Source organism: Mixophyes fleayi, chromosome 2 (genome assembly GCF_038048845.1).
Source record: "Mixophyes fleayi isolate aMixFle1 chromosome 2, aMixFle1.hap1, whole genome shotgun sequence".
NCBI lineage: Eukaryota > Metazoa > Chordata > Amphibia > Anura > Limnodynastidae > Mixophyes > Mixophyes fleayi.
Genome location: NC_134403.1, coordinates 255,340,196 through 255,412,284, shown reverse-complemented (window position 1 = coordinate 255,412,284; position 72,089 = coordinate 255,340,196). Strand labels below are relative to the sequence as shown.

The 72,089-nt window shown below is 40.9% G+C and overlaps 1 protein-coding gene across 1 annotated transcript; it reads left to right on the top strand.

Annotated features, from left to right (window-relative positions):
• The first annotated feature begins 42,286 nt into the window (after window positions 1–42,286).
• On the top strand, window positions 42,287–71,817 carry LOC142138868 (ADP-ribosylation factor-like protein 8A). The gene is made up of 7 exons (XM_075195914.1): window positions 42,287–42,750; window positions 52,151–52,231; window positions 57,653–57,726; window positions 60,588–60,681; window positions 61,391–61,458; window positions 64,242–64,312; window positions 70,726–71,817. The coding sequence occupies exons 1-7, from the start codon at window positions 42,628–42,630 to the stop codon at window positions 70,773–70,775; spliced, it is 561 nt and encodes a 186-aa protein (XP_075052015.1). The 5' UTR covers window positions 42,287–42,627; the 3' UTR covers window positions 70,776–71,817.
• The last annotated feature ends 272 nt before the right edge of the window (window positions 71,818–72,089 follow it).

The following is a 72,089-nucleotide window of genomic DNA, read 5'->3' as shown; positions in this document are numbered from 1 at the left end:
TTCCTCCAGGACCCGGCCGTCGCCTAGGCAACGGTCGGGACGCTCTCTGTCTCCTGGGCCGCATCCCGGCATCTAGGGCAGCCGGGCGCGTGCGCATTCCTCATTTAATTATAGCCAGCTGGGCTAAGTATTCCCTGCTGTGCAGGGCACCGTTCATTGGCTCTGGCTCGTTTATTAGGCAGCAAGGGACAAGCCCTTACTGCCGGTTATAGTTCCTGCTTCTGCTGTCTAGCCTGCTTGTGTTCCTGGTTGCTGTACCTTTTTGGATTGATTCTTCGTTGCTGACCTTTTGCCTGATTCCTGACTCCGTTTTGATTGCCTGTGCCCTTTTAACCTCTTTGCCTGGATTTCTACACTGCTGATTTGCCTATGACCTCTGACTCCGGTTCGTGTCCTGGATATTCTGTTTGCTGCCGGCCTTGACCCTTGCCTGACCTCACTCTGCTATTTCTCCCATCTGCTATCGCTGGGTTCTTCCCAGTCCGCGCACAATTCACGACCCTCAGCTGTCTGCGGCCAAGTCTGTTCCCACCACTAGGGGCTCCAGTGAAAACCAGACTTCTGAGCAGACTCCGGGTTTTGTGTTGCTGGCTGTGGGGGTTCCTAACAAACACATAGTTATTTATGTCGAAATGTAGTAGCATTTATGTTTAATATTATAAGTTATATACATGTTAGTAAAATCAAAGGTTCAGATTACATGAAATATGTCATGTTTAGTATCATTTTAATTCCCTAAGCATCTGCAGTTCTCCGGTTCATTCGCCGAAAGGATCGCATATTGCATACTCTAGTTAGTGATGTTAGGGAATAAATGTTTAAAATGATGCTGACTGTACAATGTAAATAGACTAGTTTAAACCGGATTTTTGGCAGGAAATTCGGAGTGCATCCCCTGGAGAGCTGACCCCCACCTTTGGATATTTTGGTTTAAACTGGCCTATGACCTGCAGTACACTGGACCCTCCTGAAGCCTGGACCAATTGAAACAAGCCACATCATCTGCATTGTTTTACTGTATTCACTGACTGTATATAAGCAGGGGCTCGGGACCCAGTGGACAGTCTTCTTGACCATAGCCTTCAGACTTGAATGACTGTACACTGGATCCAGGGCGCCTGCGAAAAGTAACGACTGTACTTATTTTATTCTGATTTGTTATTCTGCTACTTTTGGCTATTAAATCACATTGTGCTTTGGAACCACACTACGGCAATCGCTATTGAATTGCAACTAGACGTGCATAACAACATCGATCCCAAGTAGGATCCTCAGATGGCTATGAAAGCACGGACCTCCTTGTATTAGTTTCTCTCTTACTGTTCTGTCTACAATAATGGCTCAAGCCTCTCATATATATAGATATCAAATGGAGTCTTCAATAGATCTCAAGAAGGCAGAGCACAAGATTTTCAGGATCATATGAAATAAAGATAGAAAAAAATCCACATAGTGTAATTCCATTAAAGAATAAATGGACAATATTTATTGTATCATAAAACCAGCGATATAGTGACTGACATCATTTGCATAGCTGTAACATATAGAGCCCGTACCAGAAGTCAGATGAAAAAGCGCCTTCTTGTAAACAATCACTACTAATACCCGGGACACAGGAGAAAAGGGGTATCGGCTCCAACGTACAGATCAACAAAGACAGGTGAAGTCAAAGTCCACTCTCCCTCACCTACGCGTTTCGGCTCACCTGGACTCTTTCTCAAGGTGAATGGGTGGAGTTTTACAATTTGACAGACTTAAATACTCTGAGCTCAAACAGCCCAAAGGTCTGCAGTATATATAAAAACAAAACATGCGCAGCAGCTCCGTTTCGTCAGCACTGTACTATACAGCAGCGCTGTCAAAGAAGCATCCGTGGCTGCTATATAATACACTGCCGCTATGTGGGGCACTTCGTTAGCGAAGGGGAGGGGTTTCTGGAGACCCAGAAACCCCCCCCCTGCGTGCGCCCCTGAAGTGTATGTATATACAATTTTTTTTATAAAATATATATATATAGTAAAACAAGTAATAAACAATGGCGCTCACAACAGTATTGTATGAAAATAATATATACAAAGTCCACAAAAACACCTCTTCCACATATGGAGGCAGCCTTCCTTATAAATGGTAGGTAAGTCCAAGGTAATAGGATAGGTATAGTAAAGGATACGGCGCACAATGGTGTGTCACTAGGATAAGTACCCAAGTTCAGTAGAAAATAATAAAGTTCAATAGTTCAATGTTTCAGGCTTTCTGGACAGTCCTCTAGGACCATAGGTATAAGTCCAGTTTCGTAGACATAAAAAGACAGAATGACATGAGCATAGGGTTAATGAAAGCTGTGTGTTAGTGATAGCCCATCACCATAGCAGATACACACCAGAAGAAATATATATCGCTTATCTGCATAAAGAGACTGGAACGCAGCTTAAAGAACCACTGTTCTCTCAGTGGTGTATATTCAGCATACTCTCCAAAGTAGCATAATCAGCAAATCTGCATGTGTGTTCTCCAGTCATATATCAGCAGCATACTGTAAACACCATATCTCTCCTCCACTCAGTGGGTAGGAAAACGAAGATAATACACTATATGGTGTAGTATTTCAATAAATCCAGTATTTAATCAGAATAAACATATAAAATGCACACTCACTATATAAAATATATATAAGCCTAGCGGCGTGTGTTAGTGTGTGTGTGTGTGTGTGTGTGTCTGGAAAAAACTATTTTCTCAGAAAGGGCTCATCCAATTGATCTGATATTTGGTATACTGACATTATTTGACAAAACAATTATAATAGTGAAGTCAGTTAACTTCCATCATCCCTCTTTTACCCCGTGGGAGGGGTAGTAAAGGCTAAATTTACGAGTTGAGGGCTCAAACTCTTGACTCCTTCCGGAATGCCAAGGCACAGATTAAGATTGAAAGTCTGAAGCATTATTATGCTATTGAGAAATCTGAATGTTAAGAGAGGACTGTGCAATGGCACTCGATTAGTAGTGACAGCACTGAAAACGAATGTGATACAAGCAGAAGTTTTGACTGCCACTGCTGAAGGAGAGAAGGTGATGATACCTCGGATTGACTTATGTCCATCCGAAACAGGACTGCCGTTTAAGCTAAGACGGCGGCAGTTCCCTTTGAAGGCGGCATTTGCTATGACCATTAACAAGTCACAGGGTCAAACACTTGACCGTGTGGGTATTTATTTACCAGAGCCTGTCTTTGGTCATGGACAATTGTATGTCGCATTTTCACGAGTACGGAGAAGCAGTGATGTGAAAGTGCAGGTTATGAATACTGCCCTTCAAGGAAGACTGATTGAGCACAGCGATAAGGTGTTTAGCAGAAACGTTGTGTATCGAGAGGTTTTAGAACAGTAAGACGATGGAGATTAAGGATGTAAAGATGAAGATGAAGGATGAGGTGATGGAGAAGAATGATGAGGTGGTGATATGTTGACAAAACCACGTTAAAAAAGGGCGCTTACGTCGGGAAGTAACACTCTTCCCCTGAGGAGGCCTGGCCTAGCCCCAAATGCATGACAAGAACCTTTTTAACACCTTAAGTAGCTTGATTTGACTAGAAGTTAACTTGTGGGTAATAAAAATATAAGCTTATCTGTAATTCTGGTAACAGATATACCAAGACCTCGGGTACATACAGAAATCTCCCACAGTCTCCATACAAAAGAACTGATGGTATGATGATCCAATATAGCCCAGGGGTAATTGAACAGAGCCTCTACGCGTTTCGTCCTCAACAGGACTTCCTCAGGAGGTAATAAATGTGGTCTGTACCAGGGATGTATTTATAGCGATGCGCATCGCCATTTTGCGCATGCGCATTGCATTAAGCGAAATGCGCATGCGCGTCCGAGCAGACTTTCTGCGCAGCAATGGTACTGCCGCGATTTAATAACACGCAGCCGGTCAACTTATTCTGATGTTAGTGTTAGGGTGTTAGGGATATCGCAATAGTATGGTGGTAATTAGTCACAGTAATAAGTTCAAATTCATGATAAGACGGTGGCCATCTTGGTAAAGGAGTTATAGTGAATTGGCCTCACTGTCAGCTATTTTAGTGCAGGTGCTAGGGTATAGTTTGGCGGTGGCCATCTTAGTAAAGGATATCAAGTGAGATGGCTCCATAGTCGGCCATCTTAGTACAGGTATAATAAGTGCTAGTGCTTAAAGTGACATAGTAAGTGAAGGATCTCTTAATATAACATAAACAGGTGAAGTTGCCCTGTGTTCATTATGCATATTGATTGAAAGGCAATACAAATGTAAAACAAATCAATAATAAGTATAGTAAAGATAATAACCGCACATTTGCATATATAACCTTATAAAATACAAATACATGTAAATAATTATGATAGCTTAAAACATATAACTAAAACAACATATGTAGCAGGGGGAAGACTAAAAGCATATAAAGCAGTATATAAAACAGTATATAAAACAATATATAAAACAGTATGACCCCATTCTGAAAAGTTCTGGTAATGATGCAGCCAAGATATTGTATTCATAGAAAAGGTGCAATCTCATATCCCTCGTTAAAACCAGCGGGGGTCAGAGTGCCAAGTTGAAAGATCCAGAACATCTCACGTCTAGATAATTTTGTCTGAATGTCGCCCCCTCTTGGTCCTAATCGGACGTTTTCAATTCCTTTGAACGTGAGAGAACTGGGGTCTGAGTTATGTTTGCTAATAAAGTGTTTAGACACTGAATGTGATTCTATTCTGTTTTTTATGTTCCGGATATGTTCTTGTACCCGTAGTTGTAGTGGTCTCTTAGTTTTGCCCACATACTTCAACCCACATGAGCACTCTAGTAAATAAATCACAGATGGTGTCTAGCAGTTCATAAATCGTTTGATGTCATATTTCATACTCATATTTCATACTGTTGTCATAATTATAAAATACTTTTTTGTCTGGATGTGTGTATTTGCACATATTACAGTGGTTGCATTTGTTGAATCCCTTTATCTCCAGGAATGTTTTTCTAGTATTCAAGGTACTTTCTGGTATCATACTAGGGGCTAGAGCATCCTTGAGGTTTCTGCTCTTGCGAAAAACAATATCAGGTGTGGTAGAATATGGCTAAAATGGGGTCCATTCTCAGAACTTCCCAGTGCTTGGTTATTGTTGACCTAATTCTATGTTCACACATACTATAATTGGTAATGAATGAGACATATCCTGTTTTCATTTCTTTGTTTTTATACTGTATTAGTTCAGTCCTATTCGTCTCCTCTGTTTTTTTCAGAGCCTCTGCTAGTAATTGTTCAGGGTATCCTCTATCTTGGAAGCGTTGTGCATACAGGGAAAGTTGGGCTTTACATTGGGACTCATTGCTACAATTCCCCTTGATTCTAGAGAATTGTGAAAAGGGGATGTTTGTTTTCCATTTATTGACATGACTGCTTTTGAAATGTAGGTAGCTGTTTCTATCAACAGTCTTAATGAAGTTTTGGGTTTCAACTTTATTGTCTAAGCCTGTCAAGACTAGATCTAAAAATTCAATATTGTGTTTATTGCGATTCGCAGTGAATCTAAGATTATAGTCATTATTTCCAATGTATGTCAAAAATGAGTCGATGGATTCGTCATCTCCTTCCCAGACCAGTAAAATATAATCTATATTCCTCTTATAGATTTTGATGTGTTTCGAGAAGGGGTTTGGATTGTAGATATATGTTTGTTCCCAACTTCCCATAAAAAGATTTGCGAAACTCGGCGCAAAAATTGACCCCATCGCGGTTCCGCAAATCTGAAGGTAAAAACTGTCTAAAAATTTAAAAATAATTATGAGTGAGGATAAAATTAATTAGCTTACATATAAAATCTTTATGGTCTTGGGATAGATCTGGGTCGGGATTTAAAAACTCTCTACATGCGCTTATACCTTTGTCTTGCTCAATTGCTGTATATAGAGATTGCACATCTATAGTGAGCCATGTGTACTCTGGACTCCATTCAAAATTTTCAAAAATATTGAGTACACTAGTCGTGTCCTTCAGATAGGATTCTAATTTCGTTACATATTTGCTAAGAAATACATTCACATACTCAGAGGAGTGATATGTTAAAGAATCTATGCCTGCGACTATTGGTCTTCCTGGAGGTTTGTCAAGTGTTTTATGTATCTTTGGGAGATAATAAAATATAGGAATAATGGGATTCAGAACTAGGAGGTATTGATACTCCTCTTTAGTTAAAATATATTTCCGTAGACCTTTTAAAAGGGTGTCCCTCAGAGTAGATATAAAATCAGCTGTTGGATCCTTTTGTAATTTTACGCATGATATTTCATCATTTAAAAGTCTCTCGGCTTCCTCAATGTAGGCCGGTCTGTCTAGCAGCACAATACCTCCCCTTTATCTGCTTGCTTAATGATTACTTCTTTATTGCTAGTGAGAGTTTCCATAGCTGTAATTTCTTGTTTAGATAAATTTAGGGTTCCTTGGATTCTTATAGTTTGTATGACATAAATCTTTAACTACCAATTCTTGGAAGAGGTCTATGTGACTGCTTCTAGATTCTAATGGATAAAATTTTGAGATGGGCTTCAAACCTGATTTAGACAAACTCTCATAATTAGATATTACGGCCGTTTCTTTTCTAGTGAAATGTCTTTTTAACGTTAATTTCCTTGTAAATTTGTTGATATATATAAACATTTGGAACTTGTTAGGCTTTGTAGTGGGGGCAAAAGAAAGACCCTTACTGAGTAGTGAGAATTCTGATGTGCTCAATTGGTGTTTCGACAGATTAAAGATCCCATTTGTTTTTAGCGTTCCATTGTCGATGTAGTGTATTTTCTCCTTATCTTTCTGAATGCCCCCTCATTTTCCCCTTCTTCCGTGTGCCTGCATTTCAGTGGCGAGGCTATTGTTATATTCTCTCTTATGTGTCTCCTGTTTCCCCCTCTCTCGAGTAACATTCGAACCGGAGACAAAAAAATCACTGTCACTTGCATCCACCCTATCTAACGTGACAAATCTATTTCTAAGAGACAAATGTTCAGCGGGGAGGCTATTAATGTGCTGTGGACCAGATCGAGATCTTTTTTGTCCATGGTGGACTGTTTGCCAATTAGTGTCTGTTTTAGGGGCACTATTAGGATAAGAGGTATTTCTATTACTGTGTTGTGTAACATGTCTTTTCCACTGTTTAATGTTTTTAGTATCGTAGTCATGCTTATCCCTCATAAACTTCTTCTCTTTTATTCTAATTACTTCCGTCTCAACTCTTTCTAGTTTTTTGTTTAGTACCTGTTCGTTAATACGATAATCCTCTTTCTCCTTATATGGTTCTAACAGGGAGTCTTTAACTTTGATTTCTTCCTCTACCTGATGGAACAACTTTCTTTTTTCATGAATAATAAGTTTCATTAATTTGACTGAGCAATCATGTAAGACTTGGTCCCATTCTTTCATAAATTCAGTGTTGTCAGTGCCAAAAGTGGGGGATTTGTTAATACGTAAAACCCTGGGGATGCGATCAACCGCAATATAGTGTTCTAGACCCTTCACATCCCACCAAATATGTGTTTCTCTCACCAATAGTTTTTCCACATCCCAAAATAGACTATCCAAATCGAATGTAGAGTCTAATGGATTAACATTTTCATTAAATATTTTTTGGCATCGATTAGTTCTTTGTGAGATTCTGTCTGTGTTTCTCCACATATTTACGTGAAGATTTACAATCTGATAGTGCAGCCTTGTTAAAACAAAACCAAAGTATAGTAATAGTAAAACAAGTAATAAACAATGGCGCTCACAACAGTATTGTATGAAAATAATATATACAAAGTCCACAAAAACACCTCTTCCACATATGGAGGCAGCCTTCCTTATAAATGGTAGGTAAGTCCAAGGTAATAGGATAGGTATAGTAAGGATACGGCGCACAATGGTGTGTCACTAGGATAAGTACCCAAGTTCAGTGGAAAATAATAAAGTTCAATAGTTCAATGTTTCAGTCTTTCTGGAAGGTCCTCTAGGACCATAGGTATAAGTCCAGTTTTGTAGACATAAAAAGACAGAATGACATGAGCATAGGGTTAATGAAAGCTGTGTGTTAGTGATAGCCCATCACCATAGCAGATACACACCAGAAGAAATATATATCGCTTATCTGCATAAAGAGACTGGAACGCAGCTTAAAGAACCACTGTTCTCTCAGTGATTCAGCATACTCTCCAAAGTAGCATAATCAGCAAATCTGCATGTGTGTTCTCCAGTCATATATCAGTAGCATACTGTAAACACCATATCTCTCCTCCACTCAGTGGGTAGGAAAACGAAGATAATACACTATATGGTGTAGTATTTCAATAAATCCAGTATTTAATCAGAATAAACATATAAAATGCACACTCACTATGGGTAATAAAAATATAAGCGTATCTGTAATTCTGGTAACAGATATACCAAGACCTCGGGTACATACAGGAATCTCCCACAGTCTCCATACAAAAGAACTGATGGTATGATGATCCAATATAGCCCAGGGGTAAATGAACAGAGCCTCTATGCGTTTCGGATGCGTTGAGGACTTCCTCAGGAGGTAATAAATGTGGTCTGTACCAGGGATGTATTTATAGCGATGCGCATTGCCATTTTGTGCATTCGCATTGCATTGAGCGAACTGCGCATGCGCATCCAAGCGGACTTTCTGCGCATGCGCGGCACTGGTACTGCCGTGATTTAATAACAAGCAGGCGGTCAACTTATTCAGATGTTAGTGTTAGGGATATCGCAATAGTATGGTGGTAATTAGTCACAGTAATAAGTTCAAATTCATGGTAAGACGGTGGCCATCTTGGTAAAGGAGTTATAGTGAATTGGCCTCTAAACAAAGAAATGAAAATAGGATATTCATTACCAATTATAGTATGTGTAAACATAGAATAAGGTCAACAATAACCAAGCACTGGGAAGTTCTGAGAATGGACCCCATTTTAGCCAATATTCTACCTAGCAGACCTGATATTGTTTTTCGCAAGAGCAGAAACCTCAAGGACGCTCTAGCCCCTAGTATAATACCAGAAAGTACCTTGAATACTAGAAAAACATTCCTGGAGATAAAGGGATTCAACAAATGCAACCACTGTAATATGTGCAAATACACACATCCAGACAAAAAAGTATTTTATAATTATAACAACAGTTTGAAATATGACATCAAACAATTTATGAACTGCCAGACACCATCTGTGATTTATTTACTAGAGTGCTCATGTGGGTTGAAGTATGTGGGCAAAACTAAGAGACCACTAAAACTACGGGTACAAGAACATATCCGGAACATAAAAAACAGAATAGAATCACATTCGGTGTCTAAACACTTTATTAGCAAACATAACTCAGACCCCAGTTCTGTCACGTTCAAAGAAATTGAAAACGTCCGATTAGGACCAAGAGGGGGCGACATTCAGACAAAATTATCTAGACGTGAGATGTTCTGGATCTTTCAACTTGGCACTCTGGCCCCAGCTGGTTTTAATGAGGGATATGAGATTGCACCTTTTCTATAAATACTATATCTTGGCTGCATCATTACCAGAACTTTTTAGAATGGGGTCATACTGTTTTATATATTGTTTTATATATTGTTTTATATACTGTTTTATATACTGCTTTATATGCTTTTAGTCATCCCCCTGCTACATATGTTGTTTTAGTTATATGTTTTAAGCTATCATAATTATTTACATGTATTTGTATTTTATAAGGTTATATATGCAAATGTGCGGTTATTATCTTTATTATCTTTACTATACTTATTATTGATTTGTTTTACATTTGTATTGCCTTTCAATCAATATGCATAATGAACACAGGGCAACTTCACCTGTTTATGTTATATTAAGAGATCCTTCACTTACTATGTCACTTTAAGCACTAGCACTTATTATACCTGTACTAAGATGGCCGACTATGGAGCCATCTCACTTGATATCCTTTACTAAGATGGCCACCGCCAAACTATACCCTAGCACCTGCACTAAAATAGCTGACAGTGAGGCCAATTCACTATAACTCCTTTACCAAGATGGCCACCGTCTTATCATGAATTTGAACTTATTACTGTGACTAATTACCACCATACTATTGCGATATCCCTAACACCCTAACACTAACATCAGAATAAGTTGACCGGCTGCGTGTTATTAAATCGCGGCAGTACCATTGCTGCGCAGAAAGTCTGCTCGGACGCGCATGCGCATTTCGCTTAATGCAATGCGCATGCGCAAAATGGCGATGCGCATTGCTATAAATACATCCCTGGTACAGACCACATTTATTACCTCCTGAGGAAGTCCTGTTGAGGACGAAACACGTAGAGGCTCTGTTCATTTACCCCTGGGCCATATTGGATCATCATACCATCAGTTCTTTTGTATGGAGACTGTGGGAGATTCCTGTATGTACCCGAGGTCTTGGTATATCTGTTACCAGAATTACAGATAAGCTTATATTTTTATTACCCATTGTGAGTGTGCATTTTATATGTTTATTCTGATTAAATACTGGATTTATTGAAATACTACACCATATAGTGTATTATCTTCTTTTTCCTACCCACTGAGTGGAGGAGAGATATGGTGTTTACAGTATGCTGCTGATATATGACTGGAGAACACACATGCAGATTTGCTGATTATGCTACTTTGGAGAGTATGCTGAATATACATCACTGAGAGAACAGTGGTTCTTTAAGCTGCATTCCAGTCTCTTTATGCAGATAAGCGATATATATTTCTTCCGATGTGTATTTGCTATGGTGATGGGCTATCACTAACACACAGCTTTCCTTAACCCTATGCTCATGTCATTCTGTCTTTTTATGTCTACAAAACTGGACTTATACCTATGGTCCTAGAGGACCGTCCAGAAAGCCTGAAACATTGAACTATTAAACTTTATTATTTTCCACTGAACTTGGGTACTTATCCTAGTGACACACCATTGTGCACTGTATCCTTACTATACCTATCATATATATATATATATATATATATATATATATATATATATATATATATATATATATATATATATTGTGGCAAGAGCCCGCTACTGGTGAAGCACACGCGAACAACTTCTTCCTTTTTATGGTTATTTATTGTCCGGATGGTAATAATATTTTGATACCATATACTTGCACAGCATTTATGGAGACCCTATACGCTTACTATACATAGTCCAGCTCTCTGTCCAGATCAGCCAGCTAGCCCAGCGTTGATCTCCCTGAACAATGAAACAAGCAGTGTTTTATACCTGACACTCCTCCCACAGGCCTAGCTTGATAGGCAGGTGACACACCCACCTTCCCTTTAAAAGGAAACGCCCATCCTTGGCTCTGTTTAGACTAAAACACACCCTGTCTGTTTGCTGAGAGGAAGCAGCTCTTAAATCATGTAAGTTAACACACTCCAAACTACACATATGTTTTTACCTGGTTTAGTCTCCACCTAGGTGCATAACTGTGCCAATGTTTTATTCTGTTTGTATACTTTATCTGCCTCTTGTCAGAAAAATGCCTCCCTTTGTTACATATATATATATATATATATATATATATATATATATACCGCTGTGCGTTGGCTGTCCTTGGCAATCCCACTTCTGACACCACTTCTTACAAACCGTACCCTTCTTGTGGTACTTTTGTCACCTTCTGTTGCAAGTACACCCAGCAGATATCAGCAACACGCAGAACTTCCTGTTGTGATGCAAACAATAAATATTCTTGATTAACAATAAATGGCAATACTTCTTGTCAGGATGACACCAGCAAGCAATACCTTTTTTGCTTACACCTCCTGGTTATCCTAATGCTAACTATACACAGTCCAGCTCTCTACTGACTGGCCAACTAGTTCAGCATCAGTCACACACATAAAATGAACAAATCTGGATTAAATACACAAGTCTCCTCCCTTTCGTCTAATTACTTCATTACACCTGTGTGTTTGTGTGAGATGGGAAAGACTGTGTAGGAAATAACTCTGTATGCAGCGTTCCCTTGCAGACTTCCCAGGGCCTCATCTGTCCCTATGCAGGAGAGCTGTGGCAAATAGGACTCTTTGCTACATACCCTTCCCCTTAGCATCGACAACCTTGGTGACGGGGACACCAGTTTTCTGAAAGAGAACCACTTTTATCATCTCAAATGTCCTCTCGACCATTTCTATCAGTGCTCTAACTGGGACCTTATCATCTTTTAAACTGAGAACACTGTTCCTATACAGCCTGCCCTCTCTATGTTTCCGCTCACAGCCCCTTATGTTTCTAAAAGGACGTTTGTGAGCCCCTCCAAATTGTGGCTATACTGTGACGTTGGGTAGGTTTTCTGGCACACTGCACAAGATCTACAGAACTTCTTCACTGCTAGGTAGACTCCGGGCCAGTAAAACATGTGCAGAACATGTTCCCTTGTTCTCCCTTCCCCTAAGTGTCTGCCACCCACCTGTGTGTGTGCAACTTCCAACACTAGGGGTACATGAACCCTTGGAACCACTAACTGTTCTACTCTTCTCCCCTTCACAGTAGCAATATGAAGCAAAACATTTCCTTTAAAAACATATGTTGACAGGCTCTGCAACAACACCAGCATTAGCCAACTTAAACGCATGTTTCGAACTTTGCACGTGATCAAAGAGATGATTAGCTTTTACAAGTAACAGTTTTGGATAATTAGTCCTCAGTCCAGGCTTGCCTGAACAGTGACACTTTAGTGGCAGTTTTGCCATGTCCCCCAGGACAGCATTCCGGAATAGCAAGTTCCCATCACCAAGATTTACATGCTGCGAGTTCCCTGGCAGATCCTTTAAGATTGGGTGTCTGACCAGTTGTTCAATTGCCGGCATGTCCAGTTGGACCCGCTCACCGCAAACCTCTTTCCGATCCTGTTTATGGGGTTTGTTGCACTCGGCTTTAAGGTGTCCCAGTTGTCCACACCTAAAACACCTTCTGTTTCACAACTTCACAGCTGGACCTTGAGCAATAGCAACATCACAAAGCATCCCTGATTGGACAGCGCCATGAGGTTCCACGGACATGACAGCGCCATGAGGTTCCACGGGCTGAACAGTGCTGGGAGTGACCTCGGCCTGAACAGTGACAAGCTCTTATTTCAGCGCAGCAATCTCTTTGTCTTTCTCGGCTACTGTCCCTTTAAGAGCTTTCACTGCTTTTCCTCTTTCCTCATTCTCTGCTTCTATCTCCTGAAGAGCTGCAACTGCCCTTTTTTTTGCTACACAAAACTCTTGTAATTCTCTTCTCAAGGAATCAGAAACAGTCTCTTGGATTTCTAGCTTTTCAGCACAATGCTGCTTTGAATCCCTCAACTCTTTCTCCACCCAGGAGAATTCTTCTCTAAAAGTTCTCTCCATGCGATCATACTGCGGTCATGCCTACATAGTCTGACTCAGGTAACACCAGGCTTGCGCAGAAAGTATGAGATTCTTCAACTTTTTTCCCATTCTGCAAACTACCATGCATTTTTTTTAAGTTCACCCTGCTGAGAATCAATTCCAGTCCCACATGTTTGTACACTTTCTTTCTGACACAATTTATTCTTTTTCCTGCCCATCTTGACTGGAGTAAGAAAATTTAGGCTGCCAGCAAATTACTCTTGATTTCTATTTGCAGTTTTTTTAAAACATCAAACTTTGAGGTTTTTCTTTTTTTTTCACATCCAGCACTTTCCACAGACAATTAGTAAAACAGGTGCTTTAGCCTGCACACACAGGAAAAAAGCAGATTTCTGAGGACCACACCCAACTCACACCTATAAGTGTCAGTTTATCAGTCATGAGCTCATCAGCTGGAGAGAATTAAATACACTGCATGGTTTGAGTGTACAATAAACTCTGCTTTATTAGTTACAAGTCCCTATCTATATAGCAAAAATCACGTATTACAGAAAACTACGCCCCAAAAGGTTTTAACCACTCATGTTCCCTTCACACAGATGTTAGTATATTCTCTCATTATCAACAGGAAAACTCCCCAGGAAGGGGGGCTGGCTTATCTCCTGTCTGGTATGTCCAAGGTTATAAGCATAGCCTTGAAAATAATGAATTACTCCTACAAAACAGGTGCATCTAATTTGTATTTAAGCTATAACAGAACAAAATGACTATAAGGCAACAAGATGGCGTCAGCTTAGCAAAATCACATTTCTCATTTGCATCACAATAAATGCTTCTTGTCAGGATGACACCAGCAAGCAATACCTTTTGCTTACACCTCCTGGTGACCCTAATGCTAACTATACACAGTCCAGCTCTCTACTGACTGGCCAACTAGTTCAGCATCAGTCACACACATAAAATGAACAACTCTGGATTAAATACACAAGTCTCCTCCCTTTGGTCTAATTACTTCATTACACATGTGTGTTTGTGTGAGATGGGAAAGACTGTGTGGGAAATAACTCTGTATGCAGCTTTCCCTTGCAGACAGTGTCGGACTGGGGCATGAAGGGCCCACCGAGGGAATGCAGTGATAGGGGCCCACTATATTGGGGTGTGGCCAACTGTAAGAGTGGGTGTGGCCAGTCAAGGGGGTGTGGTCAGCCCATGTAGGGCAACTTTATTATATATATATATATATATATATATATACACACACTAAATTCTCATTCAAGCTTTAATAAAAGTGGCTGGCTTATATGATTACTTTACTAATGAAACATTAATTTTAATGTTCAGTGTATATTTATTGAGATGTAGCTGATAAAAAAAATAAACATATGTATATACATATTTAAGAAGACCCTTCATAGCATGATTATTACTTGACTGCTTGATTAAATATGTCAAATGTAGCCACCTATAGCAGCAAGAATATATATATATTCTCACTGCTATAGGTGACATATTTAATCAAGCAATAAACATGCTATGCTGTGAAGGGCCTTCTTGATATTTATGTTTTATCGGTATAAATCTGCACAGTGAAACTGACACTCACCTGCTAACTTTCTTGTTGCTTCCTGAAGCTGCTGCTGTTGCCAGGGCCGGATTAAGACATTGTAGGCCCCTGGGCTACGGGTACTGCGAGGCCCCCCATTTGTCAAGTGACTTATGCCCAATCCGATATTATTGGGAGCCCCCCAGTAATATCAGATTGGGCATAAGTCGCTTGATAAATGTTCATTTTAATATACCTACACAGTGTTTTCAAAATGCAATAAAGAACTACCATTAACTTACAACACTTAAGTGCCACTCTAAACATAATATCCTAGTCCCTGGAGATAACAAAGACCATCTACACAGCACCATAACCACAGACATATATGTACAATGAACACAAGTAGGGAGAATGATATAACTATGAAGGAACTATCTATTAAAAACAAGTTTGATGGCTTCAGGGTATAGTTCTGGCAGCTTAAGCAAACAGTTTGCAAAGCAACTGCTGTGGAACTACAAGTAACAGCATACCCTGATAACTGACTTTTCAGTTTCCGCAGAACTACAAGTTCAAGCAACGCCTACCCGTTAAATACCCAGCTCAGTGCTGGCATACTGGGACTTATAGTACCACAACTTCTGTAGCCTTTGAATCACACACGTAACAGTACCCCCCACAAGCACACTAATATCATAATCAGCTTATACAACTCACGGCCATTACTTCTCTTCAGAACTTTATGTAGCTGGCATTGTCCCAGAGGATGCGGGAAACATTTAATTGGATATCTGCCCACCGTCACTGAGGAAACAGTCACCACCGCGTGTGCAGAGTCATGTGACACTGAGCCTCCCCTGCTTATTGGATGAAGTGTGTGATGTACCCATAATCTGACACCGGCCAATAGCAAATAATTGGCAAATATAAGGGTGATTTTGGGGTGCAAACTGCAGAATGTAAGTTATACTTTGTAAACACCTGCAAAGATGGAGGCTGAGAAATATAACTGTATCTCGTGACAGATACATCAATCTGCAGCTTGTGACAGTAATATGGGTCAGAGCACAATCCTCTGACACTGTCTTTAGGTCCTGACTCTCTCTGTCTCCCTGGTCCTAACTCTCTCTCTGGGTCCTGACTCTCTCTCTGGGTCCTGACACTCTTTCTCTCTCTCTGGATCCTGACTCTCTCTCTCTCTCTGGTACATGACTCTCTCTCTCTCTCTGGTACCTGACTCTCTCTCTCTCTCTCTCTGGGTCCTGACTCTCTCTCTCTCTCTGGTACCTGACTCTCTCTCTCTCTGGTACCTGACTCTCTCTCTTTCTCTCTCTCTCTGGGAACTGACTCTCCCTCTAGATCTGTGTCTCTATTTGTGATAACCGTTTCCAGCTGTCCGCTGCCTGTTGGCATAGGACATTACCTTGTGCTAGGTGTCAGGCTGGTGGAGGGAAGGAGCGGGCTGCATGCAGAAGGATCACAGACCTGTCTGTATTCACTCAGCTGCTTATTCTCTGCGCTCTGATCCTTCCAGATCCTTCTCCTCTCAGTCCCCAAACAGTTGAGAAAGAGTCCAGACAAACACTCCAACCACCCACCATCTGCTGCCAAATTATGACTGACTTGACATTTGAACTCCGGTAAGCTCCGCCCCAACAGCGGAGGGGGCGGAGCTTCAACCCCGCCGGGCCTATCGGTGGACAGTCCGGCTGCCCGGCAGGCCAGTCCGAGGCTGCTTGCAGACTTCCCAGGACTTCACCTGTCCCTATGCATGAGAGCAGTGGAAAATAGGCCTCTTTGCTACAATATATATATATATATATATATTAGAGATGGGCGGGTGCGGTTCCCCGAGATCCGAATCCTACCGAATTTAGGGTATCCGAGTACCGAGCCGAGCGTGCTCGGTACTCTCCCGCCCATTCAGATTCTAAATCAAGGCAAAACGTCAGTGACGTATTCGTTTTTCTGAGCTTGGTTCTCGCAAGATTTGAAAAGCATAAATACCAGCCTCCACAGCAATCCATCACCATTTGACAGAGGGAGAGAGCAGGGTTAGGTCACACTGGCTATATCAGCGCAGGGACAGTGATTGATTGTATTCAATACCATTGTAATCAGTTGTTACAGCAGTAAGAGGAGAAGAGAAGAGGGTTTTTGTTCCGTTTCTGGCACTCCAAGTGCTGTTGGGGTGTCCCCATTGTTTTGCAGAAATTTATCTGGCTGTCAAAAAAAGTCCTATTTTGCAGCAGTGCCAAAAAAATATATTTAGCACTCCCATTTGTTTTTGGGGTGTCCCCCATTCTTTTGCATTAATATTTCTGGCTGTCAAAAGTCCTATTTGTCAGCAGTCTAAAAAAATAATATTTAGCACTCCCAAGTGCTTTTGGGGTGTCCCCAATTCTTTTGCATAAATATTTCTGGCTGTCAAATGTCCTGTTTGTAAGCAGTCTAAAAAAATAATATTTAGCACTCCCAAGTGCTTTTGGGGTGTCCCCCATTCTTTTGCATTAATTTTTGTGGCTGTCAAACGTCATATTTGTCAGCAGTATCTAAAACAATTTGTAGCACTACAAGTGCTTTGGGCTCATAATGGATTCAAAGCAGTCCACATATGAGCAGAATCCTCAACCAGGTTTTGTCACCAGTCCTGATGGTAGTGTTCCCAGTATGTCATCTGGGAAAGGCGATGTCAAACTACACAGTCTTTTGAAATCAGTCAAAAAAAACACACACCCCCAAAAAATTTACTGTGTTGAAGCGAAAAACAAGTGTAACTATGGAAAAGTTAAGTGCCAATAAAAAAAAAATTGCCAATATGCCATTCTACACACGCAGTGGCAAAGAGAGAATGAGGCCTTTACCTTTCTCTATTAGTGGCAGATCAAAAAATGTTACCAAGCCTACAAGTGGTGCACAACTGTGACAACTACTGTTACGCGTCAAAGCCGAGCTGCAAGATAACAGTAAGGCATTAGAGGATAATGTTTGCTCTGAATCACAAATGACACCAATCCCTGTGGAGAGTCCATCCAACAGTGGGATGTCTAATCGTGAGCATTCTGTTAGTGTACCCATAAAGAGGGACCCTTTCAGCAGTTCTGCTGATGTGTGCCTGAACAGTCCGAGTGTAGCCGGTGATACACAGATTGAGGATGCCACTTTGGAAATAGCAGAGGATGAGGGGGAGATTTGTGTAGGCGACGAGGGCGCTAATGAGGATGTTGATGAGTATGAGGTTGTTTGTGTCAGTCCTGCACCAGTGGCAGCAATTCTGGCACGTGACAAGAAAAAGGCCATTGTCATGCCAGGCCATAAAACAAAAAAATCCACTTCTTATGTGTGGAATTATTTCTACCCCAATCCAGACAACAACTGTATAGCCATTTGTAGTGTATGTCAAGCCACAGTCAGTCGAGGGAGGGACCTTAACCATCTTGGAACCTCATCTATGTTACGCCATTTAACGAGAGTTCATGGCAAAGTGTTGTGAAAAGCTGAAAGTTCTTCCAAAAAAATTACAGGCACTCCATCATCAGCTAGGACCCTCCGGTCACCGACATCCCGACGGCTACAAAATACACCCACCTGTTATGCACGTTTTGTAGAGTAGAATTCAGGTTTTGAACACATTGCGTTCTTACCCGTATATGTGATGCGTCTCCACCCTTTGTTGCGGAACCGAAATCCGTTGGTTTTGCGTATCTTCCGGCAACGAAACCTCCGCTGCGAGTCCCCAAATTGTTATGCACGTTTTGTCGCTATCCAATAACAATTGTCGAATCTCGATTTGTGTTTCCAACGCACAAATATTTATTCTCAAAAAGTAGCAGAATAATTCAAGCGAAATAATAGTAAGTACAGCCGTTACTTATCGCAGGTGCTCTGTCATTCAGTCCTGAAGTCTGTGGACAAGATGTCTGATCATTGGATGAAAAGCTCCTGCCTATATGCAAACAGAAATACAGTGAAACAATGCAGATGGTGTGGCTTGCTCTTATTGGTCCAGGTTTAAGGAAGGTCCAGGGGATGTAGATCATAGGCTGGTTCAATCTAAGGAATCCAAAGGTGGGGGTCATCTCTCCAGGGGATGTGCTCTGTTCTTCCCTCCAAAACTCCAATTACAACCAGTCCATTAGCATTTTACAGTCAGCATCATATTAAAGGTTTATTCCCTAACATCAATAACTAGAGTATGCAATGTGCGATCTCTTCGCCGAATGCATCAGACAGCTACTGATGTAAAGGGGATCAATATGATATCAGACATGACACATTTCCTTTAACCTGAACCATATGTATCACTAATATGCATGTAACTTATAATATTACACATAAACACTACTATATTTCGACATAAATAACTATGTGTTGCGACTACGATTAATGTGTACTATTTACAAATGTGTGTGTTCGTGCAAATGTATACAAAAGTGTAAAAACTGTTTTTGCCATGTGTTGCGGCTGGATACGCCCTTCCACGCCGTAGCGTGCTCTACGCATAATTTCAGACAAAGACAATCAAGTTTGCTCGATATTAATTGAAATGACTTTATCCAATTTGCTGACTTGGACAGCTCCACCCTTTGATAGTGTTATAAACTATCACCTAATCACCGTCTTAAGTTCAGGATTATACAACACTTCTTCACAGACCATGATCTTGGTATCTCTTACCACCCTTTAAGTCTCGTTCTCAGTGATTCTCCCAGAAGACTGTTTTCCACACTTCAACAAAGTAGGAACACATTTGAAACCTAAACCAATTGCTAAGATGACACCCAGTATAAGGAGAAGGAGCTTACCTACACTAGCAACCATTTCACAGGGTTTAACCACGAAAACCAACCTGCCACCTTTTCCCCGACCTCATATAACGAAGAATTGTGGTTCCTTCGAAATTCCCATTTCAGTTGTAGAATTTCATCCATCTTCCGGTCTATAACCTCTTTGGGATCGTCTGTATTATTGGTGATGTACGTGCAACACTTGACACCAAACTGGGTGGCCAAAGTCACATAGTATCCACCAGTAATAGAGGTGAGATAGTTCAGTACCAACCTATATTGCACCAACTCCTTCTTGTACGCCTGTAGCTCCCTTCCAGTATACCTGAAAGTGTCATCATACATCTCGGTGATATTGTCTATTAATTTAGCAAGGTCTTGAATATATTTAAAATTTAACGTTCCCCGAGCGGTCCTGGTGAGGTCTAGAGCAACCATAACTTGAAAACCAGCGGTTTCACTAATCAATTTTGTAGCTATGGGCTCCTCACCAGGAATCGTATATCTCTTGCCACGGTGTTCATACTGAGTGTGTATGTATGGTGGTGATGTAGTCTTGTGAATACCAACCATTTCTTCATGAGTAATAGTCATGATTTCAGGAACCAGTTTAGCTAAGAAATACAAACCCTTGGAACTCGGAGTTACCCAGGAATAAGCTTTTCTCCCACAAACAAAGTACACATCATCAGGGAGAACATAAGGAACATTAATTATATTGCATAAGGTTTTTACAAAACTACCCATGCCTAGTGCCTCCATTTGCTCGAGACATGCGTCAGCATGGATGAAATTCTTACAATTACCTATAGAGACCTTTCCAATGGATACTTTCTTATGTTTAGTTACACACCCTAATTTGTGGTGTCCATCAACAGTCCTGCCTATAGGTGACCTTACAAGTCTCCCTCCAAAATGAGTGTGGCGAGCCATTGTCTGATCTGATAGGTCAGCTTCCCAATTCTCCAGATGCTTTGCATGAGAGATGTTTAGGCAGAGTAAGTATCTGCCTATGGAGTATTGTCGAGGCTTCAGACTAGGGGACCTAGTGTTATTGTACCTTCCTTCTATGGGCCTCTCTCCCCTCAATTCTAGTACCTCAGAAATGTTTAGTGGGAATGGTACTAGTCCTATGTTATGCTGTACCTGAGGCACATGTGAGCACACCCAGCACTCAGTTTGATTTAGAACCTTACCCACTAAGGAGTGATAATCCTCCAGAGGATGCCCGCCCACGTCCAGGGTACTGGTGGACTGGCATCGCTGGATGCACTTTTCTTCAACTAGGGAGTCACAGAACTTACAGATACAATACTCATCAGACAATAGCCCCTCACACTGTCTCCGAGGTCCCGAGCTAGAACACCTTTTCATAACCCCTGGACCAAGCTTGATAATGGGCTGCTCTGGGTATTCTAATAACTCCATCTCATCTGTATCACTACCAGAAACTGCCTCTGTCCTTCATACTCCTTCACAAAAATCGAGTGTCTGTTTCGAGCCGCGGCGGTACTCACAGCCGCCGCGGCTCGCTTCGGATGCCCTCTGACGTCCCAGCCGTCACCTTGACGACCGGGACGTCATTTCCGAAGCCTACCCAACCTTTGCCAAGGCAACGGTTGGACGCCAGTTGCAGTAGCGCCGCGTCCTGGTGGCTGGGGACAGCCGGGCGCGTGCGCAGAAGATATACATAGCCTGTGGGCTAATTTAGGTTAAATGTATTCATCAGGCAGGGGCTGTGGGTGATTTCAGAGCTAGGCTCTGATTGGCTGACTCTGGTATTTAGGGCAGTGAGGTCTGAAGCCTCACTGCCGGTTATAGCGTCCTGTTTGCCTGTCGGCTTTACCTGCTCCTGCTTTGTATTGGTGAAAACCTGTTGGACTGATTGCCTGTGTATGACCCCTTGCCTGGCCAAGTCTGTCCCCACCACTAGTGGCTCCAGTGAACACCTGACTGGCAGAGCAGACTCCGGGTTGTGCTGTACCGGCTAGAGGGGTTCCTAACATTATAACCGGCCTAAAAAACAGACGTTCCGGAGACGAAGTTGGGATGGAAGAAAGCGGAACCAAATCGTCTCCTTTTCAAGCCCTGGCGGGTCATGTTGAGACCCTGTATCAGATGATCCAGGAACTGTCCCAGCGTTTGTCCGCCTAAGAGGAGGACCCCCGGACTACACTTGCCATTTCCGGTTCCACCCATGAACCCAAGTTGAACTTGCCAGACCGGTTCTCCGGAAACAGAGCCCTGTTCCGGAACTTTAAGGAAAGCTGCAAACTTTATTTTCGGCTGAAACCTCGATCTTCTGGTTCAGAACAGCAGAGAGTTTGAATTGTCATCTCCCTCCTGCAGGGTGACCCCCAGTCCTGGGCTTTCACCCTACCACAGTCGAGTCCAATCATGCAATCATTGGAAGCCTTCTTCAACGCATTAGGTCTCCTCTACGATGATCCAGATCAGGTTGTTTCTGCTGAGGCTCATCTACAGGCCTTAAAACAAGGCCAGTGTCTGGCAGAAGACTACTGCGCTGAATTCCGCAGATGGTCGCCTGACAGTGAATGGAATGACCCAGCATTACGTTGCCAATTTCGCCTAGGACTGTCAGAGGAGATAAAGGATTCACTTGTCCAGTATCCTTCCCCCTCCTCATTGGAGAGTCTTATGCAGCTCGCTATTAAAATTGACAGGAGACTCGAGGAGAGGAGGACTGAGAAAGAGTCATCTTTTTCATCTGCATTTATTCCAGCTTCCACGGATGTTGAGAAGCCTATGCAGTCAGGGGCGTATCGCCTCCCTCCTGAGGAAAGAGACAAGAGACGGTCGCATGGTCTATGTCTTTATTGTGGCAATAAAGGCCACTTCTCCTGCTCTTGTCCATATAAACCTGAAAAAGGAGAATGTCTGTGAAAGGTCCACTTAGGCTTCCAAATTGTTTCCCAAAAGAATGCTGTCCTTATTCCCGCACAAGTCGCTTTCGGTGCCAGTTGCGTGGCCCTTTCGGCCTTCATCGATAGTGGAGCTGCAGGCAACTACCTTGACATCGGGTTTGCCCATTCTGCTGGGATTCCTATGGTGAAGCTTCGTTCTGCAGTTACAGTTTGTGGCCTAGATGGAAGCCCCTTGCCTGGAGGTAAAATTGTTTTTGAGACTCCATCACTACAACTGAACATAGGAGCTCTCCATTCCGAGGCCATAACCCTCTTCCTTATCGACTGTCCGTCCGTTCCGTTGATCCTGGGCCATCCCTGGCTTTCCCGTCATAATCCGGTCGTGGATTGGGCAAAAGGTGAAATTGTCCAATGGAGCTCGTATTGTACACAGTCTTGCTTGATTCTGCCTCTGCGTGTGATCCAGTTTATTCCGGAGCAGCTTCCCGCACAATATCATGAGTACTGGGATGTGTTCTTCAGAAAGGCTGCTGACACCTTACCGCCTCATCGAGACTTCGACTGTGCTATTGAGCTGATTCCTGGTTCCAAGTTACCTAAGGGGCGCTTATATTCTCTCTCTGGTCCCGAAACCAAGTCCATGCAAGCTTATATTGAGGAGAATCTTGAGAAGGGGTTCATCAGGCCATCTAAATCTCCTGTAGGTGCCGAATGCTTCTTTGTGTCAAAAAAAGATGGTGGACTGCGGCCCTGCATTGACTACCGGGGTCTCAATCAAATTACAGTCAAGAACACCTATCCTCTCCCTCTCATCTCAGTGTTATTTGATCAGTTAAGAGGTGCCACGGTCTTCACCAAAATCGATCTCCGTGGAGCATACAACCTCATCCGCATCAGAGAGGGAGATGAATGGAAGGCGGCATTCAATACACACTCTGGCCACTACGAGTATCTAGTCATGCCGTTTGGCCTCAGTAATGCACCTGCTGTGTTTCAAGATCTGATTAATGAAGTGCTACGGGAATTCCTCGATTGTTTTGTGGTCATCTATTTAGATGACATTCTCATCTATTCCAAGTCATTAACTATACATCAGGGTCACGTCAAACAGGTCCTACAGAAATTGCGAGAACACCACCTTTACGCCAAATTAGAAAAGTGCGAGTTTGAGGTGCAGAAGGTATCCTTTTTAGGTTACGTAATTTCTTCGGAAGGGTTATATATGGATCCAACCAAGGTCCAAGCTATCCTGGATTGGGTGCAACCAAATAATCTCAAAGCGGTGCAGAGGTTCCTGGGCTTCGCTAATTATTATAGAAGATTCATTCATGGCTTTGCTGATATTGTGGCTCCTATTGTCACCCTGACCCGCAAAGGAATGGATTCCACTAATTGGTCGCCTCAAGCAATAGCTGAATTTGAAAACTTGAAAAAGGCCTTTGTATCCGCTGAGGTCCTTAGGCACCCAGATCCTAAAAAAACGTTTGTTCTTGAGGTAGACGGCTCTGATGTCGGTGCTGGTGCTATATTATCTCAGAATGACTCTCATACTCACCGTCTGCACCCATGTGCTTACTTCTCGCGTAAGTTCTCTTCCGCCGAAGCCAACTACGATGTGGGCAATAGGGAACTACTGGCAATTAAATGGGCCTTTGAGGAGTGGCGACATTGGCTGGAGGGTGCAATACATCAAATCTCTGTTATCACGGACCATAAAAACTTACAATATATACAATCGGCCAAACGCCTGAACCCCAGACAGGCCCTTTGGTCACTGTTCTTTACTCATTTTAATTTCGTAATCACCTACCGACCAGGATCTAAAAATGTCTGGGCAGATGCGCTATCTCGCAGCTTCTTGGCACATCATGTTCCAATTACTAATCCGGAACCCATCATCATTCCTTCGTCAATAATTCATGCTGGGCTAACTCAAGACCTGAGCACAACACTTCAAAGATTCCAAAGACTAGCTCCTGATAATATGCCAGAGGGATGTCTATTTGTTCCGGTTCATTTAAGGAAGGCGGTTCTGGCAGAGGCACATAATAGTAAGACTGCTGGACATCCCAGAATTCAGAAAACGCTGGAAATTCTCCCCCGAACGGTCTGGTGGCAGTCATTGTCTGCTGACGTCAAAAATTATGTCCTCTCTTGTGATAACTGTGCCAGGAATAAAGTCCCCAGGAGTCGACCTGCAGGCCAATTGCCCGTCCCTGCGAAGCCTTGGACACACTTATCAATGGACTTTATAGTCGATCTACCACTCTCTGCAGGACATAACACCATATGGGTGGTAGTTGACCGCTTCAGCAAAATGTCACATTTCATACCGTTACCTAGGCTCCCTAGTGCCCGAGATTTGGCTATCCTGTTTATCCAGCATATATTCCGTCTTCATGGACTTCCTACCGATTTCGTGTTGGATCGTGGTTCACAATTTATAGCACAATTTTGGAAATCCTTTTGTACCCTGCTTGGAATCAAGATTAGCCTGTCGTCTGCATACCACCCTCAGTCTAATGGGCAAACTGAAAGGGTTAATCAGTTCTTGGAGCAGTTCTTACGATGCTACACTTCCGAATTTCACAACAACTGGTCGTCCTTATTGCCCTGGGCAGAATTCGCCTATAACAATTCATATCATTCATCTACGCAAATCTTGCCATTCTATTGCAACTTTGGTTTTCATCCCAGATCCAACTCCTTGTATTCCCTCAGATCCGCTGGTATTCTGGGGATTCGTTCCACAGCTGCTGACCTCAAGGTCATTTGGAAAAAAGTGCAATCCGCTTTAAGACGGGCCTCATTTTCTGCGGAAAAAAATTCGGATCGCCACCGATCGCCACCGATCTACTGCAACGGTCGGACTCTGGTATTTAGGGCAGTGAAGCCTCACTGCTGGTTATAGCGTCCAGTTTGCCTGTCAGCTTTACCTGCTCCTGCTCCTGCTTTGTATTGGTGAAAACCTGTTGGACTGATTGCCTGTGTATGACCCCTTGCCTGGATTTGGACCCCGCCTGTGTATCTTGTGACCCTGACCTTCTTGCCTGTATCTGGACCTAGCTACCGTGCCTGTGACCCGTGACCCCGGATTGTATATTGGATTCCCTGTCTGCTGCCGGCCCTCGACCCTTGCCTGGACTTCACTCCGCTTTCCTGGGTTCTACCTAGTCGGTACGCACTTCACAACCCTCTGCTAGTCTGCGGCCAAGTCTTTCCCCACCACTAGGGGCTCCAGTGAACACCTGACTGGCAGAGCAGACTCCGGGTTGTGCTGTACTGGCTAGAGGGGTTCCTAACAGTGTCCTAGAAAAAGTAAAAACAAGGAAAATCCTGGAAGTAAAGTAAAACAATAACCGGCACTCCATCGCTGGAAAGATAGTTCTGAGGCAACATCTCTGGTTCAGGTGTCTTGACTGCAGGCTTTAGGTCTACCGGAACAGGTTTACGAATGACAGATCAGTGTCGTCGGTCTCAGCTTTATCTTGCACTTTCTCCGGGCTATTGACCCTCCTGCAGTGGGTGGAATGGACCCAAGTGTCTCTCTCTGCAACCTTCAGTGATGTGGTACTGGTCAGCAGCACTTGGTACGGGCCTTCCCAACGGTCTGAGCATAAGAAATTGCGGATCAGAACATAGTCCCCAGGTTCAACATCATGACAGTTCGTTTCTGGCATACCAGGTGACAGCATTTTGAGTTTTTGTTGTTGTTTTAGCTGTCTGCTCATCTTGATAAGATATTGTACAGTCACTTCATTATTACACTTTAAGTCGTCTTGTGGACTCACGATCAAATGAGGTTGTCGGCCGAACAGTATCTCAAAGGGGGACAGATTAAGAGGAGGTCTAGGAGTGGTTCGGAAGCTATGGAGGACTAGTGGAAAAGCTTCAGGCCACGCTAACCCAGTTTCAGCCATTACCTTACCAAGCTTGTTCTTAATAATACCATTTACTCTTTCCACCTTACCACTGGCTTGTGGTCGGTAAGGGGTGTAAAGTCTGCTACTGATTCCCATGAGCTTACACATATTTTGGAAGATATCACCAGTAAAGTGGGTACCCCTATCACTTTCAATGATTCTAGGGATACCGAACCTACACACAAACTCTTGTACAACTTTCTTTGCAGTGAACACAGCAGTATTAGTGGCTGCCGGATATGCTTCTACCCAACCGGAAAACACATCAATACATACTAACACATACTTTTGATTCCTGCAAAGTGGTAATTGCATATAGTCAATTTGTATTACCTGAAAAGGCCCGTCTGTAGGAGGGATGTGGGATGGCTCAGTTGGAATAGTTTTCCCGACATATTTCCTCAAACAAGTAAGACATGACATTGCTTTCTTACCAGCCTGAGAGGAAAATCCAGGGGCACACCAGTATGCTCTCACCAGTTTGCACATACCTTCTTTACCCAGGTGAGTCAGACCATGTGCTGCTTCAGCCAGGCTTGGATAGTATGTTCGGGAAGCTACAGGCTTACCTTGTCCATCCCTCCAGAGTCCTGAGGACTCTTGACCACATCCCTTCGCCTTCCAGTCCGCCTTTTCCTGCAGGAAATATAAATCTTGCATTTTAATTAATTTCTGCATGTCTAATGTCTGAAAAACCATCAAAGTCTCAGTCGATACAGTCATAGGTTGCCCTGCTGCCCATTTAGCAACTTCGTCCGCCCTGTTATTGCCCAATGACACCGGGTCTTCTTCAGAGGTATGGGCTTTACATTTTATGACGGCTACCGTCCTGGGTAACTGTATCGCTGTCAAAAGTCCTTTTTTGTGTTGTGAGTGTGCCACTGGCGTGCCTGCTGCTGTCGTAAAGTTTCTAAGACGCCAAAGGGCCCCAAAATTGTGCACTACCCCGAAGGCGTACCTAGAGTCAGTATATATATTAGCTGATTTACCTTTTGCCAACTCACAAACTCTCCTTAATGCTACTAGTTCCGCCACCTGGGCTGAGTGAGGTGGGCCAAGGGGTTCAGCTTCTACAACATTCTGATCGTCTACAACAGCGTAACCAGTACATAGTTCTCTGTCTCTCTATGACAACTCCCGTCTGTATAAAACATAAAATCTACATTCTCTAAGGGGGTGTCACGTATGTCGGGCCTCGCAGTAAAGGTCTGGTTCAGCTATTTCATACAGTCATGCGTATCAGTACTCTTGCCAAACTCATCATCACTCAGTGTCTCCTCACCTCCCACCCTTTGTGTCTCTCGAGACACATATGGAAGGTATGTAGCTGGATTTAAGGTGCTTCATCGTTTGATGGTGATGTTTGAGGGTGCCATCAGAGCTAGTTCCCATTTTGTGAATCTAGCTGAAGAAACATGTCTGGTTTGAGCTGAGTTTAACAGAGCTGATACCTCATGGGGTGTATAGACAGTTGAATCATGTCCTAAAACTACGTACTCGCTCTTACTTACCAGAAGAGCAGTTGCTGCTACACTTCTGAGACATGTTGGGAGTGATCTTTCCACAGTGTCCAATTGTGCAATGTAGTATGCTACCGGTCTGCTAGCGTCACCATGTTTCTGTGTGAGGACACCTGCTGCACAACCATCAGCTTCCGTACAGTATAGTTCAAAAGGCTTTTCATAATCGGGTATTCCCAATGCAGGTGTTTCAGTCAGACTATCTTTAAGATTAAAGAACGCTTGCTCTGACTCTTCTGTGTGTACGACACGTTCTGGTTTCGAGGAAGAGACTAGCTCCTGCAATGGTAATGCCAGAATAGAAACACCTGGGATCCAGGATCTACAATATCCACACATCCCCAAGAAGGTACGAATTTGCTTCTGGCTCTGCGGCAGAGTCATATGTTGTATGGCTTCAATTCTGTCAGTCGTCAAATGTCTTAGCCCCTGGGTGGGACAAAGTCCTAAGTGTTTGACCTTAGTCTGACATCGCTGTAACTTGTCCTTTGCCACTTTGTGCCCTGTTTGCGAGAGATGGAGCAACAACAATTTAGTATCATGTAAACATGACATAAAAGAATCAGAGCACAACAACAAATCGTCCACATATTGAATTAGAACAGACCCATTGCTAGGCTGGAAAGTTTGTTAACAGTCATGTAAGGCTTGAGAGAAAATACAGGGGCTATCAATGAACCCCTGAGGCAGTCTGGTCCATGTATATTGCACCCCCCGGTAGGAGAAAGCAAAAAGGTATTTGCAGTCAGGGTGAAGAGGGACTGAAAAGAAAGCAGAACATAGATCAATGAGAGTGAAATGACTAGCAGACGGTGGAATCTGCATAAGGATGACAGCTGGATTGGGCACTACAGGGAATTGGCTCTCAACAACTTTATTAATTCCCCTTAAGTCCTGGACTAATCTATAGCCCCTCCCCCCACTCTTCTTCACAGGGAAAATGGGACTATTTGCTGTGCTGGATGTACGAATTAATATCCCTTTTTGCAACAGCCTCTCAATAACAGGATATACCCCTAGTTCCACCTTCGGTTTTAATGGATACTGTGGGATTTTTGGAGCTATCCTACCACTTTTAGATTTACCATCACAGGAGCTACGTTTGCCATTAATCCAGTGTCCTGTCCATCTCTGGTCCATAGGGAACCCGATATTTCCAGCAACATCCCCTTTACTTGAGATGGACTTTGTTCTATAATGGTAGAGTGTAACATTAACCTTTGAGGGGTGTCCAATATATCTTGTACCTCATGTGCGACCTTCTTTGGTATATCTAAGAACACACCATCTGGGGTACAGTATATGACACATCCCATTTTACATAACAAGTCTCTCCCTAGCAAGTTAGTAGGAGCTGCTGCTGCAGCTAAGAGAAACGAATGCTTAGTATGCAGGGGCCCGATAGTAACTTCTGTAGGTTTAGTTAAAGGATAATGTAACACTCTTCCCGTTACCCCCATAGCTGGAATAGTTTTACTGGTCACCTGTAGATTAAAAGGAGAGGTTATCACAGATCTGGCTGCCCCTGTATCTACAAGATAAGTTTGTTTCCTACCAGCTATGTCAACTATCATTGTTGGTTCTTCTCTCTGACTCTCAGTTAACCTCACTGGCTGTAGACTACAGGTATGACCTGATCCCTAGCGCTGACTATCGCTTTCCCGCACGGCATTTGCTGCTATAACGTGCACGGGCAGGTATGAGTCCTCTTGTCTATGTGAATTCCTCTTTGGAAGATACTTATGTGACCCACCCTTATGTGTATTGCTTCTCTCCTTTTTACAATCTCTCATGAAATGTCCTTCTTCGTTACAGTTGAAACACCTGACTATTTTATGTTTCTTGTTATGTGGGTTGTATGCTGATGGTCGTGTATGCATTCCCTCTAGAGCCTGTATACTTACCGTCATTAACCTATCACTTTTCTCTTCCTTTTTTCTAAAAAGGTTTTTGTCATGCCCCACAGCAGACTCTCTAAGAGAATCTACTGTGATGCCTCTCCAATTACGTAATGTGGTTTGTACCCTCGTCTTTAAATTTTCTCTAAGGCCATCCATTAATACCCCTACAGCTACCTCTCTGTGATGTGGGTCCTCACCTATGTTTGATATCCCAGTGAACCGTGCTATCGCTGTTAGAGCTCTAGCGAAGTAATCTGATGCTGTTTCACTATCTTTCTGTTTGATGGTGAAAATTTTACTCCAATTCACTACTACTGGAAAATAGATGGCTAAATGTGTGACAATTTGTTCTATATTCTCTTGATTAATCTCATCTGTCAAGGTGTCATCTTCCTCCAACGAACAATCTTTAATACATTTTTGTATGTTAGTATTGGGAGGAAGACATGCCCTCAACACTACACGCCAGTCCTTATAGGTTGGTTCGTGTGCATTTCCTAAGTCTTTAACAAATTTCTGACACTTAGCCAACTCTTTTCTAGGGTCTGGGAATTCAGTCATAATGGAACATAATTCTGATCTAGTCCAAGGACAATGCATTGTAACATTTCTTAAAGGAACTACACCATCCTTATCCGCTTTCCCATTGGGAACTGATATTGTGCGGACTGGATACGTACCCACTGATTCACTGTCTTCAGGGGTAACTACTTCAGTATTTTGAATGTTATCCCTCCTAGTGGTCACACTACTCTCACCTATCTCAGCCATTGCCCCTTTTCCATACTTACGCTGAACCTCTAACATATTAACAGCATGGGCAATGCCTGAAATTACAGTGGGTTCATCTTCTTCATCAGAAACACTTGTTTTAAACTGACTTAAAACAGGATATAACTTAGCAAATTCCTTTTTTTTTCATTTTTAATAACGGCTGTACTTACTCCTCCCACATAGGGTGGCGGGGGCGCGCTGGCGCTGAGTTCTCCACGCTTCTCAATGGCCACTTCCGCTGTGCGCGCGCTTTTCACCACGCCTACTTCCGCTGTGCACTTGCTGCTCTGCCACGTGTTGCCTTCCATTTGCTGCAATTTTAAACAATCATTATGTTTATTTCTCACTTTTGTTAACTTAATCCACCACACTTTATCTTTTACATTATTCAGTACCTCTGAATTAAAACTTCCTATTGTTGGTAAAGGCCTAACACAGTCCTTGGTTATCTTGACCCACGTAACACAATAAACCGTTGCATATTCACCATATTTCTTACACATAAGGAACCTCGCTGAACCAATAGGCCCTTCCTTAGGCAGTACACTGGCCATCTCTAGTGTATGCATAGCATCCATGTTAAACAGTACCTTCTTTGCGGAACACAGATACACCGCAGTGCTCTGTTCCTTCCAGCAACAACAACTATCAAAACGATTGTTTAACCATGTGGCAAATCTACCGAGAGTTCACAAAGGCAAAGCAGGAAGTACACATACGCTAAGCAATGCAATACAGCTAAAACGCAATAGGACAATAAAAAGAAACAGTTTTCTCTTTTGTCCCTAGATTCAAGTTAGCACACCTTAGATAATGCAAAACGGACATTCGGTTTCACAACACAGAGTAGAATTCAGGTTTTGAACACATTGCGTTCTTACCCGTATATGTGATGCGTCTCCACCCTTTGTTGCGGAACCGAAATCCGTTGGTTTTGCGTATCTTCCGGCAACGAACCTCCGCTGCGAGTCCCCAAATTGTTATGCACGTTTTGTCGCTATCCAATAATAATTGTCAAATCTCGATTTGTGTTTCCAACGCACAAATATTTATTCTCAAAAAGTAGCAGAATTATTCAAGCGAAATAATAGTAAGTACAGCCGTTACTTATCGCAGGCGCTCTGGATCCAGCGAACAGTCATTCAGTCCTGAAGTCTGTGGACAAGATGTCTGATCACTGGATGAAAAGCTCCTGCTTATATGCAAACAGAAATACAGTGAAACAATGCAGATGGTGTGGCTTGCTCTTATTGGTCCAGGTTTAAGGAAGGTCCAGGGGATTGTAGATCATAGGCTGGTTCAATCTAAGGAATTCAAAGGTGGGGGTCATCTCTCCAGGGGATGTGCTCTGTTCTTCCCTCCAAAACTCCAATTACAACCAGTCCATTAGCATTTTACAGTCAGCATGTCATGGGCACTAGGAGTTCTGCCCAGTATTCACCAGTTGATAATGCTTACCAGAGGGGCGGGGTTTACACAGCGGTCCTCTGGGCAGTAGGGTGAATAGTAGGAACGTATATAACAGCAGATGGAGAGAGAATGCCAATGGAATAGATGAGAGTCAGTGACTTGCAGCTATACTGGTAGGAGAGTCAGCGACTTGCAGCTGTAGTGGAAAGGCAGGTCTCAACCAAGGAGAGCAGAGTGGACGTGAACAGGTGAAGGAAGGTAACGGGAGAGTCAGTGGTCTGCGGATAGCAAGTTGTACCACTGCTGTGATGAGAAGACTTGTCCAGGTGCAGGTAGGCAGCGGGAGAGTCAGTGGTCTGCGTATATCAAGTTGTACCACTGCTGTGATGAGAAGACTTGTCCAGGTGCAGGTAGGTAGAGGAGGCGTCAGTGGTCTGCGGATAGCAAGTTGTACCACTGTGAGTAGGTGAGGACTTGTCCATGTGCAGATAAGTGGAGGAATGAAAAGAGTCAATAACTGTATGAAGACAATGAGAGCACAGAGGAACTGTTTCCAAACAGATATGCAGCGTTACAGCTAACAGTCTATAGCGGTATGTATACCGCTGCTGAGTAGAGAGGCTTGTACAAAGCGGATATGCAGCGTAACAACTAATAGTCTATAGCGGGTATGGATACCGCTGATGAGTAGAGAAGCTTGTCCAACGAGGATATGCAGGCACAGCAGGAGCGCTGAACGGCTGTAACGGGTATGGGAACCGCAGGTGAGCAGAGCAGGTAATCCAGCAGGCAGTGGAGAACTCGAGTAGGGTACAGGAGTCAGTAGCAGGTATGAGAGCCGCCGATGAGCAGAGCGGGTAATCCAGCAGACAGCTGAGGACACGAGCAGGATACAGGAGTCAGTAGCGGGTATGAGAACCGCTGATGAGCAGAGCAGATAATCCAGCAGACAGCTGAGGACACGAGCAGGATACTGGAGTCAGTAGCGGGTATGGGAACCACCGATGAGTAGAGCAGGTAATCAGCAGGAAGCTAAAGACACGAGCAGGACACAGGAGACACCTTCAGAGACTCACAGGAAATGAGACTCAGGATCAGGCAACGATACAATGAGCACAGGTGCCTTAAATAGGGAGAGGTGCCTGATCCACCAATTAGATTAAAAGCAAAGGTTATAAGAGTTCTTGGATGCTGCGCATGCGCAGTCCATCAAGATGGCGGACGGCCGCGGCTCAGGACAGACGCCAGCAGGAAGGATCGAGAACCACGCACCAGCGCAAAGGCACTCACGGTCCGGTGAGTGACAGTATGAAACACCGAATACATTACATTTTCCTTATAGAGCTTCACCAAGGTCCATGGAACACAGCCATGCTCACATGTAGCCACGTTCAGAGAGAGCTAACAAAAGCCAACATGCTTGTATATACTGTACAGATTACAACTCTTAGTGAGGTCTTCATTGGTCCAGGGATAATGGTATTCCAGTTCCTTGCAAGTTATAGGTCAGTTCATTTGATCCTTACAAAGGGTGAGGGGAACATCCCCCGCCCTATTGTTCCCATGATTTGACTCTGAATGACCAGTTCAAACTGACCCACACAAAAGTATTTAAGAGCATTAATCTCATATTGCTTGTATCTTGCGATCACTATATGCGATCGCTATTCCGTCCACACCGGGTTAATGCTGGTGAAATAAGTTTTAATATGAGACCAAACTCTTTATCTTTTAAAACACCTGAACCATAAAAACCTTTACTACAGTATTATATATAAATAAATATACAATCTAATACATTTTACTAATAAATGAATGTGGATTGGAACCTTTAATAAATATGAAATATATAAATAACCAAATGTTGTAGTGCGAGTGTGTGCGTATTTTACCGCGTGATAGCGCCATGCCTCGTGTAGCGTGGCATGCTGAGTGCAATCGCACAATAAAACAATTGTCACGGCTCAGAATAATTTGTGGATCCCCTGCCTCTATTTTAGATGGTATCAGTAGAGGATGGTGAAGACAGAGCACGATGGTATGCAAATGGTGGTAATCACAGAAGAAAGTTCATAAGCATCACAGATAACAATAACACAGGAGATGATGGTACTGTTGCAACGTAGTATATTAATTGATGATACAACAGAAATTAAAATATAAGTATATATACACATCTCAACCAAGCTGAACACACGGCAGTTCATCAGATCACAGGAATAATCACAGGTGTACTTCACAGTTGGTAACCATTGGCAACAGCATGAAATAAACAGTATAACAGTTCAACGCAGAGATGATGAATAGAACACTTGGATCCAATATGAAACACACAGCAGATCATCGTGAATCACTGATACAGCTAAAGTCCAATTAGAATAGTATGAAGACCTTGGCTGATCCGGGAAAACAATATGATTCAACTAGCACGTGGTTACGGGTATCACAATAGTTCTTATCTAGCGGAACAGTAAACGTTATACAACATCCAATCACTTGGGTGTAGATAGAGACATGCAATGAGATGTTGCCTAGAAGTAACAGCGAGGTGAGGAGTATCTGAACCGTGCGTGGAACTACAGGTCACAGGTGATCCGGTTCTCAGGTGCAAGGTGAGTTCACTACAATATGCAGCAACTGAACAGGAGCACACAACTTGAACTGAAGAAATGGCTACAGGCTTGACAAACAGTTCATAGCAAAAGTCCAGCAACAAGTAAGCAGCAGAGTAATAATAAGCCGTGCCAGACATAGAACTACAGATGACAAACAGCTTGATTGTAGTTCAATAGCGTAGTGCAGCAATATAGTCAGCCAGATAGATTTGTACTTGAGCCAATAGATATAAGCACAAGTGTAGTAGACAACTCACGAAACAGTTCAGTGTGCAAACGAACAGCAGAAAGTAACTTCGGTTTGTAGATGAACCGCAGAGAGGAATACAGCTGAGCCGATCAAGAGTAACGATGACGGGTAACTTCGGCAGCAGGTAATATCCAGAAAACAGGCAAAGAACAACGGAAAGTCCGGGTATACAGCCAGAACCCACTGCAGCGTGAGTAACACGAAGAACAGGCAATGAGTCCATAATCACAGGAGGTTAAAAAAAACCAATAAGCTTCAGGAGGAGATCCCAATCAAGGTAGCAAGGAACACCTGCGAAAAAGTAATGTCTCTGAAGCAAAAGCAAGCACAATCATAGTTCTTAAAGGGAAAGTCACAATGCTGGCACCTAGCTATGGGACCAGCGTGTGAAAACAATATTAACCAATATACTTTTCGTTCATCCAATTATACAACTTCGACAGCTGCACATAGAAAACTATAGGGGAGGGGGGCTGCACATACAAAATTATAGAGAGGGGGGGGCTGCATATACAAAACTATAGGGAGGAGGAGGCTGCATATACAAAACTATATGGAGTGGGGGGCTGCACATACAAAACTATAGGGAGGGGGAGGCTGCATATTCAAAATTATCTAATCTGAGGAGCAATGCAACAGAACAGCCACTGCAACTAAAGGTGAGTGGGCTGCACAGAGAAAACCATAGGGGAGGGGGGCTGCATATATAAACCTATAGGGAGGGGGAGGCTGCATATACAAAACTAACTATCTGCGCTTTAAAAGAAGTCGCCTTTTGAGGTCACATCATTTTTCTTAGTCGGCAACACATCGGGTCGTCACATCACTTCATCTGTGTCATGGTAAGTTGTTTTTTTTCATGTGGCGGTAGCAGTCTTCGGAATTGCCATGTCTTTGTAGTCGCTGTCAGGGTAGTCAGTATCATTAAACTGACTACCACCTGAGGGTAATAGGCTTATTAATTAAATAGGAATACTTTTAATTTAATGTTGTGGTTGGTTGGAAGGATATAAGTCTATTTATTAAATGTGCATACTATTAATTTAATGTCATTCCTGGTTGGAGGGAAATATTTGTCAAAAGTGAGTACAATTATTTTAATGTTGTGGTTGGAGAGAGGCCTAATTATTAAATGTGGGTGCTATTGATTTAATGCCAGGGATGGTTGGAGATTTCTGAATTTCATGTACCCATTTTTTTTCCAAATAGGGCCTCCAACATTCCAGGATCCAGATAAGCAGCAACTGAGATAAAGAAACCAGCAGGTAAGAGAGAGCAGGACAGTCTACCAACTGTTCTGAATCTGGTGGGGCAGTCCCGAATTTGGGTGACTGTCTGGCTTAGTCAGGATTTGATCCGACTCCAAGGACAGTTGGGAGGTATGTCCTACCTGAAAATGTACTGTTCATGAAAGCAGAACTACATGCACCTAACAGTACTGCACACAGTTTTGCCAGTGTATTTGTCTAAAATATATCTAAAATGATAACACCACTTGTTATAAGTACCGCAGATCCCCCCAGAGACTTATACCAGCTTTGGTGATTATTTAGTGGTTCTTACATTGTTTTCATTACCTGCCTTCTACCTTGCCACTGGTCTTATTCACAGATCACGTTGTTGAACATATGGCCAGCCCCCTTTACACTGAATATATCACCAATCCTGCCTCCTTTGCACTTACTATATCACCAGTGAATCCTTGGAATAGCTCTCTCCTTCACTTATGCTATTGCCTATCAACCCTCCCTGCACTGTTATTAATTTAAACCACCACCAATCACTGGCACATTTAGGGCTCATACACAATTGTTACAAAAGAAGTGTTTTCTTGCAGATGCTTGAAGCAATTCATCATTGTGGTGATCGCACTGGATAGGATTATTTTTAATGCATTTTTTTTAAACACACAGTACACATATTATATACATATATTATATATTTAAAGAGAGAGATTTTACTTGTAGTTTTCATCTGAAGACGTCAGGGGAAGTTGCAACTTTGCGGTGAGGGGCTCATATGCTGCTCTGGCAGACTGATCAACATGTTTCATAATAGTTAAACAAAGTCAAATATGTTTCTGTGAAGGGAATATTGGAAGGATGTGTCAGTAAGCAGCTAAACTGTATGTATTTTTATAACACAGGAGTAGCAGCTTTTTCCCTGCATTGCTTTAGAAATGACCTGTTGTATATTAAGTCATCACATCTAGGTTTTCCTAAATGTCATTACAACCAAATTCCCGTATTTCTAAATCCCACCTACTTTTGTGTTGGCCTCACCTACAGTTTAATTGGTCCCACCCAATTGAGACCACTTCAAAAAAATTTCCAGGGCCACTTTAAGTTCCCAAACTGCCAGTACTATTTTACTGTAAAAAAAAAAGGTCATGCGGGAAGAAGGTTGACAAGAGCGTCATCAAAATCCAAACACCATTTGTCAAATTCAATCTCAAAGAAAACATCAGCTCTTGTAAAGAGGATGATTAAGAGCAGATTTTCTGCTGAATTTGGTGATTTGTCCCAAAAAAAAAGAAAATATCTAACGTTCCATACACCACCTGCAGTGGCGAGACAAGGCTAGGACTATGTCCACTTTTTGCTAGTAGGGGTCCTGCTACTGCTGGTACTGGTAAATGTACTAGAATGGCCAATCCAAAACAGAGTGCCCAACACAGTCATGCATCTTCCTCAACTTCCTATGCAGCACCTTGTCGCTCAGAGTGTACGCCAGTTACTGACACCTCCAAAACCACCAAATCAGTGCCTGAAGATAACACTGAGGTTGAAGAACAACTTGGACAGTCACAGAATCCTGAGGAGAGTCTAAGGAGGATATCCATGAGTGCTATATGCGAGTCTGAGGTTTTAGATTCAGACAATGACATCAACCATTTGGAAATGTATTGATGGGTAGTAGTAGTGTTAGTGTTGATGATAATTTACACCTAGAAACTGAGGAGCTACTAGGGAAGTTGTAAATGTGCAAGAGGGAAAGGGAGATAATTGTGAATCTGAAAATGAATGTGTTGTACATGGACGAGCTAATAAGGAGGATGATGATGATTGTGTTGAAGTAAGGAAGCCACCAGTATTAGCACCAGCAGATGCCCATAATAAACGCATTATAATGCTTGTGTTTGGAAATATTTTTAACTAAGCCCAGACAACATTTGTTGAGACATCTGTAGGCTTTGCCAGTCCAAAATAAGTAGAGGTAGGGATGCCTATCATTTAGGCACCCCCTCCCTGTTACGTCATTTGCACTGAGTTTATTCAAGTCATGTTTCCAATCTAGCCAAATTGTGCATAGTAGCAAGCAGCCCTACATCAGATACCTGCAGAATGGATAGACACTTGCAATCCTTATTATCAAATTCCAAATCACTCTCCTAATGCAATCCATGATTCCCAAGACACATCCTTGCACGCTACACCTTCTGCTGCTGGAGGGGGGGTAGATCTATACAGAAGGGGAACAAGACGACTAAGCATTTTACACACTTGTCTGTGAAGCAAGAGGAAACAAATATGACAGTCAGTATCCTGTTGCACAGCAGATCACTAAAGCCATGACAGCTATGTTAGCTGTGGATGTGGTCCAATCTCCACAATCAAAGCACAAGGTTTTAGATGATTAGTTGAAGTCATGTGTCCATGCTACCAAATTCCATCTCCATTTCTCCTGAACATTCCTCAGCTGTATCAGGAAGTTAAAGAAAAAGTCATTAAGCCCCTTGAAAATGCCATTGTGCCGACAGTAAACTAAACTACAGATATGTGGATCAATTGTAGTTATAATGTAAAGTAATAATTTATAGGCAATTGAAATTATAAACTAATAATTTATACGGATATTGATTATGAATATATATCTGTTAAGATTACAATTACTAGAGATGTCTACTGACCCCCATATTTTGGTTTTGGTTTTGGATCTGTATTAACTTTGTGTTTTGGTTTTGGCAAAACCGCCATCGCGTGTTACGGGTTTGGTTTTGGATCTGTATTTTTTTTAAAAATTGCTAAGATATGCTAAAATCACATAATTTTGCTCTTTTTTTGTTCCTACATTATTATTAACCTCAATAACACTAATTTCCAGTCATTTCCAGTCAATTTTGACCACCTCACAGATCACAATATTATTTTCATACACTTTCAGCTAAAGACTGCAGCAAGCTGGCTGGATGCTAAGCGACAGAGCAACGACACAAACACATGTCAGTTAATAACACATCTAGGAAACATTGCCACACAGCAGTGGCAGAAAAGAAAAGTGGTGCAAGATGGAATTGTCCTTGGGATCTCTCACCCATATGTTAAAAAGGATTAACAAACTCACACAGAAACAGGAGGGGTAGCAAGTACAGTTTAACAAAGCAAACACTTCGACAAGGAGTGCCACTTTTGTAGCTGAAGTGCTTGGTTTGTTTGAACCCCCACAAAACAAGCTAACAATTGGCTTAAGGCAGCTAAGCTAACAGTGCTGTCAATGAAATCTATAGTGGCAAGATGTTGTTGTCATCATCTTCAGCCTCATCCTCACCCTCATCAATGTGTACATCATCCTAACACAATATTAGTTCATCCCCGCGGGAATCCACCATTACAGAAGTCTCTGTACTTTGATGTGATTGCCGGTAAAGGCCTTCCTCAAGGAATTTGTAGTTCATTTTGATAAACATCATCTTTTCCACATTTTTACGACAAAGATCCCAGCTGTGCTGAAAACTCTTTCCCAGTACACACTGGAGGGTGGACAGCTTAGGTATTGCAAAGCGAGTTTGTACATGGATCTCCAAATTGCTTTTTTTCCTCCCAGTATGTAAAGGGACTGTCTGATGTGTCTATTTCTATGCTATCATTAAAATAAACCTCTACCATTCTTTGGATATTGATAGTAGGATCAGATGGAGTTATGGCAGAGGTGCCATTATTTATAGGCATTTCTTTTAGACCAGACATCAAAATGTTGTGCTGACTCATCCGCATCATCCCTGTGTCTCTTGGAAAAGCTTAGTTTTTTCCTAGCAGCAGTAGCCTGAGAAGCTGAAGGAGGAGACGCCGTCGTGTCACGTACCAGTTGAGCTGTCAACTTGCTTACCAGGAGCTCATTGCATCTCTTGTGATCTGGGACATAAGAGAAGACATAGCTCTTAAACCTAGGATCAAGCACAGTCGCCTAAATGTAGTGATCCGATTTCAAGATGTTGAAAACTCTTGGATCCTGGCGAAGCGAATAAAGTACTTGATCTACAAGTCCGACATACTTAGCGATTAATCTCCTCCTTCAATTTCTGGGTTGAGTACTAAATGCTGAGTACCCAAAACCCGACACAAATTTACCCGATAGTATAACATCGATAGTGATGTTACCTACATTGTCTTCATATCGACTGCTTGTTATATATTCTTGAAACAATTGCGGCGACTCAACATGCCGCCACAGCGACACTGAAATTGTTGGTATTAAGGAGGTCATTTAAAGAAGCGCGCGTGTACAATGTAGAATGGTTTATAAAAATACATTGTACACATGGCGCTTCCTTAAATGATCACAAACAATAACCAACAATCTCAGTGTTCGAGTCTCGCCCCCACACAACTTGCCAATGTTGGCAAGTATGTGATAGGATCGCAGGAGAGGGGTCACTTCGCCAGGGCTCCCAGAGTTGACCCGGCATAGTGCATCTTAGCGGTGCATAAATATGCATCACTGCGATGGGCATGGAAGCATATTTAGCAGCACCGCAGCTTATGATGCATAGACCCCTTAGTGTGTGGGATAATGGGATCTCAGAGAAATAGGGGTGTTCTCATGAGACAAATGCAACTTTTTATTGACACTTCTGGTTTGACATGGTGTATAAAACAGGTGTCATTTCATAGCAATCAGTCATCATTCCACATTATCACACTTGTTTAGTGTGGTATAGCTATGGGGAAGCGCATTTGCAACTGATTTAGGGGTCTATGCATCAAGCTAATGTTCCAATTAAAAGATGTGGAAACGGCTGTTTCCGCATCTTTAAGGTATATTTGATATGCATTAACTACCTAATGGAGGAGATTTCACAGAAATCTCCTCCGTTTAGGCTAATATTGTGCAGCATCGCAGTTCTCACAGATTAATTTGGGGACTGCAATGTTCTGCAATGCATTAAGCTTTGATAAACTTTACATTGCGCAGACAGGTAACGCCACCGGAAGCACTAAGCTGCCGATGATAGGACCGCAGAGTAGCCCAGGCATAATGCATCTCAGCTGTGCATAAATATGCATCACTGTGATGTGCAGTGATGCATATTTAGCAGCACCGCATAGACCCCTTAGTGTGTGGGATAAGGGGATCTCAGAAAAATAGCGATGTTTTCATGAGACAAATGCAACTTTTTATTGACATTTCTACATTGATATGGCATATGAACAGCTGTCATTCCATTGTAATCAGTTATCATGCCACATTATGACACTTGTGTAGTGGGGTGTAGGCATGGGGGAGTGCATATGCAAAGGATTTAGTGTGTGGGATTAGGGGAACTGGTAGAAATTGGGGTGTTTTCCATTAAACACCATCAGTTTTATTGACATTTTGGCATTCAGGTGACGTATATAACATCTGTCATTCCTTAGAAAACAGCTGTCATTCCATGTCAATAGACCTGTAAAACATGATCAAGTATTTTAGCAAAAGTGTGTGGAAGATATAATTCATAGGTATAAGATTTTTTAAAATATACATAAAGGTTCAATTTGCTATCATTATAGTCAATTGTCATTCCTTTTAGCAGACTTGAGCTGTTATTATTTTTAGTGCCTCCCATTAGTTAGTGATGGTGTAAATCCCTTAATGCTGGAGTTCATCATAACCTGTAACTGCAGCTATGTATTCCATAGCTGCCTTTCTGTAACACCCGCACTGAGCGATTTTCCAAATTATGGGGATCCAATGTCGGTGTTTGCAATTGCGGGCAATGCGTGTCTTTATTGCCAGGGAAACCACCCTAGAACATTTGCTTGTCACACACTTCCAAAATTATACAGAAAACACATTTTTATTTCAGTATTCACAAGGGACTATTACATACTACTGTCACTACATCCAACAACTTTCCTGATGAGACTCACAAGTGCCCTGTTTTCACCGTGAGCTCTGTAGTCCCGATTCCTCCAAGACAGAGGGCAGCAGGTACTATGGGATGAAAGCTCAGCCATGAGCTCTCTCATTCTCCTTTTGTCTCTGATTTAGGGAGGAGGGGAGAGGGAGGGGAGAGAGGACAGAAGGAGATGGGTACCGCTCATCGCCCCACCCATATGTGAGCATATTCTGGGAGAAGGGAGAAACGCAAGCAAGTTCCATATACAGCGTTAGAATATACGATCTCTACTTCTGTCACATCCTTAGATTACGGATCGGAACACAAACTCTTGTATTGTCTGTTTGTGCACATCATTTTAGTGGCAGGCGAATAAATAATATACATCCTAATATATAGTACCCTTAGTATAAACCATTCACTAAGGTCTGAAGAACCAAGAACCTGCAGATAGGCTCGGGGCGGTAGCAGGGTCCTGGATTGTGTCCTGCCCTTTTAGCACTACCTGGAAATGCTGGCCCTATTTAATAAGCTATTGGACTGGTTTAAGGCTCTATTCTGGAAGGAGGAGATGGAACTGACCCTGGTGGGGCTGCAGTATTCTGGGAAGACCACCTTTGTGAACGTGATTGCGGTGAGAGATGGGGACAGGAGGAGGCCCAGGGAGGGAGTGGGGGTTGGTCAGATTGTAATAACTGATATTTCTTACATGATTTCTGCCTGTAAATTGGTTTGTTTTGGGAAAATCCACTGATGTATAGAAATAGTTTGTGTATTACTTATATTGCTAAATGCTAAGATACTCTATATACATTGACTATACATTACCTATTTTCACATTCATATATGTGATGAAACACTTTCTCACTGTGTATGTGTGTGTATATATATATAATATATATATATATATATATCTATCTATCTATCTATCTATCTTGTATTATTAGGATGATGGTTGAAAATATTTTTTTTGAGCTTGTGTTCTGCAGGAAATTGTGTACCTCCCTGATCCTTCATGCTAGGCCTCAGAGCAAGTGCCCTGACAGAGCATACTGTATACCTCATGCACACACTGCTGACATTTAATATTCTTATCATAGACACTTAAGAAGTACAGCATTCTCTCATAGACACACAGATACATATGAAATGTAACTAGGCAGCTACAGACCGGCATCTGAATCTACATAAATCTGCTGCTCCATGTGTATAGACCTTAAAGGAAAACCTTTTTAAATAAATTGCATGCATCATACAGATTATACATCTGCACATTGCATTAAGACACTTTATTAAAGGAATATAATGTGTGTGTATGTGTGTGTGTGTGTATATATATATATATATATATATATATATATATATATATATATATATATATATATATATATATATATATATAGCAAACAATCAGTGAGGTTATTGACCTTAAGGGAAATTCTGGAGGTCTGCCTAGTATGCATGTGTTTCTGTTTTTTTTGCATGCTTTTGTACATTTTAGTGTTATTGTTACATAAATAAAGGAAAATGTGAAATATATGTAAAGCTTTTACAATTCAAAAGGCCAGAATTTCTCAAATATGCTGAATATGGCAGCTCTGTGACACTGTGGTTAGCATTGTAGCCTCACAGCATGGTTGTATTCCAACCAGGGCACTATCTGTGTATCATCCCCATTTTTACTTGGGTTTCCTCCTGGTGATTTGGTCTCCTCCCACTGTTCAAAAACATACAAGTAGGCTAAAGCTGCACCACAACCTGGTGAAAGTTGGTAGTGTGGTGGCTAGCCCTTCCCTCCAAACCCCCCCCACCCTCACCTCGCCTCACCTCGCCTCACCTCGCCTCGCCATTTTCGGACAGTTTGTGTGGTACACAATTTAGACTGTAAGCTTTGCTAGGGCAGAGATGGATGAATGGTTAAACATTCTCTGCAAAGCGCTGCATAACATGTTGGTGCTATATAAATGACCCTTCACAATACAAATATGTAAATCAGTCATTTGCACCCTTATTGTGACACACATTCAGGTATGCCTTTCTGGAGATTTAAAGGGTTTTCTACACCACATTAACTATTATTCTCCTCTACGCGTTTATGTACCCACCCAATGTTAACAAGAAAATGTGTACCTACTTTCCTAGCCTTCAGTTCCACAGCTAGGATCTCTATAATGTGGCAGAGAGGCTCGGATAGCTACATGGAAACATTTGTTGCAAACCTCTGAAGTTGTTTCCAGGAATGCTGTGGGTGTGTAAATGTGGAATTATTGGCTCTGTTAATTTTTATTCCTACTTAACTAATCATAATTTTGAGTTAGAGAACCTACTCAGAGGTTTTTAAAATGATGTACAAAATATATATGGGACACATAACTGCTACAATATTATAATGAGCGAAATCTCAATTATAAAATAGTTCACATAACTTTCGTAAGCATGTTTTTTAATTAAACTTTTTATATAATGTCTAAATTCTTGCACATTCTCAACTTTATATCACGACACAGAAATTACTATGATCATCAGTTGTTATTATTATTATTATTATTATTATTATCGTAGATTTGTAAGGTGCCACAGTGTTCCGCAGCGCCGTACAGTAGGAAAAACAGGACATACATAAAACAAGGACATACAAGGCAGACAAAATAAATACAGACATGAAAACAAGGGGTATGAAGGAGAGAGAGCTTACATTTTAAGTGGAAGAGGGCACAGCTGAAACAAGAGGAGTGAGTGGAGATTGGGACAACTGTGAGGGTGTACTAGTGTGAATAGTTAAAGTTAGCTTTAAAAAAGATGGTAGAAATGCTTAAGGAAAGGTTTGATAGGTAGGGAGTCAACCAGGAAAGAACTGTGTCATGAAAGCCAATGGAATAAAGAGTGCTTCTTTTGACACTGTTGATCACCCTCTTCTCCTACACAAAGAGGTCCAAGAGAATGAGTATGGAGAAATGACCCTTAGACTTTGCAGTAAGTAGATCATCTATCACTTTTGTGAGAGGAGTTTCTGTAGAATGTTGGGGAAGAAAGTATAATTGCAGAGTCTCAAAATTAAGAGTGAGAAAAGAGAAAGTAAGACAGGCGTTTGTACACTAATCGCTCAAGTAGTTTGGCGGCAAAAGGGAGGAGAGAAATAGGGCGGAGGGCATGCAGTGAAGGAGAGGGTGCGGGGAAGTTGGGAGGGAATAGGGTCAAGTGGACAGGTTGTAAGGAGAGATGATCCTTTATTTATAAAGCACCAACATATTATGTAGCACTGTACATTGAGGGGATCATGATGCAAATAGAGGATGACATAGAGAGACTGCAAATATATCTAGGCCCAAATGAGCGTAAAAACCTATGAGTTGTAATGACAATTGATAAGGTAGCAAAATTACAATTGTAGCTGTTTCTGGGGAAAGTGTGAGTGAGTACTCTAAGGCAAAACCTTTTTAGCTACCAATATTAAAGCAGTCTTTGTGTCACCATTTGTGGAGTGATACGGTTAGAATGAGAAGAAAGTGGAGACTTGAAATATAATCTAGTCATTTTATAAATCTTAGCTGCTGCTGGCAAGATCCTTTAATATTAACTGTACCTTCTTCCTCTTGTTCTGGAGAAGGATTTTGCTTTTGTGGTGTATGCGCACTCTTGGTGTTTGTCTCCAACATGGAGTAGCTGTGTGCCCGGTATCTTTCTCTGGCATGATGCTCACTGTTGGACACTGACCCGGGGTTGAAAGTAGCAAACTGCGATTTGAGTATTGTGCCCATGTGTATGCTGCCACTTTTAGAATCACATGTATGTACTTTTAATTGGTGCCCCTATCTGGAAATATTAAGGGGGGTATTCAATTGACGGCGGGATCGCCTAAAATCCAGCGCTCCAAAAATATTACCGTTAATATGGTAATATCTCGCTGGATTTCGCCACGAGCTGAAATCCAGCGAGTAACTTACCGTATTTACGCGCAATATTACCGTGTTAGCGGTAATATTTTTCGAGCGCGGGATTTTCGGCGATCCCCCCGTCAATTGAATACCCCCCTAAGTGTTGCCACATCAGAATAAAATAAATATTGCCCCACTTGTAAAGAAATAGTCTGTCACTATCATATAATAAAATAAAATAAAAATTCTGTTACATATAATCATTAATGAAACTTGACCCACTAATTTTATTAATAAAATAATTTGGCCCCTGTAAGATAATTTTTAATATTTTTTTGCCCCCTCTAAACAAGAAATCATGGTTACCCTCAGAATTTAAACTTGTATTGTGTCCTGTTATGTTAAAAACAGCCAGATAGCTCGAACAGCATGTTCTTTTTTTTTTTTTCTTCTTCTTTTCTGCTATATCTCCGGCGAGTTTGACTAAACCCGCTAGTGGATAGGTGTTTTACATTTCACACTCATCGCCGGAGATTGGATTTTGAAATGTCAAAATCACAGGTTAATACATATGGCGACTTTGCACGTAAAATAGCCAGTGATCTTGAGCGATTTACAACATGACTCCAGAGAACTATCTGTGTCCAGCTTTCCCTTGGTATGATGAAACTCCTTGGCACCACCTTGTAGTTTCCATTTGCCCACACAAATTATTAATTGCTTTATATTTGTGAGAAGATGTTTTATATCGGAGGACGAGCACAGAGTATATATGTGTATATGCATTCCACAACATTTATTGCCAGCACAACCACTCATATACAGTATACACTATAAGATTGTACACATTCTTAGATCAGGCCTGGAGAAATTGATACAAAATTTAGGAGCCAACATTTTTGTAATGAACAATTTGCAAGCTATGCAGACATTTCTAGGAGTGTGAACATTTGGCAGGTAACATAGCATCATACCTAATTATGGCCAGTATATTTTTACACAATATTCGTTAGTGATATCACATGATACAATGATTTGTAGCAGGGTTAATATACCAGAAAGCATAGAAAAATCAAATGCATAGTGATTCAGGGTAATGGTCTAAAGTGTTACATTCACAACTGATTTCATGAATGTGTAAAATAATGCATTTGGGGCACAAAAATCCAAAAGCAGAATACAGAATGAATGGTGGTCAACAATTGTGCAATGGTATTTTGAAGTTAGATTCAAGTGATATGAAAGTACGGTGGCGTAGTGGTTAGCACTTCTGCCTTACAGCACTGGGGTCATGAGTTCAATTCCCAACCATGGCCTCATCTGTGAGGAGTTTGTATGTTCTCCCCATGTTTGCGTGGGTTTCCTCCGGGTGCTCCGGTTTCCTCCCACACTCCAAAAAAATACTGGTAGGTTAATTGGCTGATAACAAATTGACCCTAGTCTGTGTGTTAGGGAATTTAGACTGTAAGCCCCAATGGGGCAGGGACTTATGTGAGTGAGTTCTCTGTACAGCGCTGCGGAATTAGTGGCGCTATATAAATAAATGATGATGATGAAGGTAAATAAGGAGTGGGAAAATTTGTTGCAGGGCCACTAAAAAAAAAATCATGCCAAGCCCCCAATCCTGACCCTGGCCCACCTTTAAGAGATGATTTTGAAAAAAAATGTTATCTCAAAATCTAGAACAATAACTTTTGTTTTGGGTGGAAAAAGGCAACAAATTGTAACATTTTAAACAGAAAAACAAATTTAATAATATAGACTAAGAAAAAAGAGTAGTAAATAAAGATGAAGGGCAGATGCAGCAGAGGCAGGCATCCGGAATCTTCCGTTCTTAGAGGAGACTAATTCTTCTGTTACATCTGAGAAATTGTCGTGAGAAGCCAATTCATGCTGTGTTCACAATGCAGCCAAGTTAAGTTTTTCTTTCCTAATGCGGACCTGAGGTGGTTTTTAATTTGGGAGAGTTTACTGAAACCCCGTTAAGCAGTAGCAATGCTGACTGGCAGAGTGCAAAATAATCTACAGCAGAGTTCTAAAGAAAAAAATCAGTTTGCAGCTTCCTTCAAAGGAGCTAATGATTTACACGGTGGGGAAATGTTGCCCTGAATTGTGACTTGAAGCGGTGGATTTCCTTAGTTAAATTTTCAGACAACCTCTCAGACTATTTAGAAATAAGACCCTATATGAAGTGATCCCACATTGAAATGGGGGGGTGAAAAGTAACATGTGTCAAGATACCGGGTTTACTTGCCTCAATTATAGTCGCTTCGTGCTGGCTGACCACCCAGGGAGGGATGCCTCATTATACCAGGGAAGTATACTCAGTACCTGTAGGGGTTCACCAATCACTCAGACAAAGCCGTTATCAAGAACAAAGGTACTTTTATTTTACATTTCACCAGAATACACTTTAAACAATCCAAGAAGGTTTAACACATCTGTCCCTTACCCCTCTCTAGCCCAAAGAGCTGCACTCAACTTTTGGTCTAGTTCATTGAATCCTGGCCACCTGGCCCAATGTTCTTCCCTTCTACCAGTGTGGTAAGAATCTAGTACATAGTCCCCTTACTCCAGCAGGCTACCAGACTCACAGGGTGAAGCGTGAGCAAGCACTAGTCCAGCAGAAGCCTCCAACTCATGGACCCTCCAACACAGTAACCATCGCACACTTTTTTTTCTCTCCACTCTGAACCAACTGCCCCAGGGCTGGTTACCTCCTTGCAAACAGTTAGATTTCCCACACTCCTGGCACTAGCCAATGAGTTGTTCTTAGTTATATCACCCCTCATGTATTTGGCAGCTGTCATAAGAGGCTGTACCTTCTCATAATGATAAACCCCGTGACCTCCTGCTGGTTTTGACTCCAACCTGTCAAACTAGCCACAACCTAACACTATGAGAACATGCTCAGGTTAACTGCGGGACAAGGCCAGGATTTTTAAGTGACAGTCCCAGTATTAACCCCTTACAAGCCTTTTCAGCCAGGACTAGTTTCCAAATGATCAGGGTGTACTGTAGATGAAGGAGGTGGGGAGGAGGAATGCAGCTACAACCCCCTCACCTGTATCCTGGAGCCAGACTGCCCCTGTTTCTTGCCCATAACCCACCTGGCTACCTTTATGAAAAATATGTGTACATTTAATAGATTCCTGAAATGCATATGCAAAAGCATTTTCCAACACAAGTATATAACAGTTGTCCATTATTTATGCATATAAGTACATATCTAGGTTAAAATTATTTGTGCATAATAATACATATATAGGTTATAATCAATATGCGTGTATACAGTGAGTGAAACAAGTATTGAACACATCAACATTTTTCTCAGTAAATATATATTTAATATGGCTATTGTAATGAAATTTACACCAAATGTCAGCAACAACCCTTGCAATCCACACATGCAAAGAAATCAAACCATAGATGTCCATAATTTAAGTTTTGTGTAATAATGTGAAATGACACAGGGACAAAGTATTGAACACACTTCCTGAAATTTATTTAATACTTTGTACAAAAGCCTTTGTTGGTAATAACAGCTTTGAGACGCCTCCTGTATGAAGAAACTAGTCGCATGCATTACTCAGGTGTGATTTTGCCCCATTCTTCAATGCAAATAGTCTTCAAATCTTGAAGGTTCCGTGGGCTTCTTCTATGAACTCTGATATTTAGTTCTTTCCATAGATTTTCAATTGGATTCAAGTCAGGTGATTGGCTGGGCCATTCTAGCAGCTTTATTTTTTTTCTCTGAAACCAATTGAGTGTCCTTGGCTGTGTGTTTGGGGTTATTGTCTTGCTCAAATGTCCACCCTCGTTTCATCTTCAGCATCCTGGTAGATGGCAGCAGATTTTTATCAAGAATGTCTCTGTACATTTTTCCACTCATCCTTCCTTCAGTTATATGCAGTATACCAGTACTGTGTGCAGAAAAAGAGCCCCACACCATGATGTTCCCACCTCCAAACTTCACTATTGGTATAGTGTTTTGGGGTGATGGAAAGTGCCATTTCTCCTCCAAACATGGTGTGTTTTATGGCATCCAAAGAGTTCAATTTTGCTCTCATCTGACCACACTATATTCTCCCAGTATTTCACAGGCTTGTCCAAATGTTGTGCACAAATTTTAAATGAGCTACAACATGTTTTTTCTTCAGCAATGGATTCTTCAATGGTGAGCGTACATACAGGCCATGGCGGTTGAGTGCATTACTTATTGTTTTCTTTGAAACAATTGTACCTGCTAATTCCAGATCTTTCTGAAGCTCTCCAAAAGTGGTCCTTGGTTCTTGGACAACTCTTCTGATCATTTTTTTCACTCCTCTGTCAGAAATCTTGCGAGGTGCACCTGGTCGTGGTCGGTTTAGGGTGAAATTATGTTCTTTCCACTTCTGCATTATGGCCCAAACAGTGCTCACTGGAACATTCAGCAGTTTAGAGATCCTTCTGTAACCAATGCCATCAGTATGTTTTGCAACAAGTAGCGAAGGTCTTGAGAGAGCTCTTTGCTTTTTACCCATCATGAAATGTTTCTTGTGTGACACGTAATGAGACACCTTTTTATAGGCCATCAGTTGTGGCTGAACCAGCTGGCAGGATTGCTTTCTAATTACTGATAGATTTCAGTTGGTGTCTTGGCTTTCCAGGCCTTTTTGCACCTCCCTTTCTTCGTGTGTTCAGTGCTTTTTCCCTGTGTCATTTCACATTATTACACAAAACTTAAATTATGGACATCTATGGTTTGATTTCTTTGCATGTGTGGATTGCAAGGGTTGATGCTGACATTTGGTGTAAATTTCATTACAATAGCCACATTAAATATATATTTCCTGAGAAAAATGTTGATGTGTTTAATACTTTTTTCACCCGCTGTACATTTGAACATTGTAGCAATGTTGTGGCCCTGGAGCCAATATTGGCCTATTACTGGCAGGTTGTGATATCACCCACTCTGTTAATAGTGAATCTGGCAATTGGCAGCAGAAACTGAATTAAGAAGGTAATAAAAAAGGAGAATAGCAGCTCTGGACACAACAGTGACAGCCTTAACAGTGGATTGGGGGGGCGAGTTCATAGAGTGTGGCTGTTACACATGCTTGTTAAAAGATTATAGCTGCGTTTCCTGTTATTGGAACTATAATGTGATGATCCTAGAAAACATAATTTGTTGACATTTTCTATACTGGTCACCATTATTTGTATAATTTGCTTTTTGCACTAGTCACCAGAAAGAGACTGTGTTTTTTTTCTATACTGACAAACTCCACACCGATGTATTGTTTGATATTCCTACTTCATATTTATAGTGTGTTATGGAGCTAATTTCAATAGTGGATGATCTAATTTTTTAAATTTTTTTGAAGTTATCGATATTTTGACTTAATCATGGGTGGTGTTTCACTAGATATTGAATGAACTTTGTCTATATCATCATGCAAGTTATACGGGAATGGTGAGAACGACTGCACACTTTAGTCATGTTAAGTGATTTTTTTTTCCAATGAATTATAGGTCAAGAATTATGATTCAATAATGACAACATATTTTTACTTATCATGTCTTATTGTGTCTAATAGAATCGCACTTCTAATCTTATAAATTTAGGTTCCCATTATTTTGAGGTAAATAAAGGAGGGTAGGTACTGAAGACTAAATCACAAAGCCTGAGTGTTTGCAGAAGACACACCAATGAAAGACGCTGTGGTATAGTTTTCTAAACTGCAGGTTTGAAAAAGTGGAGACGTTGCCTATAGGAACCAATCAGATTCTAGCTGTCATTTTGAAGAATGTACTAAATAAATGATAACTAGAATCTGATATCTCCACGTTTTCATACCCACAGTTTAGTAAATATACCCCACTGTGCTTTAAATAACACATTTCGGATGCTGTTTATTTTGTTTTGGTTTTTTTAAAAGCTTTTCCCTGTGTGGAACCTTTAGTGCTAGGATGTTTACGATAAAGGTCTTGTATTAGGAAAGTGTGTTCTTTTTTTAGACTTCCCTCACTGTATATGTGTAATTTGGTCATGATATGGTACAATTTTTGTCAAATCTCGACTCCAAGGCAATTTGTTTATCTTTAAAATATTGGGGCTGTAATATTGTGGGAAATATCTCCTCCCTCTGTCAATGTAACTTTTTATGTTTCTTGCAGTCAGGACAATTTAACGAAGACATGATTCCAACCGTTGGCTTTAACATGCGGAAAATCACCAAAGGAAATGTAACCATCAAGGTAAAACCTACTTCTGTGACTAGATGTTTCTCCTTTTTCATCTTAAATTTACAAATTCTTGGAACCACTTAACTGGGATGCAAGTTACCAAGGACTCCCATCATTTTTAAATGAAAAACCGTCACACCCATGTGACTGAATTTGTTTAGGCCATAACAGCTGCCCATGCTTCTTTTTAGTACACAGATAAGGTAAAAGAACTGCTTTACCTTACAGCACAGTAGTCGTGAGAATGAATAATATACCCGGCATGGAACCATATTCGCTCTTTCCACTCAAATATAATTGTATGGTGGGATCTCTACAACTCTTCACAAGCACAATGTAGTTCCATCTGGAAATCATTTATAATATTTGTACACTAACACAAATATTAAGTTTGTGTAATGACTCTAGGTGGCATCTGTGCCCTCGGGTAGCAGATGGGCTTGGTAACATTCAAAAATATGTTAAAATTTTAAGATCAGAGCTACAGATATTTTGGATCATAGCTGTCCAAATAGTGTTACATGAACCACAATACTCTGGGAGTTTTGAGAGAATATTTTTCCTCCCTCTCGTACCCCCTTCCCCTCTGACCTCTCTATCACAGGCTAACTTACAAACATCATAACTAACTGTTAAAATAACTTATAGAATTGGGAATGTTACATGTAAAAGATGTCTCCAGATAGAGAATCAGTTCATATTATTAGATTTGGAAGCCGTGTCATCATCATCATCATTTATTTATATAGCGCCACTAATTCCGCAGCGCTGTACAGAGAACTCAATCACATCAGTCCCTGCCCCATTGGAGCTTACAGTCTAAATTCCCTACTATATACACACACTCACACATAGACAGAGAGGGAGAGACTAGGGTCAATTTTTGTTTGCAGCCTACTAGTATGTTTTTGGAGTGTGGGTGGAAACCGGAGCACCCGGAGGAAACCCACGCAAACACAAGGAGAACATACAAACTCCACACAGATAAGGCCATGGTCGGGAATCGAACTCATAACCCCAGTGCTGTGAGGCAGATGTGCTAACCACTAGGCCACTGTGCTGCCCACAAGTGCACTCATGGACTTTTGTTTGCTTTGCAAGAATTTAAGATGAAACTTGCACTGTGGAGGTCATTTATGAAGAACAAAGGCCTAGGTGGAAAGTAAAGTCCTCTTTGGTAATGGCATGCTCCTACATATATGCTAATGATTGTAGGTTAATCTAGCAAGATTGACGCGTTTGCAGTGAGCAGAAGTTTGCATCAGCCGAAAGGAGGAGTTGGGTGGACTGAGGCTGTTCAATACAAAGTATCAGGTAGGCGTAAGGGAGCTCCTAGTTCTGTGGAGCACTGCAAAACCAAATTTAAATTTGCAAAGTGATATGAACAAAACGTGATAAGGTCCGGAGAGAATGTAGCTGCACTTGAAAGTGCTATGTAATAGTTTGCTCAGTCTCATGATTAATTTAAGCGATAAATGAGACTAAATGGAATAGTATTTTTGCAGAATTTTTTTTTTTTTAAAGTGGTGATAAAGTTGTAGGAGGCCAGACTTTTGATGTGACATTCACACTTTTGCACAGCATGGGGATGGCGCAAAGTGGAAGTAAACTACTCAAGAAAGAGCACTGAAAAAGTATACATCTTGAGATGTCCACATCATCAGCATATGTATCTGGTTTATGTCAAGTTGTCGTCATCAGCGAGTATTTGCACCTGCCCTATAGCAGATGCAAAAGTTACACCTCCTACCAGTAGTATATGCGTGTTTCTGCGTGACTTGCATTTACTGTACTTGGCCTACACTAGAAAGCTTCTTTCCTCCCTGTCCTGCATCTCCAGTTGCAGGCGGGCGTAAGTGCAAGAATCAAGCAAATCTGCATAGGTGCATATGTGTACTCAAACTGGCATAAGTCCAATGCTGCATGTTACCCAGTGTTTCTTCAGAGATTTCTGCCTCTCTGATCATCTAGTTTGCAGAGGTGTTTCCCATTAGTGCACAGCAGGCGCAAACCTTCTAGTCGGATGCGTTAAACCCATTCGGCTTGAGAGATTAAGGAGAGCAAAGCATAAAAAAGGAGTAACTTTGCACCTGGGCTAAGCCATGTTACATTGGAGGGGGAGGTAAATTTAAAATGCGGGAACAGATTTATCGTTTAGTTAGGGCATGTCCTAGATCAATTTTAAATTTCAGTGTAGAAATAAAGCTATCAAGTATTTGTGTGCTACATGAAAAAACAGCCAGTATTTAACTTATGTACAAAATAATAAACTAATTTGCACCCCTTTCATTATTGCATGGTTTGTCCAGGGGCAAACTTGCGGCTTTTTTGTTTTGCTTTGCTCTCCTTAATGACTCAGGCCCAAGGTGTTTTATGCTGTGCATTAAGTGCGCCTTGTAAATTGTCTGTACCAAAGGCATCCATTTTGTGAGCTGAACTAATATTCATTAGAATGTAGCCTATCAAATACCTTGGATTCAGTACATCTTGTGGTACAAAAAAAAAAATACTAAAATAATATGCACAAATATATATTTTATTTTCCCATACCATGAAAGGAAGGGTTTTATGTTGCATTTATATTTGTTACGATGGAGCGTACTTATTAAAGTCCTGTTTTTAGCCATTTCAGAGGCTACCGTAAGTTAGTTATTTAGACTATGGACAGAACAAGACTTATTTCTAATTACTGGATTAGTGCAAATATGTACTGAAATACAGAGCCGTTACTTAGAATTCTAGCGCCTGGGGCGAGAAAGACAAATGCTGCCCCCCTAGCCCTCAATTTTAACCAAATGAACCTAAAACATTCCTAAATTGCACCCCCATTCAGCATTATGAACCTGGGCGGTTGCCCCTATCACACAGCCCTAGTTACAGTCCTGCTGAAATATGCGCAAGCTACACAGAATCATCATCATCATCATCATCACAGAAGAGATTTTGCCTGCAAAGGAATGTATATGCGGTCTTGTAAAAGTAAGCACATTTACTTGTCATGTACATCTTGCACTTATATTATAAATTTAAGCATAAGCTTGTAGGAGCGCTGAGACAGCCAAGATGAAATCAGAAAAGTTTATGCTATATCCATGGATTATCATGCATGGATTGTCCATTTTCATGGTATCTAATTCAACTTGAATGGGGCTGAGAACATGTAAATTTGTTTCTTAAACGAGAAGCATGCTAATACGGTTTGTCCGTTCAGTGAATTCAAAAGTTTGATTATTGAAAACCTGCCCAGTTTTGGAGTAGCGCTGCTTTCTGTGTAGTACATCAATATTACATATAGTGCCACTCTGTTTCAAAAATGGTGCACTACTGCTATATAGTAAGAAGAAAAATCTCTAGACATGAGACAAACCCCTGATTTTCAGTATAGAACATTAAGGGAAGGCGGTGGGATTTATGAATGATCGTTATGGTAAATTGATTTAGAAAATTGGCAAATATGTTTTCAGTGGTTTCAGACACTCGAGATGAGAGAAACACCAAAAAGATGGGGAAAAAGCAACTTTTTTTTGTAGTCAAATTGTTTTACATTTTTCTCACCAGGTGTTTATTTTCTACCTTATAGCTTATATATACTCTCCCCACTTAATGCCATTCCCTTTCCCCAGCTCTTTCTTTTCTCTACCCAGTGCCCCCCCTTCCCCTCAACCCCCCATGTCTTTTTATTTTTTTTATTAACTCTGCTATCTATTTGTCCATGCCCAATGCTCTATCCTCCACTCCCAAACTCTCTCTTTATAATCCTTCTCTTTTTATGTCAACAACCCTGGAGCTATCCTTTATTCACCTTCTTCTGAGCAGTTCCCATTCCTGGCTCTCTCTCTCCCTCCCACTTCTCCATAGTCCAGTAGCTGGCAGCAGGCACTCCCTCCTCCTCAGCACCTCTTTGACTCCACAGTGAGGGAACCCACTGTACCATGCTGACCAATCAGAGGATAGACTGTGTTCTCTGGGTGGTGTGTGCACACCACACTGCCATCACATCAGAGGAGACTTTTAAATAACAGTGTTTCCTGTTATTGATCCATGTCGTGGTAGTTCCTGTCTGTGACTAGCTAACTGCACTGGGCACTATATCAGGAATTGAAGCAAAAAAACAAATCAAAAAATGAGTGGAAGGCTGCCGGTAGTTACGCTGCTGATTTACGGGAGTTTTTCATTATTTGCCAAACAGGCTACTTTATAGAGTAGTCTCACATTTGGAAACATTTTTTTTGCGTTGTCAAGTTAATTCCAAATTATCTAACCCATATTCCATGTTCCCAGATCTGTCCAGTAGCATTAGCTGCTTTTCCCACATCAATAGAAACTCTGAAGTCTTTAAGTGGTTAATTCATTTGTTAACACTTTGACTGTGCTCAATATTGAAAGCTTACTACCATTTCATTACAACAATTGCAGTGGAAGCTTTAACTATTCAGCATAATCAGACAATGTTAACAAATGAATGGAAAGAAACACAAAAAAACATGGAAACACAGAAGTGCAGTATCAATATGCAATAGACCAGACACCTGCAGCATTATGTCCAATTGTCAAGCTATTCAATATCTAGCCCATTGGCTAGTAATGGAAAACTCCATAGAACGATGGTTCAATAAATCTGTATTGTTTGGTGTCTAAATGACAGATACACTTTTCATTTAATTATTTATAAAATGTATTTAATGCTAACATTTAGTAATGAATCTTCAATTGCTCAATTTCTGTGCTGGTTTGGTAATGGGGATATGTTGTTTCAAATTATTTGCATCTATGTAGATTTTTACTGTTCTCTAAGTCATGACATTTTAATACATTTATAGTTCTCTGTATATAATATGACTCTACTTCTAGTATAAATAGATTTGACTGTGGGGGTTATTACAGGAAAAGTGTGAGTCTTTTGAGATGAAGTTTCCCCCTGGATTACTCATTACTTGACTTAAGCAAATTTGACTTAACACAAACAGTTGCCATAGTATTTTCTGTATTGATGCCTGTACAACTAAGTGTGGCCACACAGCCTCACATGATGTTATTACTTTAAACTTTTTGTTTTTTTGGGAAACAGGTACATACGTAATGAACAACAAACAATAATGTTTCTCCTTTTTCAAAAAGAACTTTCAGTAATATGATAATTGATAGCCCAGTACTTTAAAACAAATGTATCGCTGTTTGTGGGCACATTGAACCATCATAAATAAGTTGTCTTGTTTCAGGTTAAGGTCAATAAATCAAATTCAGCAGATTGAAATCATTCTGTGTATATATACAAAGCATTTAGTGAAAGGGTTGCTTGTTTTCAAAGAGATCTTTTATTTGCTGATTACAACTGGGATTTTGTAGCACATTGAAAACCTTGTGCATTATTTGAGATATATTTATAAAGTGTGTATATTATAACCTTTTTGTTCTTTATTTTTCCCTTTTAAGCTGTGGGACATTGGCGGTCAACCACGCTTTCGAAGTATGTGGGAAAGATATTGTCGAGGAGTGAGCGCCATTGTGTGAGTATTATTGTGTATATACAGACAACACGCTAACAGTGTAAGTGATACCAGGTACACTTCTAAAAAGTTGTGGTGCAGAAAAAAAAAGAACTGAAAATGAATAAAGTTATGAAATAAATATACAACAACTTTCTGGCCCTTGTGTTGTGCTGTTTTAATCTATGTGTTTGGTTATCCTCAGAATAGGGATACATTGGATGTAGAAAGTTTTTGAAAAATGTCTTTTGTCTGAGGACTCAGAATTCCAAATCTTGACTTCTAAAAAAATATTATTATTTCCTGCTAATCTTTTATCTTTAAGTTCTCTTCAGCTTATTTTGTATGTGAAATTATAGTTCTGATTCAAAGTTTATTCAGCAGTATCATGACTTTGCATTCAGTCAAATCCAAAAATATTAATTGGATAGATCCCTATTAGGATTGCTGGTTAGAGCTATCTCACAGGATCTTTCAGAACTCTGCTACTGTTTTCACAGCGGAAACACTCAAGTGTCTGATAGGGAAACCACAATTCCCCTTTACTGCTGTATGTCGCTAAACAAACTTAAGAACACCGAGTCTTTGTGGCAGAACTCGAAGACACTTGTGGGATACTTTTTGTAAACTAATTCAACTAATGCCTTAGCGCTGTTCACCTACTGTTGTACACAGGATGAGGGATTTTTTAAACCACTTCATGCCACATGCCACTGCTCAGGTGACCAGACCCGGGTTCCAGATGAATAAACTGCATCCATTATAGCAGTAAATGTTTTATTTAATTGTCTATCCTACTGCACCCCCCCTTCTCCCCTCCTAAACTTATATGGTTTTCTTTCGGAAGCATATTTGATTTTTGTGTGTAAAATATAGGCGAATACAAATTGCACTTTTCAAGCAGTTAGTATAGCCCTAGAAATATACATCTACATTTATTTGGTGACTTATAAAGTGATTAGGGAACATGTGTAGTTACCTGTACTATGTGTCTGAGCATTATTAAGTGTATATCTACACATTGCTATTTTTATTTTATTTTTTTTCCAATTTGTACTATCGTTGATTTTTTTGTTTTTGTTTTACAACATCTTTTAACATGCTATAACATAAACATGAATTTCACTGATATTCTCTAACATTAGGGGTGCTATCAGAGTGTGGCTAAGGGTCTTAGAAAACCCCAAATCTTTACTTTCTGCAGGGTCACCTCAGTGATGATGGCAGATTGCTCTGACTATGCATTCAGGAAGCCATTTGTTGTCCAGAAGGATATTCCTGTATATACAGTTTTACTCCTGGATCATTGAAACTGTAATAAGTAATGATTACTATATGTGCTTAACATCATAAAGGAGAAATATATTCCATATTGTGGGCCCTGTGGAAGTAGAGCAATACCGACATGGATTGTATGTTTATGGAGATGAAAGTGTTAAATGCACAAGGACTTGCATGCCATAATTTCAAGAATATTTACCAAACATCTCATCATATGTATTACTAGCTTTCTGTGGATACACACATACTAGATAATCCCTTTTAATGTCAACTTGAAAAACTATATCCATATAAATCTATACATATGCTTAACCCAAACTTTCAGAATGGCATGGTGGCCCATCCTGGCATGGACCAACGGGAAACTGGAGAAATTAAATCTGTAGGACAACTACTGGCTTAAACTTCTAATAGACATCTTAGGTACTCACAAGCTAAAAATTAATTTCAAATGATTGACACATGAGTTAGCTCTATAGAAAGCACAACGCTATGCCAAGAGTGTGACTAAAATATTATCCCTGTTAGATTGGAATAATCCGCTAGACACCTTATTAGCCAAGAAGTATGGGTCTCTATTAAATGACTCCCTGATTTCACATATGTAGAAATGATCCTCAATATTTTCCATAGGGGTTATCTTTCACCACATGGAAGCTTCACAATTGGTCTTTTGGACAATCCAAACTGCCGCAAACAACAAGATTTGTTTCCCTGTCTGTAAACAAGCCTAATGATAAGGGAGTTATGGATCTGGGTGTGGATATTTTATACTGAGGAACTAGTTAATTACCTTTCACACCAGAATGGGCCATAGTAGGTATTTTACTTCAATATATTGGTGTTTCCAAGAAGGGGGAAAAATGTTGGCCATTTCGATGATGGCTAGAAAAAGCATTCTCGACGTGTGGATCCAGAGTTCTCCTCCGTCCCTTGTCTTATTTAAAGAGAAGTTGTTTCTCTCCTGTGGATTGACCGGTTTGAAGGCCTCCCTCCAAATAGAAAAACAAATCCAAATATTTTTTGAGACCTTCATAAATATACTGTCCAACTCTAAAGGAAGGTATAATAAAAAGTATATATAAAGGTACTTTTAATGGCCACATAAACCATTTGAGGCATATTCTTCTCTTGTTATGTTAGTGTGCTTCATATTCTCTCATGCATAATTAATATTGGAGGTACAGATAGTTCTTAGCTGTAATAAGTAATTTCTCTTAAACTGCCCAAACAATCCAGTTGTTCCATAGTATTTGTATGGAAACATGAAGATATGAAAGTTTTGGCATTATATCTGAATGCCTGGAACCTGCATGTTTTTCTCACAGTACACAACTGTGCTTGTGACGCAGCAGGTTGGGGTGAATTTATTGCTGTGTGCGACTTTGACATCTATTCTTATTTAAATTAGTTTTTCCTATTTGTATATGGTTGATGCCCCAATTTATAATGTGGTGTAAAACTTTATATGTATGATATCTATAGAAAATATTGTGGTGCATAGTGATAAAGTTTACTTATTTGTCAAGTTTTTGTTTAAAAAAAATATATATATATATATTGTGAAGGTGTTTTGAAAGTGTTTAATATCTTGTCTATAGATACATGGTGGATGCTGCAGATCAAGACAAAATTGAAGCATCAAAAAATGAACTCCATAACTTGCTGGACAAGGCCCAGCTGCAAGGCATTCCGGTGAGTGCATTTAACCTCTACACCTGCCTAAGATGGGAATGCAACACGTATGTTAGTCAAAGCACTCTGGTGCAAAATTATGTCTCGCCACTGCCCATTGGTGTTTTTTTTTTTTTTGCTTGTTTTTTTTCTTTTAATCCACCTGATGGAAGTTCTGACTCTTATTCTAATATCAAACAGTTACTAAAGTAAGACTACCAGAGAGTTTGTTCCTCTTTACAAGTTTCAGGATTGCACAGTGAATACTATCTGTGCCTACCCCCTTCCCCTTGGCACTTGCCTTGTGCTCATTTAAATATTAAATGTCATCAGGGTGGCATGTGATATTATTAGGATCCATGGTTTTAGCACCAATATCAGGGTTACTTGTCTGGATGGCACTGAAACCTGTGTGTTTATCTTATCTTATCTAATTCTATCGTGCTTGCCTTAAGTGAAGAATTATTGAATAATGTTCTTACTTTTGAATAAATATGAATCATTTGATATGTATCTGGATATTATAATTTATAATCCACAGAAAGCTTCCACTTTCTGTCCTTAGTTCTACATAGTTAGCAAAGAGGTGATTTTAAAGGGGTTTTTCTAGGAAGAATGCATGCTTGATAGGATCTCCAGGACTATTTGATCCATAATTATTGGATCTCCCCCACATTATTTAATTGTTTGAAGCTTCCATAAAAAGCGTACATTTTCCTTTCATTTTCAGGTTCTTGTTCTTGGAAACAAGAGAGACATTGCCGGGGCTCTTGATGAGAAAGAATTAATTGAAAGAATGTGAGTATGTGATTAACTGTTTTAAAGTACCTTTTCTCTATGAAATAAACATTTTCCTTTTCTGGGCATGAAGGGCTCTATTTAATCACCTTTATTGGTCAAACCCACTTTTGGACAGGTCCTCTCTAATGCTGCCCACGTGCAGTAAATAGAGAATATATACTGCAATATCAAAACTGATTTTGGACAATTGGCCTTGTGTGGCACCAAAATAATCAGTTTGACAGAAAATTACCTTGTTGAAAGTGTTAGCAACGATATCTGGCTTGGAAAATGAGAATAGTGACCACTATTGGACTAGTGTTTGATTTATCTTCAGGCTGCAATAACAGACCATTGTGAAGCCAGAATTGGTCCAGTGCCTTTGTCTGTAAGTTGACAGCTGGTTCGGCCCTTGTGTGGACATCTTAAGAGTTAATTGGTTAGTCTATGCACGTAGTCTATGCCAATTTTTTTTTTTTTTTTTAAAGTTCGGCAGCAGTGACCATAGAACAATAACCCGAAAACCACAGTGTTAATGAGAGATTTCAAAACCTAGATAAAGAGCAAGGAATGGAAATATATATAGTAATTTAATTTTATGCAAAAATGAAAACCCAACACTGACCTAAATTTAAAGAGCAGTTGCCTGTGCCCTTACAGGTTTACTTAAAGTATGGTGTCACATTGATTTTGCTTTGATAAGTGCTCTAATGTAAACATCTGATTTAAAGATTAACCTTTCAAAATGCTCATGAAATGTTACTGACCTCACACATCGGTATAAACTTGTTAGCTGCGGATGATTCAAAACGTAAAAGTTTCTACTTATACTGCAGCAATACACACTTTAGTCAACAATAAGTTTATAGATTCTTGACCTGTATTTTTGTTTTTTGTTTTTTGTTTTTATATTTTTTTTATTTTTTAAATGGCTTACCGAACCTATAAAACACTTACAGTAGTTGTTGCAATACAATTCTTTTGGAGCATGTACATACATGAGTTCAAAGTACTCTAATATGTTGTAGCCCAGGCTTCTTTCCGTTTTTTTCTTTGCTATTGGGTATTTTGACTGATCAATTAGCATAAGAAAATACTACCTACTTCCAGGGTTCTTATTAACGTCTGTGTGCATCAAGGCCAGAGACTGTTCAGCTCTGTTACTGCTAGATTTTGGGAAAGATTTCCTTTTCAAGCAGCTAGTTCATTTCATCATCTAGCTATACTGTCAATTATGATACTGTTAGCGGGTTGCTTTTTTTTTTTTTTAAATAAAAAAAAAAATGTAATTGCTTTTGAGTTTTCTATGTCCTAGATGTCCATACCAAATATACATGCAGTTTATTAATCTGTCCTACATGGTGATGGCGACTGCTTCTTTGTACCAGATGATACAATTCATCAGTGGTGTTTTCCTCTGCAAGAGTTTGGCTCTTTTTGTGATAAGGCAGCTGTTATCCTTCAATGTCGTAACTTTGGTCTCTTCAGTTAAATTGAATAAACCCGCAAAGTAGTTCAAAAGCTTGTAATTAAAATCTATTGGCCAATAAAGGGTATCACTTTAATTTTTATCACATCAGTGAATGGCTATGGTGGCACAGTGCTTATCATTGCTGCTTCACAGCATTGGCATTCAATTCCAACCAGGGCACTATGAGCCTAATTTATTAAGGCATGCAAAACAAATGTAAAGTTTTGTTGTTTTTTTTTTAAAAAAAAGCACGTAAATTGGGCATATGCACATCCGTATTGAGCAAGGAGCGGATCGCAGATCTAAAGAAACTTCTCTTGTTGAAAATGGGTCTAAGTATGCTCTGCTCTGACACAACACACTGCAGGATACGTCCAATACATATGTAGAATATAAAGTCCCAAGAGAACGCACAGAAAAAAGTAAATTAATGTCACCTGTTAATAATATAGTGATTAATGAAAAAATACATTTATAGGATGCTATGAATGTCTACTGTACATAAATACATTTTTACAGTTGCTCCTGAATGCAGACACATCTTCCTGCATGCATACGTAGCGTCATCACTAGTAATCGGCACTTACACCAGACCTGACAGAAAAACACATCTATGAGATGCCCAAAGCTTGAATCAGATGCTGCTGCGTGTACTCAAGCTTGGCACACCATTACTGTACACTGACTACGTGCATACACCTGTTCACCCCCTCTGTTCTGCACCGACATCATACACTCTAGTAAGGGAATTTTGCTCTCAAAGATGAATTGAATATTGCTGCGTATGGTCCGGTCCATTTACGTTTTCTAAGTAGTCGGGCCCTATATGTGTAAAATTTGTTTATCATGGTATTTGTGTGGATTTCCTCCAGGTCCTCTTATTTACACCCATATCCCTAAAACATACTGGTAGGTTAATTGATTACTGACAAAATGTGGTAAATGGAGCATAAACAGCACTTGACATAGGAATTATTGACAATTGTTTTCTTTTGTAATTCATTATTGTGGACACAGTATGCACTGGTTACATATGACTGTGAAAATCCATCATCCGTTCACAGTGAACTCTTGTATGTACTGCAGGGCCTTTCTCTGTAGTTATCAATGATCCCTGTTCCAAGTCTTGTTGTGATATACCAAATGAAACCTAATATATCACAAGCATGTGACAGTGCAGATGTGTACATGTTCACCTTTTTGTTTGATTACAGAATACTGCATCTCATTTAACAATATGTTGCTGTCTTTTGTCTATTGTCCCTACTTCAATACACTGTATTACAGGTCTGGTTCTGTTCATATTCATTTACTTCTATTTCTTCCGCAGGAACCTTTCTGCCATCCAGGACCGGGAGATCTGCTGCTACTCCATTTCTTGCAAAGAAAAGGACAATATTGGTAAATAACAACAATATTCATGTATAGCCAGACCAGGGCAGGTCCAAGCAAATCAATCCTCCGAGACTCAACTTTCAGAGGGCCCTTTGCTTGCAGTAAAAGATCCTTGTTGGATATTTGTCATGAGTCTCTGCTCTACAAAATTGGTACCTTTTTGTTACCTTCTTAGGATCACAAACTTTCATCTATCCTATCTTGCTTTTAGGGAGTCCCTTTTAATTTATATAGTAGTGTCACATGGCTGTTTTAGAATGCTGCTCTTTTCTAACAAGAAAAGTGTGAGTTTCTAAAGCTCCAACAGTGGTAAACCGTTTTGGTTTCCCAGTAAGAGTCTAAACTGTTATCTCAACACAGACAGGCTTTGCATGTGTCTGTTGTGAGTAACTGTGTGCTTCAGAACACCTGATTTTCGTGTACATGAAAGCATGGTTTTCTTTTTTTCTTTTTAAAAGTGTTATTTTTGCAAGGTTAAAATAACATAAGAGAACGATTGACAGAGTGAAAATACTTAGCAAAAAATAGTTAACAAGTAACAAAGTCTACGACCAGCATAAAACATGCGAAACACTAAGTCAACCGATCACTTAAATGTAGAAATAACGAGTAACCCAAATTTTTTTGTATAAGGAGGAAAGGAGAAAAGAGAGTGTACAGTAGAGAAAAGAAGCAAGAGAAGAGGGAGAAAAGGAAGGAGGGTAAGAAGTGACTAGATCCAGTGAAAAGGAAGAAAGAAGTCCTAGTTAGAAATGATGTTTTAGAGCTGTGTTATGTAAAGGGTGGGCACGCCTGAAGGATAACCATGGGTCCCAAACCTTGGTGACTGCTCTCGAGGAGTTCCGAATAATACTGGTCACATACTCCATCCATGGAGTCTGCCAGACTCTGTTAATTATGGACTGCATGGAGGGAGGGGATTGTGTACGCCAGTCTGCTGCTATATTTCGAGATAATGTGCCTGATCAATTTATTCTGATGTCGGGATGCCGAGGGAGCCCCCATTGGGAGAAGAAAAACTTAGGTTCCAGAGGAATGTCCACCTGAAGAATTGAATTGATCAAGCCTCTAATCTCAACCCAGAAGCCCGACAGTTTCGGGCAGGACCACCATATGTGGAGGAAAGTGCCTTCATGGGAGCACCCTCGCCAGCACCGGTCAAAATCTTCAAAGCCATGGTAGCAGCGGGGAGCCAGTTTCCAAAAATAACAGTAGACAGTTAGGTGGGGAAAATAGCCAATTAGTTTGTGGGTGGGACAAAAGCATAAAAAGCCAGTAAGAGAGAGGATCGTTGTCACGAAAGAAAGAGAAAGGGAAGTAACCCTGAATGAAAGGAAATCCTGTACGGATCCAAAGACATTATCAAAAGCTAAATCTCAGTAAGATGATCAATATCAAAGGGTGCGTGGGGAGGTGGTCCTTGGATTCACAGGGCGTTGGGAGCCGCCGAAACCCCAGGAGACCCGCAAATAGAGCATGTTAGATAAAAAATCAAAATCTAGCCATAGAGCGGTGTGCAGCGTAAATACTACATATATACTAATCATTTATAACCATTTAAGGGGAGAGGGGCAGGGTATGGTAATGGATAGGGAGATAAAAAGGAAAATAGGGGAGGGGAGGGGGGATAAGGGGAAGGAGGAGGAGGCAAGGGAAGGGACAATTACTCTCTCTTCCATCAAATGAAATAAGGCCTTAGTGCAATTGAGAATGAAAGGCTTAATGGTCAAAAAGGGGGGAGAACAGAGAAAAGAAAAAAAAAACATATTATACAAAATACTTGAAACTTTAGGAGGGTAATGAGTACCAACTGACGTTGTAGGTCCACTGGAAAGGAAGTCAGTGATGAGAAAAAACAAAAACACACAAGAATACATATATCAGGGAGGATATGCCTCCCGGGGACGTCGTCTAGAGGATCGGGACCACTCGGGCTGAGGGAGCGCCGGACACTGGGGCTGGGGAGGAGTAGCCTGAGGGACTGATGAAGGATGCCCAGCCTGTCCAATAGACTCTGACCCTGATCCAGAGTTTTGACAAAGTGGAAGGAGTTATCAGCAAATACTTGGAGTTGGAAAGGAAAGCACCATCGGTATCGGAAGTTGTGCTGGCAAAGAGTCTTGGTGACTGGCTGAAGGTCCCTCCGTTTTTGTATCGTGGAAGGAGCAAGGTCCTGGAATAGCTGAATGTTCATGTCCCGGAATGTAACCACAGGTCGGTCCCTGCTGACGGTAAGAATGCGGTCTCTGGTCCGGAAATAATGTAGGCGAACAATGATATCCCTAGGAGGTTGTCCACTTGGAGGTTTCGCTCTCAAGACACGATGAGCCCGATCCATGAGACAGTCGGTCTCGGAGATGTCGGGGAGGAGGCGAAGGAAGAGGGCCTTGAGGAAGGCTTGAAGATCTGTGTTGCCGATTTCTTCAGACACATTTCTGATGCGAACATTATTGCGGCGGGATCGATTTTCAGAATCCTCTTGTTTCTCTTTCAAGGCTTCCACTTCATCCCGGAGGCGGGAGAGTGCTTTATCAGTTGCAGAGTTAGATCGGCATATCTTGTCAGTTTTTGATTCCAGGGCTTCCGTCCTGTTGCTCAACGTGTTCATCTCTGTTTTGAACTCACTGACTACTTTTGTCAGCTCCTGATAGAAAGTTGTTTACCCGTTGTTTTCCCCCCTCCAAGAGGCTAGTCATTACCGCTTGAATTTGAGGGTCAAACTCAACTTCTGAAGATGTAGAGCCTGATAACCCCTGATGATCAGCTTGAGGAGAGGAGGGTTTCGCTTTTGATCCAAAGAGATTTGCTGATGTCACTTTCTTTGGTTTGGTAGCCATGGCGTGGCCAGGCGTACCAGTCTGGCAGTTGGAAGGAGTAATAAGAGCAAGGTCAGGTGAAGAAAGGAGGGAGGAGGTTAGAAGGGGGGACGCACACCGATCACAGCTCAGTTGAGAGGGGTCCTACCCAGGGTTGGGCAACATAGTAAAGATCACATATTGGCCGAGGGTGTTATGTTGTACAGACGGGTCGGGGTACCTGAAGAGTAGGTTTCAGATAGTAAATGACCGACCATGGGTGGTAGGAGTAGTAGGGATTGTTTTGCTCGTATGGAATTGGACTCCAAGAAGACTCTCGAGGAGTATAACTGACTATTCACACCTTCAGTCGAACTTAGATCTCACAAGGACAGTCAATGTGTTTGGAAGCACAAAGAGACTTTAATCTCAAAGAGGGATTTTTAATTTTACTTTACAAGTGTAATAGCACAAAATCGACACAAGGTGGCAGCAAAGTCTCACTGCGTGTGAACTGTCACTGCAAAGCCTCAGTTGTAGTTCTATATTGAGGTAGAAGATAGAGAAAGGTATATCCTTCTAGGTTTAACCCTTCTGTGTCCGTGGCAGTGCTCCTATGTCTTATTAGTGCGCTGAGCTGCTGTCTTGCTACTTGTTATGCATTGTTGCCATAGTCGGCAGAAGGCAATGGAGGCTCTGTGAGCAGAGATGTCAGCAAAAAGGATATCAAAATGTACGCTGTCTCCTTGAGGTGGGAAGCGCAGCACTGACCTGGCAGCCTTAGTTGAGATCCAATGAGAGAGGCTTGCTACGTGTGCGCTCAGGGGTTGTCAGTTGCGCTTATCCGCGCTGTCATCCGCGGCGTCAAGCTACAGGTGAGTAGGCTGTGCCTGCGTAACTCCGCCCCCTCTCACCTCGAGGTAGCTCCCAGCAGACACCGCTAAGACCTGGCCACCGGAAAAGGAGAGTACAATGGCGTCCAGAGACTTCCAGTCCCGCGATGCCGGGAACCCCTGGGCCGCAGAGGACCAACGAAGCACCCGTATAGGAAGCCCAGAGCCTGAATGATACTGATGCAAGCTAAGGCGCTCCCTTCGAGGCCCTCAGGGCAGTCAGCCTGTGTTGGTTGCGGAGCCACGCAGCCGTTCGGGGCCACGGGGTGGACCCGCAACACCAGGAGAGAAGGAGTAGAGGACGGGCAGCTTTTATATCATTATCCAGTCTGATTGTGGGTAACCCTTGCAGTCCTAGGGCGATCTCTCATAACCCACAGTATTTTTTTAAAAAAATTGCTGACCGCACCCGCCGTCAGGGCACCGAGCGGATAGTCAATCGCTCCTGAGGGGAGATTAAGGTTTTTCTGGTCGGTTGGTGTGCCCGTAAGTCGCCTGTAATTGGCGATTAATAACCTTTGTGTGAGGAGCTCTAGGTGCATGCAACTTTCGCTGATGGCTACCAAGCCACGCCCCCCAAAAGCATGGTTTTCTTAAAGCAACAATTCCACATAGATTTACTTTTTCTTTCTTTAAATGGCAAGTTAAGTACCATTTAAGCATTCATTGCCTTTTTCTTAGCTACCCTCAAAATCATTATGTCCTTTTCAAAAGCTCTGTCTATCAGAAATTGTTAAAAATCTTTTTTCATTGTATGCATATATATTGCAGATAATACTTACTGTTTAGAAATTTGAAACCCTAAAGCACACATCATGTTTAAAAGTCAAGGTCACTATGGGGGAGATTCAGTTGTCGGCGATGTGTTGCCTGGATATCGCGCTGCACACATTGCTGGCAATTATGGTAGAGATCTTTCAAATCTCTGCCGCAAGGCGTCTTGCAGACGTTTCGGAGACAATTCGCAGCTAATTGAATTTCCCCCTACGTGTTCCTTTTCATGTGTTCCGCAACACATCTGTGTTGTTGAATACAAACAAAACTTGCCAAACATTTGTTGTATTGCTCTCTATACATAAAATATAATTATCTATGCTTTATATATTTATGTAGCTCTATGACTGCGCTTCCTTCCCTCCCCACTCTCCTGTACCATTGTATACAACTATGTGATGCATGGAACAAGGAACAGTTCCAGGTCCCTGAAATTCAATAATGACCAGATGCACAACATCACTTTTTTTGTTTTGTGCATATGGTATATAATATTTTGTTGAAGGGGAGAAAATAAAATTTCATATTATTGTATCATGTCTAGTACTTATTTTATGATTTGATTTATATGTGGGTCTTGATATGGTCTGTGGCTTACCTTGATAAGTGTCCATGGAAATTATTAAAAAATATGGGCAATATTTGAATGTTTCTTGTGTTATTGTTTGTTGTTTCTTTTTTGATTGTTTATGGGCAGTTCTGACTGATTTATTGGATCTACATTATGCACTGTACTCTGTTGTAACTGCTATGTTTGTTACATATTCTTTTACTAAAAACTTAATAAAAACCTTTTAAGTTAAAAAAAAAAAATATGGGCAAATATATGTGATATCATAATATACAATATATAATATACTTGATATTACAATAATAGAGTGATAATATTTATCATCATCAACATTTATTTATATAGCGCCAGCAAATTCCATAGTGCTTTACAATTGGGATCAAACATTGATAAGACAATACTGGGTAATACATACAGACAGAGAGGTAAGAGAACCCTCCTCGCAAGCTTACAATCTATAGGACAGTGGGAGTTAGAAACACAAGGGCATGTGCTACATCATATTGCACAATGGACCAGCTAGAACGCAAAGGTAAAAGTATTGAGTGGGGGGTGTGTGTTACAGTGTTGGTCAGAGGGTTGTTGTCTTGCGTTAGCTGTGTAGAGGATGGTAATAGGGTAATCTAGGGTGGTTGAGGAATATCATAACCTTGTCTGAAGAGGTGGGTTTTCAGTGAACACTTACACTGTTTTTCAATGTTTAGAACTTCACGAAGGTCAGTGGCAGTGTCACTTGCTGGTGATAGTATTAGAAATTAAACTGCTATAAGCCTTTGCTTTCGCTACCATGTGTTGAATGAAAGAAGTTCCAATGAAAGTGTAGATTATAGAAAAATGACACTGTTGACGGCACCTCCTATGCACCCCCCTTTCCTTGTTCAGCATTCTGGACTTTCTTATATTAGTGATGGGCAAATTGGCTCAGCAGCCTTCATTAGGGCCGCACAGAGAAATGGGGAGGAGAACACTGCACTCCCTCCTACTCCAGGTATGTATGTAAGTGATGCTGAAGTCGGCTGCCACTGTTATGCCCCGTCCCCTTTAAGCCGAGAATAAGATCGGGAGCTGGGGGGTGGGGCGGTGCAGGTAAAGAAAGTTTCGCTTGGCCACAGCCCCGTTGCCCACTTTAAAATGAGAGCATGCTTAAATTACTAATGCAAATTCTAAAACCAAATGGTTTTTGTTTTTGTTTTATTCTTTAGATGTCACTAGGTACCTTTCACTAACAAATTATTTTAGATCTCAATCTTCTAAGTCTAATACAGGGTTTGTTAACTTTAAAAAAAATGTTTTTGAACTATTCACATTGAATCAATTTTTGCATTATTTGCATATTCTCACCGACTTTTTTGTGTTATAATATTTTTCTTGTATGATTCTTTTCAGACATTACCCTACAGTGGCTTATCCAGCACTCTAAATCACGGAGGAGTTGAGAAGACCAAATCCCCGTCTACCACATCTAAATATCCTGGAGAATGTTTTGCTTCTAGGACTTACCACAATACCAAGATAATGGAAAGGCATCCAATGGAATTCTCTCTCTCTCTCTCTCTCTCTCTCTCACCCTCCCATCTTTATGTGTATTACCTTCCCCTATCCATCTCCTTACTACTTCTCTATTTTAATGGTATTTTTACACTATCCTCACCTTCCATTGTAAGATATTGTCCACATTCTAGCTTCTTCAGCCATTCTTCTCTTGTTGCCCTTTTATTGTTGTTGGAGTGTGTGTATATATCTATATATGTGTAAATGTATATAATTTGATTGTTTTTATTTAAGTGTAAAACTTTAGTTATCTGCTGGTTGACTAAAGTCTGATGACTTTATATAGAGCTCTTTATCTATATATATGAATTATCATGTAGTTGTACACCAGATAGTGTACATTCTATACATTGAAATGTCAGAACTAATGATATTGCATCTGGGTCCACAACAGAAAGTTAATGACTTTCAACTTATTCCAGAACATTTATAGGAACTTGCTTCAAGAGAAAATGTAAAGGGAAGCATGGCCAACATTTTCCTTGGCCTATCTTACTGTGCTTTTACTGAAGAAATGTCAACCATTTTAATAAGATAAAAAGGTGGATTAAACCTTTAAATGATAACTTATGTGTGATGTTATTTTATAAGATGAAATGTAGTATTAAGTTACAGAATAGTTTGGTTGATTTTTCTCAAGGTGTTTACAGCCTGCTATGGAAACTGTTTATCAAATAAAATGTCTCATATTGCAGTAGAACAAGCTGTACTCTTAATTTCTGAATATTTTAGCTGTTGTGCTCATCTTTGAGGTTGCAGCAAATTAACATCAGATATTCTGAATAATTGTCATATCATATACAGTGCTCTCAATAGCACTGCACTGACACCCTATTAATTATAAAGACCTTTTGTTTCTTGGAGTCTGTTTTTTCTTGTGTATATTTTTTGCCGTCTAATAAATTAATAACTTTGTCAACATTCAAATGTCTCATTCAGTGTAGTATTGTATCGGCATATTTCTTTAACATTTAAATCAGCAGTGCGCAAACTTGTTTTTTATTAACTGAGATGTCCGTGTGCAATTTTTTCAGACCCAAGTATCCGTGTGTCATTGTACCGGGACCCCAAAATAGGCAAAATATATTCCCTAAATGACCATATAAAGGAATAGTCTATACTCTTAACTGATATGTATAACTTTTTTATATATTCATGTATGAAACTGTTGTGCAAACCAAGGTAAGATCTGCATGTTA

Bases quoted from the DNA above. Each gene is read 5' to 3' on its own strand.
- LOC142138868 (XM_075195914.1), top strand. From the start codon at position 42,628: ATGCTGGCCCTATTTAATAAGCTATTGGACTGGTTTAAGGCTCTATTC. The intron at 57,727-60,587 runs GTGAGTATTATT...TCTTGTCTATAG, and splicing joins CGAGGAGTGAGCGCCATTGT to ATACATGGTGGATGCTGCAG. The intron at 61,459-64,241 runs GTGAGTATGTGA...TTTCTTCCGCAG, and splicing joins AAAGAATTAATTGAAAGAAT to GAACCTTTCTGCCATCCAGG.